The sequence below is a fragment of the Symphodus melops genome (genome assembly GCF_947650265.1).
Source record: "Symphodus melops genome assembly, chromosome: 20".
NCBI classification, from domain to species: domain Eukaryota; kingdom Metazoa; phylum Chordata; class Actinopteri; order Labriformes; family Labridae; genus Symphodus; species Symphodus melops.
Window position 1 is genome coordinate 14,727,354 of NC_136710.1, and position 70,668 is coordinate 14,798,021.

Genomic DNA, 70,668 nt, shown 5'->3' on the forward strand with positions numbered 1-70,668 from the left:
TTAAAATATGTTGATGTCCACCGCACAAAAAAAATTAAAATAAGGATCAGTGGCGTTGTTAGGCCTGTTTTATGGGGGTCTGAAGCCTGTTTGAAGCCCTATTGTTCTTAAGCTCACCTAAATAAGTTTTTATAAAAAAAAAAATAATAAAACGGGCTGACAAATTCAATATAAAGTGGCCAGAATATGAGCTCAAAAAAATAATCATATATCATTATATACTTAAATATGATCATGAATCATGAGTTTCCCTTCACTTCATCGTGTAAGGTAGCAAGGCCCTTCAGTGCGTCAATATCCAATCCATTCCACTTCTTCATATAGACGCCAATAACTGAAAATCCAGTCCGCTCCTGCGACCTTGCACCTTACACCATGTGTGTGTAAGATGAAGTACACACAGAGCGCGAATCACCAGAGACATTTTGTACACCCTGTATGAGATACTCACACAGTATATTGAACGCACATGGCGAAGGTTCAAAGAATACATCTACAGATACAGGGGCCTTAATAAAATGGAACCACTGGCTTGGAAAGGAACAGGAAACGCATTTTTGGACGCTTATTTAAAGACATCATGTTACAGAGTGTAAAAAGGACTAAACTAAAACCTGCAAAACCTTCATGGACCCGCTTGAAGAAAAAATTTAAAGAAATTAACAAAAAGTCTGAGCTACTATAGAATGCACATTTAGGAAGTGAGGGTTTGCATTACTACTTTCCCTATGGTGAGGAGTTGAAGGGTTGTTAAAATTTTGTTTTTGAGATTGTCTACTTTACAGTCTGCTTGTATACGGCAGCATACTTTATTTTAGATTTTAAACATTTCTAAGAGTTCTGTTTTTGTTTTTGTTTTTAAGTGTTGTCTTTGAACCCAAAATCCTCTTTGAACCCAAAATCTTTAGTACATATTAAAAAATATAAAAATTCCTTTCTGTGTGGTACAGTTGCATCTTTCACGGCATAATTTGGCACGTTTTACTTAGTAATGTTGTGAAACTTTACTGCCTAGTATTTAAGAAGATATACTGGGCCATGACACTAGAGGAAAACCATTCCTGCAGACGATAACAAGTAGATACAGGCAAAAATGTTGAACTTGAATAGAAACAATTCCATATTTTATACAATCTGAGTAATTACCAACCTAAACATGTCAACTACATGATTCAGTTGAAACATTCTATGTTTTACCTGGTTAATACCTGGTTGCACTAAAATATTTTACTGGATATTATACTTTGACTTCAGCTGTTTCCATGTATTTATCTTCTTACACTGGTGGTAATTACACAATAAGATGCCATGAATAACTAGGTCTTTACCTGGTAAAGACCTTGTAATTAGTGGACGTAAAAGAAACGACTTACACAATACTTAGAGTGACAAAATGTAGTCTGAAAAGTACTTTATATCATACAAAGATGTTTTTCTATCACTTTAGACCTCTGTTTCATGAGATACGCCTAATTTGACCAATATACAGTAGCTGCTAAAAGCGTTTTCTGGCTCAGGAAATGTTATTGATGTTCCTTTTTGAATAGATCTTCTCACTCTTTATTTTCACTCTTTGGTAATGGGAAAAATTCCACAGCAGGCATTCGATACTGTTGATCACAAATTATTGATCAACATTTTACATCAAATTGGCTTGTAATGCAAGCAGCACTATGGTTTGACAAGTATCCTTCAATTAGAGCACAATGCGTACAAAGGACAGGATCAACTTCCTTTTTAGAGGTCCCAGGGTTCGATATTAGGACCTATTTTATTTGCCATTTATAGCAATAATCTGTGTGAAAATCTGTCAGATGCCATGTATCACTTTTATGCTGATGCTACCCTCACTTGCTTGCTTTTATTACAGAAATAAATCCAATTTCACTCGGGCAAGGAAAGTGCGTGTTTTCATCAACCTTTCTTCCTTTGTTGGAATATGTAGATGTGCTGAACATGGGCAACTCGGCAAAATGTTTACAGTCATTGGATTGTATTGTTTAGATTTGTTACAGATGCCTACATGAAATCTGATTGGCCATCCTTAAATGTGCGAAGGATGGCTAAATCCTTCGCGCTTTCTTGGTTTGGTGCCTTCTTATTAATTTGCATACCTTCAGAAAACCAGAAGCTAATATGCCTTGCATTCCTGTGATGTTTTGAAACCGTCTGTTCCTCGTGTCCACACTGAGCTTAGAAAAAGAGCGTTTAGTTTTGCTGCTCCCTATACTTGGAACTCTCTACAAAATGACTTTAATATGGCTGACGTCATTTCCTTTGAAGCCTTTGGCTCGATCTTAAAGAACAAAAAATGTGAGACAATCGGACAGTGCCTGTGTGAATTGTAATGTTATTTTGACTAGCACTTTAACTGTAACCTAATCTGTTCGTTACAATTGTTTTTCGAAACTTATTCCCTGTAAATGTTTTTTAATCATGATCTTTTTATTATGACATGTGCTGCTGCCCTCTTTGCCAGGTCACCCTGAATTTCCCTCGGGATCAATAAAGTATCTATCTATCTATCTATCATCTTGTGAAAGGGATCTTGATCTCAATGGGTAAATTAACTGGTTAAACAAAAAAACACCTGCAGTCTTGTAAATTAATCAGTAGTGAATATAGTAGTGAATGCATACTTAAATTCATAAATAAAACTGAGCTCAAGGGGATAAATACTTTGTGCTAAGTATTACAAAAAATTGGGGATATATAACCTTAAATTGTTTTGGAGAATAACAGTCTTCTTTTCCTTTAGTTAAAATCATACAGATGAATATGTTGCCAAGACTTTTATTCATGTTTAAAACGCATTCATAGAGTTTACAGTTTGTTTAAACAATGGGATTATTATTAAATTAATGGAAGGAAACCAAGAATAAAAATGAAATGCCTCACTATCAAAAGAGAAAGACGGACGACACTTCAGTGTATTCTCTTCTACACTTACCAAATCTGCAAACTTAAAGTCTTTTGAACAATTTTCTGTACAGCATGGTCTAAACTTCTCTCATTTATTTAGATTCCTATAAGTGAAAAGTTAACTTGCTGATAATTAAAAAAAAACCAATGATTTAAGCTAGACATCCATTCATAAAATGATAAGAAATGTATGACTGCGGGTCTGAAAAAAAGGTTCTAAACTCTGTATGCTCTCTAAATAAATTAAAGTCTTCCAAGCAAAAAAGGACAGCCAAATGAGCAGCAACAGTTGGGGCTAAGGATGCAAGAAATTAATTATGTTTAGCTTTCTTTTTTTCCAATGTTGTTTGTTTCACATAGAAATTGTGATATTCAGGGATATCAATTTTTAGCCATTAGAAAAATCGTAATGGGCTTCAGTTTAATACTGCTACAATCAATCATTGCAAAAATAGGAAACAATTTCCTGAGAGTAGTGGAAAGCAAAAGTGATAAATAGAAGGCTTGGAACCAGGAATGAGAAGAAAAAACAAAAACTTTGACTTAAAGTGTTGTAAATCATGTTTAGGGGTCATCTCAAGCCATGAGCAGACGATGCACTTGCTGCAATTGCTGATGAGATAGGACAAGGCGGTGAACTTGCTCCTGTCCACGAATGCAGGGAATAGCAACTCGTCCTACAAATACTGTTCCTCCCTGTTTTTCTTCTTTGGCCTAGAAAACAACACAACATTTCTAAGTGATATAATATAGTGATATTTATCTGACTTAAAAGTAGATCAATCTGGCATTATTGATTCTGTATAGTTTTACCTTAACAAAGGACGAGACTGGAAAGGTGGCAAAGTCCGAGGTAGCTTTTGCACCAGGCTGGTATGAAACTACATGTTCAGCAACCTCTCCCTGAAACAGAAGTTTTTAAATGTTTGGTTTTGTATCATACTCAGCTTGTTGAAATAATAAGGACATTTTCATTCTGACATTGTCACCTTAAGTTTAACCAGGGCATCACTGAGATTCTGTAGACGGGCTGTCTGCTCAAGCAGCTGAGCACTAGCACTTACTGAAAGAAACACAAGAGGAAGAACAAGAAACAATATGAACAACTTCATTCAGCCGAAAACAAAAATAACCACAAACAGAAGAAAGAAGTCTAAAAACTGAGAAACCTGCTGTCTTCCCCGTGACATCTACTACTTTAACCTCTGCACTCAGCTTCAGAAGTGTTGCAAGTAGTTGGTCAGTCCTGCGATAGATGCCTGTGTTTAAACCATCTGGTGGCATCAAGCTTTCTTTGGACACATGTGGTAGTTTAGGAGGACACAGTGGAGGAAGGGAGGCTAGCTGGGCTTTCATCTTCTCAGCCTGCAATTAAAATGTAATTTAGGTTAGCTTCACAACGGTCTGGATTTCTACTGCAATAAAACCAAGATTTGTGTACCTTTAATCTATTGTTCTCATTCTTGAGCTGTTTAATGCCCAATCTCTGAGCCTCAACTTGGTTCCTGAGGAGAGGGGAGTCCACCACCTGTACTGGTCCTGCCAGGGATGGAGACAGACCTGCTGGGAAGAGAAAGAAAAAAATGGAAGAGACTTTTCATTACAATGAATGATGTCTTTTTATTCCCTACAATTTGTAAACCGTTTTTGTAACTGCTAAACTTTGATTGATGTCAGTAAAAAACACACTACTGTTGAGAAATAACAGTTTCACCAGTCATAGTCGAACATACCCCATAATGAGCTGCTTGACATGCTTTTATTCCAGGCAGTTATATTGGAGGACCTCTTTTAAAACACAAAATGAGAAAGTAATATACCTCCTGCAGATCCCTGAACAATGGAGGCAATTCCAGAAGATTGAGGGCCTCTTAGTCCTTCGATGGTCATCTTAGATTGGTTATTAATACGTTGTTTCAGCTCTGCCTTCTCTGCCTCCAGCTGGTCAATATCTGCCTGCAGAGCATCCATCGTCTCCTCAAACTCCCTTAGAAACAGAAGCAAGGCATGCAAGCAGTAAATAAAAACAAGTAAGGAACATTTGAAAAAAAGAAAAAAAAGGAGAACTTTGTCCCCGAAGTTAGAATCTATCTTACTTTTCTTTCTTCTTTAACAGGGCAAGGTTCTCATCCAGCTTGGTCTGAATTTTCTCCACCCGTTCATCTGCATCTTTGGTAGATGTGTCAAGCTTCTTCTCTAGTAGACTCAGTCGCACATTTGCCTCACTCAGTTCCTCACCCTGGTAAAAAGAGAAACAGCCAGAAACTGTTATTCCTGTTCTGTGACAAGTAAATGTAATGACTGCCATTTCAAAATGGCAGTCATTACATTTACTTGTTACAAAAAGGTTTCATGATGTTCATCAAAGGTGTTTCCTTTATGTCACCTTGATTTTGAGGGACCTCTTGAGCTCCTTGATAACAGTCTCTCTATCTTCAAGTTTCACTCCAAGACCCTCAGCGTCTGTCATCTCTGCCCTGACTGTGGATGCTCTAATCTCCACAGGAGGAGTCTGAGGGCATGAATAGAATTTTAAGCAGAGAAAAAGAGTTGAAAAGCAGAAATATGCTTGGAATAAATTATTTGATTAATCAATGTACTGTAAATTAGTTTTTACTTAAAAATACCTTGCCCTGTGGTCTGTCAGCATCGTACTCTCCTTCCTGCATGGCCGTGGCCAACTTATTCATGGCCGTAATGAGAAAGCTACACGACTGACGCAGACAGTCTAGACCGTTCACACCATGAGAGCCAAATACCTTAAATAAAAAAGGGTACATTGTGTCAGTCAATTCACACAGTTGCTTTCTTAAACAACCAGCGAAGATTAATTGTCCTAAAACAACATTAACAAATATACACATAAAACAAGAATGTTTAAAAAGATATGCTCAAGATCAATGTCTGTTAACAAATTGCTTTTGTTGTATACCTGATTTATAGCATTGTGTCTTTTAAACAATACAAGTAGGACTCCAGTAAAAAATAATGTATGTTCTATATAATATATCATTCATTTACACGTTAACTACCTGCTCCACAGCCTTGCAAGCTACGTCTTCCAATTTTAGAGCATTAAGCCCCTCCTGCTCCGCCAGAGTAGAAACCATCTGAGCGCCTGCTGCAGCCACCTCCTGAAGCACAGCCACCACTCGGGACTGCTGGCGCCTACACTCTGTTAGTGCCTCTGACACCTCCAACACAAGACAAAATACATGTCAATCATGTTGGTACCACAGAGATATTTTCTTTGGGCACCTTAATGTCAGTAACATTTTGTTAGAGAGAGAGAGAGAGAGATAGATAGATATAGATAGATAGATAATTTATTGATCCCGAGGGAAATTCAAGTTTTTTTTTGGTTTTTTTGTTTTGTAAAACGTATATGTTTTGTTTCACCCACTTTCTAATGTGTTCGTGAACTTGCTATAATTTTTCATTGATCATACCTGTAGGCCAAAATTAAGAGCTAGTGGTACTCCCACTACATCTGTTCCTGGCATGCGACGGCGGATCTTTTTGCAGAACTGTTTGATATCAGAGCAGGAAGTGTCCAGGTCTTTAAGAAGAACACTAAGGCCAGTGCTCTCCTGACCTGCTGCCAGAAACGATCGAAGACGAGATACCTCAACTCCCATGCAGTCCAGGGCACTCTGGGTAAACTGGATGGAGACGATTTCAAATGTGAAGTTACAAACAGCTGTACTGTAAAGTTGAACTAATTTATGATATTACATAAACACATTTTTATTACAGTCACATGGTTTGGATGCATTTTGGATTTTTTTTTATTAATATACTACTTGTTTGTAGAAACAAAGCTGTAGTGAAGCCGTTTTTTTTTTTAACTTTAACTATTTGCCAGAATTAAATTTAAAAAAATACCTTTATGTGGTCGGCCAGCTGCACTGTGCAGTCTTCAGTGTGATCTGCCAGATGGACACTGTACAGTTGCTAAAGGATGAAACAGTAAGAAAAGTATGCATTTGTCAATTATCACGTCATAATTAATTGCAGACTTTATAGAAGGAAAAAAAACAGGTCGAGTCCAACTCAAAAAAATCAAACTAGTCCACCCAGCCAATATTTAAAAGTACTCTAAGAACCCTTTATTGTTTTGAAAAACCAGAGGAATAAATAACTGATTGATTTGGAGTTCAAAAGACAAACATAACACTTTAACATAAAAATATTCCTTTGCTACCTGATAGTACTTGATGGCCTTAGTGAGAGGTTCCACCTGAATAGTCTCATCGAGTTGATCTTTATGCAGCAGGTCAATGAAATTATCCAGAGAGCGTTCATGGAAGCTCATCTCTGAGTAGAGCGTACCCATGCGTTTAAATACCTCCACGCTGCAATCATTCAGGGCCCTAAAACAACATCAGGAAAACAGTTCATTTATTTTGTAAAGAAAATTATAATTAATAATAATTCTGCACGTTTGTCAAAAGCCTAAAAAAAAAAATCTTTATTCCATTTTAATTTATTGTGTTCTGACAACAAATTGCATTTTATTCCTAAATTATAAGTGATAAATACTGTTCATATTTGTGGAGAGTGGTCTGTAGTAAGCTCAGGGAGTAGACCAGTCCAGAGGCAAAACTGCACTGTTCTCCAGGAGGCCCTCTGAGACCAGATCCATGGGCCATTTTCCCATTTAGGTCAAACTTCTCCTGGGCCTGTTTACTGATGAGCTCAGCCTACCAGTTTTTTTTTTTTTTTTTAGAAAAAAGACAAACAGACGCATACAAATGTGTTCATTACAGAACTACACCCCACACAGGAAAAGATGCCAATTTATGATGAATGATCATAATGAACATAAAGTGTACTCTTCTGTTCTCCTCGCAAACACAGATTTATACCTTACAGATGAGCCTGGGGATGAGCAGTAGGACCAAAATACAGTCGTGATCGCCACCATGACGGAGGAAGGAGTCTGGCATGAAAGAGGTGAGTAGAGATACCTGTCTGTTTGACTGAGCAACTTCCATTTTTCTAAGCTCCATCTCAATTGCCTGATAACACAGAGGGCAAGGAAATGTTGACAAAGGTGAAAAATTAGTATACTCCAATGAGTCAATAAACCATGCATGGAAGCAAATGAAGGTTTCCAACCTTGGCATAGGCCCTGGTCTCTGCAAACTTGATTTTGAAGTCGAATAGTTCAGCTGGAGGTTGATGAACTTGTTCAGTGTTTGCATTCTGCTGGCTGATCAACTCTCTGTTGGCCTCCTAGTAAACGGGAGAAAAAAAACACTTTCTGGCGTTGCATTTGCACAAAATGTAGGTGCCATTCTTCCTCATTAAATGTATATGAACTGACTATATTCTAATGGGCAAATTCCACCAGATGCATGTTTGGTCCAACTCTGATCTGTTACAACAGCGCAAGGATTCTATTTTTGCCTGATGTTGGAGCACAGTGCATACATTTACCACAGAAAAGGGACAGGACGTCAGAAAACAAAACACAATAAAACACTCACAATAAAACACTTCAGAACAATGATCGTACATGTGTGTTTGTTGATGTGTTTGAAATTCTTTTACTTTTTTCTATACTTCGCATCATCTTGCACTGTCCCGAGTAAATCTGTGAAATTATCGTAAGAATTCCTTTTTCTCAGCACTCCAGCTGTCCTGCTGGAGTATAATTATTATTAATTATAATTCTTGCTACGCAGTAAGAACGCATCAAGGTGTTGATGGACAAGGGTGCAGGGAGCTGTAGCGGATCGTAGCTGACACGCAATGCACACATCTGGTAGAAGTTCTGGGTAATAAGGCATGTTATTCTCCACTTCACCCACCTGTAGCCCAGCGGTGAGCTCTCTGTACTTGTTTATGGTCTGCTGGTAATCAGCCACAGTCTCTTGGGCAGCTTCTACCCTTTTGTCAGCCTCTCTGACCTTTGCTGAACCCAGGTCCAACTGCTCTCTTAGTTCCATTTCCGTTTCCCGGGCATTCTCCTGGAGTTCATCATTCATCTCATTTATAGCCTCCTATAATCACAGGCTTGAATTAGAGTCTTAAAACTTTGTAGCTCATTAATAAATAGGTCAGGAAACTTTTGACAATTCTGCTCCAACTTACTGCACTATAAGTAGCTGTAATGCTACTTATTTTTTATATTCAGCTCTTTCACAAATGAAAGTGATAGAATAACTTATATATAAAAAAAAAAAAGAATGCGTCAGTTGTGTAATTAGACAACAAATGCAGTTGTACAGACCAGATCGATCACTGTTTCTCTCAGCTCTCGAACTTTCTCCTCAAGGTCGAGGTTCCTCTCCGTTAAGGTCTCCACCATCTCCTCTGACCCAAGAGCAGCATCCACCTGTTTCAAGAACATTCACACAAATAAGTCATATTTATACTCCAGGTATGTTTATCAGCATTAATACATTAATTTGCTTTTAAATATTTAATTATTTTTAAATCAAGTGAACAGTATTCTAAGTTGTTCTTGAAGGTGCACTATGGTCTTCCTGCTCTATTTGGGATGGAAAAGACCTACCTTAGTCTGATTTTTTTTAAAAACCTCCCAGACAGCTCATTTGAAACATAAAATGGAACATGCACCTTGTGACAGCAAACACTTCACTTTGTTAATGCTCCAATTAGCTATTTTAATTGGCTTTTGGATCTGTAACAAGTTCCTCTTTTTCGTGGTTCAGTTAATGTAATTTTTTAACTACCGAGTGTTCCTTATTTTTTTTATTGGGACTGCTGTGGCTCAGTGGTGGAATCTGTCGTTTTTCAGAAAAAGGTCTGATGTGTCTCACTACATAGCAGCCTCTGCAATCATGGTGTGAACGGGTAGTCGGAAGAATAGAAAAGGAATAAACAACATTAACTCCATTTCACATTAAGCATTCTTTCAAAATAAAATCATTTCAATGTCAATCAGGATTCAGTTATGAAAGGAGCAATATGCAACTCTGACAAGAAGCATTTAAAATTGGTAATGCAGTCCAAATTCAAACATTTCAGAGAGACCTGCCCCCACCTCTCTAGAGTTGATACCCATGCATGTTGCTGTTTTGAGGACACAGAAGCTTCAGTCAGTTTTTAGGCGGTCGAGCAACATTACTGGTCTGGTTCTTTATTATTGACATCCAGGGAGCAAAATCAGACTTTACCTGTTCCTTTAGCTCATCAATAGTTGACTCCGCCTGCTTGAACTCTTCCTGCAATTTTTCCTTCTGAGTCCTCAGAGTTTCCAGCTCAGAGTTTTTTTTCTCCATCTGCTTCTGCAGTTTCACATGTTCCTGTTTCTCTGAAGAAGACAGGTCACGCATCCTAAGGGATTATCAAAAAAAAAAGTTTTGGTGGGAAGACCAATATGTTGACATCAAAAGCTAACCACACTCAAACTTCAAGGATACATTCTAAATCAGATATTTAACTGACCGAACCAATGCCTCTTTCAGTCTACCATTCTGCTCCTCAAGCTGTTTGACATGGTAACTTGAAGCAGCTCCATCAGAGCCTGCATGACATTAAAAAAAACACACACCAAAGTAAGTGAAAGCAGAGTACAAAAAAATAAATAAAAAATCCCTGGCAAAAAAATGATAAGAACAGCATGATACATAAGACAAACCTTTTTCTGAAATCTCATGCCTCAGGATCTCCAGGTCCATGGACAGCTCCTCCACTTTCTCCTTCAAAGTATCCACCTCCACTTGCAATGACTCAGCACGTTCTTCTGCCATCTCTTTGTCCAGTGTGGCCATTTCTATGGCGTCTGCTGTATCAGACATCTCTTCCATGTAACGGTCCTTGGCTTCCTGTGCTTCACGGGCTTCCTACAGGGAAGATGTACACCAATATACACGACACAGTCATGATGGCACTTTACTGCTTAATTTATTCTAAAGACTTAAGCACAGAGTCCGAAATTAACTTTTTGACTCAACACCAAGGTGGTGGGTAGATGGAAAAAATTCACCAGCCAAAATATCAAATTGTGTCGTGTATAGCTGTGTGTGTGTGTGTGTGTGCGTATATATATATATATATATATATATATATGTATGTATGTATGTATATACACACACACACACACACCTTTGTGTTGTGTGCCTACATGTGTCACACCAAGCATGGAGAAGAGAAAGAAGAGCCGAGAGCTGACTGAGGACTCAGGATACGCAGGATAGTTCGAATGGTGGATAAACATCCTCAGCCAACATCTACACAAGACTCAGGGTGCAGAAGTGTCAGCTCGGACCATGTGTCGTCGTCTGAATGAGACTGCGCTATGGCAGGAGACCGAGGAGAATCCCACTGCTGACAAAGAGACGTAAAAAAGCCAAACTGGAGTTTGCAAAAACTTAACGGAGTAAGCCTTAATCCTTCTGGGAGAATGTTTTGTGGACAGATGAGACTAAGAGCTTTTTGGAAAAGTACATCATTTTACTGTTTACAGAAAACAGAATGAGGCCTACAAGGAAAAAACCAGTGCCAACAATCAAACATGGTTGAGGTTCAATGATGTTTTGCCGTCTCTGGCACTGGGTGCCGTTCTGGAAAATTTTACTTAACGTGTACTACGTGCGCTATTTTATTCGCGCTGTACAAATGTCTCATATAATCTGTCATATAAAATGTGTCAGAAGTGTCTTACAATACTGCATGCACAGTATTTAGGGATTTTTTGTCTTCCACCTCCTTCTTCACCCTGGACAGAGTCACCCAGGCTCTTTCTCACACAATTCCATCTCCTTCTCAGCCTTGGGAGATGGTAAATAGTCATGTAGTGTCTTTTCTCACACTAGGGGATAGATTGTGCCCTGCCAGGTGGGCAGTGGCTCTATGTGGCGTGATGGGGGAGTGACGTAAATGTTCATTGAGACCAGATCGATCTTGGGGTTCTTTTTTGAAGTGATCTTCTAACTCTGTATTTTCACTCTTCGGTAATGGACAAAAATTCCACAACAGTGCCTTGACAGTGTGCAAGGAATCATGAAATCTGGAGACTATCAAAACATTTGCAATAGGGCCCAGTGTCAGAAAGCTGGGTCTGTGTCGGAGGTAATTGCCACAATTTCTGGGAGAAATTTCAGCAGTGCCAATATTTTCGTCCATGACTGTATATATCAAAAAATAAAGGGAACACTAAAATAACATCTTAGATCTAACTGAGTGAAGTATTCTTATTAAATACTTTGTTCTTTACAGAGTTGAATGTGCTGACAACAAAATCGCACAAAAATGATTGATGGAAATCAAATGTATTAACCAATGGAGGTCTAGATTTGGAGTAACACTCAAAATTAACCTTTGATGTAATGTCCTTAAAACAAGTCAAAATGAGGTTCAGTAGTGTGTGTGGCCTCCACATGCCTGTATGACCTCCCTACAACACCTGGGCATGTTCTGATGAGGTGGTGGATGGTCTCCTGAGGAATCTCCTCCCAGACCTGAACTAAAGCATCCACCAACTCCTGGACAGTCTGTGGTGCATTGTGGCGTTGGTGGATGGAGCGAGACATGATGTCCCAGATGTGCTCAATTGGATTCAGGTCTGGGGGACGGGCGGGCCAGGCCATAGCATCAATGCCTTCATTTTGCAGGAACTGCTGACACCACCAGCATATGGGAGCACAAGGGGTCTAAGGATCTCATCTCGATACCTAATGGTAGTCAGGCTACGTCTAGTGAGCACATGGAGGGCTGTGTGGTCCCCCCCCCAAAAGAAATGCCAATCCCACATCATTACTGACCCACCGCCAAACCGGTCATTCAGGAGGATGTTGCAGAGAGCAGAACGTTCTCCACGACGTCTCCAGACTCTGTCACGTCTGTCACATGTGCTCAGTGTGAACCTGCTTTCATCTGTGAAGAGCACAGGGCGCCAGTGGTGAATTTGCCAATCTTGGTGTTCTCTGGCAAATGTGTTGCACTGTGTTGGGCTGTAAACACAACCCCAACCTGTGGACGTCGGGCCCTCATACCACCCTCATGGAGTCTGTTTCTGACTGTTTGAGCAGACACATGCACATTTGTGGCCTGCTGGAGGTCATTTTGCAGGGCTCTGGCAGTGCTCCTCCTGTTCCTCCTAGCACAATGGCGGAGGTAGAAGTCTTGCTGCTGGGTTGTTGCCCTCCCACAGCCTCCTCCACGTCTCCTGATGTACTGGCCTTTCTCATGGTAGCGCCTCCATGCTCTGCACATTACGCTGACAGACACAGCAAACCTTCCTGCTGTAGCTCACATTGATGTGCCATCCTGGATGAGCTGCACTATCTGAGGCACTTGTGTCGGTTGTAGACTCCGTCTCATGCTACCACGAGAGTGAAAGCACCACTAGCATTCAAAAGTGACCAAAACATCAGCCAGAAAGCATCGGAACTGAGAAGTGGTCTGAGTCACCACCTGCAGAACCACTCCTTTATTGGGGGTAATTTCCACCTTTCTATTCCATTTACACAACAGCATGTGGAATTGATTGTCAGTGTTGCTGACAATTCTGTTTCAGAGAAGTGTGATTGACTTGGAATTACATTGTGTTGTTTAAGTGTTCTCTTCATTTTTTTTAGCAGTGTATGTATATACACTGCTAAAGTGTATATACATATATATGTATATATATATTATATATATATATATATATATATATATATACATATATATCATTTTGTTTTGTTTTACCTTCTTTGCCTCCTTGAGTTGTTTCTGCAGTTCAGCCTGTTGCTCTTGCATTTTGTTCTTCCACTCCTGAAGCTGCTCAAGTTGGATTTTGTGTTTCTCAAGCTCCTTTAGCTTGACCTTGTCCTCTGTCCGCTTCATCTTCAGCGTTTCTAGTTTTTCCTCGAGGTCCTTGACCTGAGCCCGCAGTGAGTCTTCCTCCTGTGAAGGGGAAAAACAAGAGAACCGTTGAAATACGCTTCATCTGGACTTCATGGGTCCCATTTTCTAAAATCTGCTGCAGCAGTGCTACTTTTAGTTCAGCACTGACAAAATCCCACCACCAAAAAAATAGCAAGGTAATACACTACTCACAATAAGATGTTATTTACACGAGTGCTTTTCCTATCTGGTCTGAATTTTAATGAAATAATTAATAGTTCTCTTTTCATAGGAATATTAATGAATGATAATTTTCATTAGTGCAATATTTATGAGTCATGTTTTTATATCTTTTACATTTTTTTTTTAACTTTTTGTTTATTTATTGTACAGCACTTTGGTCAGCTGTTGTTGTTTTAAAGTGCTTAATTAAATAAAGTTGGATTGGATTGGATTTATTACTCCAACAATTTAGACAATAACTAGAGTAGACTAGACTTTGTAGAGCACTTTACATTTGTGAATCTCAAAGTGCTACAGAGTTTAAAAGAATAAAAGAGTAGTTAAAACATATAACACATCTAAAAGCGAAATTAGTAAAACGCTTTTCTACAAGGATGAGTCTTAAGGCTTTTTTAAAAAGCAGCTGTAGTCTGTGGGGCCTTCAGGTGGTCAGGGAGAACATTACACAGTCTTGGGGCAACAAAAGAGAAAGTGTTTCCACCATTTGCCACAATGACAGCGACGTCTAATGCTCCTTACTAGCGTCACTATGCGGTTTTGAGGCAATGCGTTCCACTCCTCCACAAGTGCTACATGCAGTTCTGCCAGGTCACGCGGGGGTGGAGTACGAGCATCCAATTACTGCTTCATCTGGTCCTAGACGTGCTCTATGAGGTTCAGGTCAGGGGACATTCGAGCTGTGACAATTCTGATATGATGTGGTGGAGCATTATCTTCCATGAACAGAAAGTTGGGGGTCTGCTGGTGACCCCCAACCAGCATCGTTGGGGGTCGGTAGCAGTGTGTGCCTGCTACCGACCTGAAGGTGCGCTATAGCCAGGTGTTGCTACTCGTCCATTAAGAGATGTTGTGTGTTCACGGCTGCTTGAACGATGAACTGGGAATTGGGGGATGATGATGGGTTCTATGATGTCTCTCAGGTAAGAATGTGCAGTGACTGAGCCATCTACAATCACCAAATCTGTTTTCTGCTGACTGGTGATGCCTGCCCAGACTGTTGCACCTCCTCCACCAAAGCGAACCCTGGGGACCATGTTGACATCGGCGTATCACTCACTTCGCCTTCTCCAGCAACGCTGACAACCATCATTTCTGTGCAAGGTGACCTGACACTCATCAGTGAACAGGACAGTATACCACTGCTACATTGTCCAGGTCACATGGTCTTGTGCCCACTGTAAACGGTCACAGCGGTGTCTTAGTGTCAGTGGAGTCACCTGCAACGGTCATCTGGCATCAAACTAAAGCGGTGGAGTCGGTTGCGAATGGTTTGTCTGGAAACCCTGCTACCCCTCACTTCACATAAACAGGCCTGCAGCTGTGGCAGTCGAATAACATGTTTGAGTGCATAGGTCCTTAGGTACTGGTCATCATTGAGGTCCATCACTCATGGGGCTCCACTCCTGCATCTATCACAAACACTGCCAGTAGTTCTGCGTCTTGTTGCAAGTCTGCTGATAACACTTTGAGACACACCAAGTTCATCTGACTGCCTGCTACCGACCTGAAGGTGCGCTATAGCCAGGTGTTGCTACTCGTCCATTAAGAGATGTTGTGTGTTCACGGCTGTTTGAACGATGAACTGGGAATGACTTACTGACAATATCAGCTTTTTATACCCTCAGACTGTTAAAAAGGATGCCACATTGAAAAGGGTTGTCTTTTTGCTTTTGGTATTGGCCCCAATATCTAAGGCGCACTGTACACAGTGAGAGCACTATGTGGAAAACACAAAATGAGGCGTCTACTGCCTATCCCAAAAATCACTGAAGTGAAACAAACAACTTATGTATGATGGACCTCACAATATCCCTAACTTATTGTGAGTAGTGTAGCGGCTAATTGTAATATAGTTTGCTCCGAAAAGGCAATATCACAGTTCAACAATGCATTATCACCAATATTTTTACTGTGAGGACATTACTGAGGTAATTGCTTTGATAATAAACTCAATAGAGGTATTATCAGCATACATGCAGCCTTAAAAATCAATCTCTACCTGCTTGGACAAGGCAAGTTCCACCTGATAAAAAAGGTACATTGGTGAAGCTCATTAAAATTAGACTTTTTATTGATAGTTATTGGCATTTGTTTTGTAAATTGGCTTTTGTAATTGCAGTGCCGCACCTTGCTTGGAGTTGCAGGCACTTGGGCTGCCACTGCTGCAGGTGACCCGCTGGGCTGAGGCATAACAGGAGCTCCTAGTGCACCCTGGTGGGAGGACAGCCCAACCTCATTTACATCACCGGACAGGGAGGACGAGAGGCTCTCACGAGACGCCTGTTGATGGATGCAGGCAAGTGTAGTTAAGTGAAGAACCAGAAGAACAGGGAAATTACGTAAGAAGCCTTTAAATGTCACTAAAGATCAAATAATGTAAAACACAGCTTCTCCCAAAGAAAACATGCACAGCTTAGATATACCAAGTACAACCGTGATCATCCCCATTTTATGTGTTGTGCTCAGGTTGGCATCAAATATGATGTTCCCCTTTTCATGCAACCTCTCAGGACCAAAAAATTCCCCTCATGGTGTTCCACACAAACAAACCTGCCCCACAAATTCCCACACACATTACATTTAGTGTAATGACCTGGTGGAGCCCTTCACATGTGAGCCAAAAAACAACAAATTCCCAGTTTTGAGGTACCAAACCAATCACCACTCCCTGTCAAGTGAAAGTTGAGGTAACCTGATTTTAATGAGCATACCATGAGTGACAGACTGGGGCGGCCAGATGAACGTACCAAAAGAGAAGGGAGGGAGGTGGCAGGTGTGAGACGACCTGGAGCGCTCCACTGACACATTTTTATGATAAAGACTGTGTTAGGACTGAAGAATTATTTGTACACTAGTTCACTTGTACAAAGTTCGCTTGTCATTAGACAAAGCCTAAAATAATCTAATCAAAACATTTGTACCACTTTTTTAACAATGGAAAGCACAACAAATACAGTAACTGACTTACAAAGTGAGTCATTCAGTTAAAAAATTCCTTTTATGCACTTTCAACCTCAGCCAACGACTAACAGTACAATATTTGTTTCTTGCAGCCCACTACTCCTCAGTACTTTGACTGTGCTCCCTTCACCTGTTACAATGCACAAATCTATCTTTCAAATGTTATTCAGTGATTAGTGATCCCCACTTTTTCGCAAAGCTTGCTCTCTGACTCCATGGAGCTATATAACCATTATTGCTAAACTACCGTCAGCTGCTGTTGCTCTCTGTAAGCCGAGCAAAGGTAAGAGACCGTTGAGAACAAGCCCGTCGTCCCACCTGTCATGCTTTCGGGGACATTTTGGACTTGTCTGTAGGCAATGAAAATGGGCCTAAAGGCTTGTATATGCAACCAAGAGAGACAGTGAATGTCTAATTTTCACATCAGATTACAGTCTACTGACATATAGAGGCAAAAACATGAGTAACGTTTGTGAAAAGTTAAATATAGTCTCTTTACTTGTAAATTAACAAACAACCATGAGAGCTATATAACCAATATACACTGCTCAAAACAATAAAGGGAACACTAAAATAAAACATGCTATATCTGAATGAGTGAAGTATTCTTATTAAATACTTTGAGTTGAATATGCTAACAACAAAATCACACAAAAATTATCAATGGAAATTAAATGTATTAACCAATGGAGGTCTAGATTTGGAGTAACACTCAAAATTAAAGTAGAAAAACACACTACAGGCAGATCCACCTTTGATGTAATGTCCTTAAAACAAGTCAAAATAAGGCTCAGTAGTGTGTGTGGCCTCCACATGCCTGTATGACCTCCCTACAACACCTGGGCATGTTCTGATGAGGTGGTGGATGGTCTCCTGAGGGATCTCTTCCCAGACCTGAACTAAAGCATCTACCAACTCCTGGACAGTCTGTGGTGCATTGTGGTGGATGGAGCGAGACATGATGTCCCAGATCTGGGGAACAGGCGGGCCAGTCCATAGCATCAATGCCTTCATCTTGCAGGAACTGCTGACACCTACCAGCCACATGAGGCCTAGCATTATCTTGCATTAGGAGAAACCCAGGGCCAACCGCACCAGCATATGGTCTCACAAGGGTCTAAGGATCTCATCTCGGTACCTAATGGTAGTCAGGCTACGTCTAGTGAGCACATGGAGGGCTGTGTGGTCCCCAAAGAAATGCCAATCCCACATCATTACTGACCCACCGCCAAACTGGTTATTCAGGAGGATGTTGCAGAGAGCAGAACGTTCTCCACGACGTCTCCAGACTCTGTCACGTCTGTCACATGTGCTCAGTGTGAAACTGCTTTCACCTGTGAAGAGCACAGGGCGCCAGTGGTGAATTTGCCAATCTTGGTGTTCTCTGGCAAATGCCAAACGTCTTGCACCGTGTTGGGCTGAAAGCACAACCCCAACCTGTGGACGTCGGGCCCTCATACCACCCTCATGGAGTCTGTTTCTGACTGTTTGAGCAGACATGCACATTTGTGGCCTGCTGGAGGTCATTTTGCAGGGCTCTGGCAGTGCTCCTCCTGTTCCTCCTAGCACAAAGGTGGAGGTAGCGGTCCTGCTGCTGGGTTGTTGCCCTCCTACGGCCTCCTCCACATCTCCTGAGAGCGCCTCCATGCTCTGCACATTACGCTGACAGACACGGCAAACCTTCCTGCCACAGCTTGCATTGATGTGCCATCCTGGATGAGCTGCACTACCTGAGGCACTTGTGTCGGTTGTAGACTCCGTCTCATGCTACCACGAGAGTGAAAGCACCACTAGCATTCAAAAGTGACCAAAACATCAGCCAGAAAGCATCGGAACTGAGAAGTGGTCTGGGGTCACCACCTGCAGAACCACTCCTTTATTGGGGGTGTCTCGCTAATTGCTTATAATTTTCAGCTGCTGTCTTTTCCATTAGCACAACAGCATGTGAAATTGATTGTCAATCAGTGTTGCTTCGTAAGTGGACAGTTTGATTTCAGAGAAGTGTGATTGACTTGGAATTACATTGTGTTGTTTAAGTGTTTCCTTTACTTTTTTGAGCAGTGTATATGTATTCATATACGGTATATATTTCATATCATACTACACAATGTATAACTTCTCAATGACTTAAAACAATGAAGCTGTGCCTTGTACAGAACTCAAAACCTTAAAACATGTAAACCATTAAATCATTAAGTTATCAAATTTGATGGAGTTTGATCTGCCCTTTTTAGTTTAGACAAGCTCACCTTTGCAGAGCGGCGAGCAGAGGACTGGAGTAGAGGAAGAGGTGAGTTTCATAGAGGGATTTGCACACAAATATACAACGACCCAATGGCAAACCGAGATAAGAGATTAGCAGCAAATGAGACACATACTGTTAGTTCATATCCATGTATCATATCTTTGTGGGCTGCATGCACCATTAACAGTGTTTAAGAAAATAGTGGTAGTTTAACATTTAAGCCATTAGAGCAGAATAAAAATGTGAGCTCATGCAACAGAGTAAGTATCGTAACAGCAATGGACGTCAAGGCAAGAAAACAACACATACATATGAAATTATATTTAAAGTAATATTTCTCACTTCTTGAATGACTCTGCTAAATGCCTACACCAAACTAAATAAAGTGCAGAAACAAACCGCTGGTGAAAAATATGGAGCTTTTACAAAGGACCAAAAAGTGAAAATGACATTCATCAATAACAAACGATGTCACCATGTCCCATGCAAAAGTCCAACATGTGAAGAACTTAAATGACAAGTTGCCACTTGAGTGTTACTGACAACAGCCAAAGCAAAAGCAAATGCGCTTAATCAAATTGTTTCTACCTTTTTAACATTCACAGGTGTCTGCAAAGAAAACACAAATATGGAATCAAACCTAAAAGGTAAGAGGTGTTAGAAGAACATATTCCCATTGTACAAAAACGAGACGGGGAAAGTTGTAAAACAACCTCTGGTCAGAATAATCAAGTGATAAATTAGACTGACGACTGAAAGACACTCACAAAGAATATGTTGCTTTTCTTGTCTTATTAAATTTGTTCAACACACTTTAACAATTACAACTGCTCTGAAAAAGGATAGTGCAGACTACAAATATAAGTAATGCACTTAAAAATACTTGAAATATAGACAAGCCGTATTTCTCAAAGCAAATATACGCATTAATTTGGCAGGAATCCAACCATCTTTGAAGAGGCGTCATGTAAACAAACCGTCAAAAGAAAAAAAAAGGTGACCTACCTGCTTCGTTATTTTTGGAGTCTCTGGAATGTCTGGAGGAAACATTAAGAACTATTATCTACTGTTGTGTTATTATGAACTTTGAGGCACTTTGTTTAAAAAATAATTATGTATGTGTTGGGCACACTAACCTCTTTGTCTAGGAATCTTTGTAATGCCTGACTCAGGAGTATCTGGAGAGGTGGCACTGGAGCTTTCTTCCACCACCTGGATCTTTATAGAATTGCAAGGAAAGTTAGAGATCAGACAAAGACTTGGTGGACAACATAAACATTGTTGATTGTAACCATTAATGTAAAAAGAATGAATCATTGGATAAATCATCATATAACAGTACATTCATAGAAATAAAAGTACAGAAGTATTTTTTTTTAATTTGTCCAAGAAATATTTCACATTATTCATATCATTTGTTCCCTTGCATAATCTCAGGTAACTGGGAAAACTTGATACATAAACATAAATAATATTATAGGCTGAGTGTTTATTTACACTGTGAAAATCATGCACCTCAACCCACACTAAATCACTCCTGTCATTGAGAAAAATAAAGAAATAACTGATGGAACGGCCATATCCATTCATCTTTATATTTACAACTTATTAAATGTAACTTACCTGGGACTGTCTGACGAATATTCCATGATTTTCCTCACAGGTAAAGTAGCGTTTCCCTTGAACAGTTCCATCATTCTTGCCTTTGGGATCATTGAGAATGACACCAACCCACTTACCAGAGGCAAAAAGGGTTGCGCCAATATAGGCAACAGTACCACGCTGACCCTTCCCTATCACCTCTACTACAGAGCCAATCTAGGAGAGGGTGAGCAAAGAAACGAGATTATGATCATTCATAACTTGACAATAATCTTTTCATTTATTTTTCTTATCTTTTTTTAGATCATCTACCAACCTTTGGGGGTTTTCCACTTTCCACTGTTCCTGTACTGCTCATTTTGCTGATCAGTGGGCTTGTCAGCTGAAAGATTGAGAGATAAGAATTTTAAAACGTAGGGTTTATTATGACAAGGAAAAGAAACATGGGGAAGAAAAGATAATTGAGGCTTCAGTTGATTACTAACGAGCAAAACGTGGGGGACAGGAATGAAACAGTTAAAAAAAAAAGAGGTTATAGCATTGTATAGAATATATTGTTTAAATTAAAGAACTCATCAGTAAATCTCTTTTTATGTGTCTGTCTTGATCATACTGCAAAGGGAGTGGAAGAATACATGACATCAACATTTAATTATTTGCTGTCAAGTCTGCTCAGAACCCCAAATACATTGAATTGTTATATTTGCAACAACAGAGACTCTCTAATTCTTACAAACTCAGCTATCAGTACAGTCTTAGCAGCATGAGTTAAAAACAAGAGTATTAAGGGCACAAAGCAAAGCAAACAGACTCCTGCACTGAGTCATATGTTCTGGACCACAATACACTTCTTTATAAACTAACCATATTCCAAACTTGGACACACAAAGATGCTCATTCAAGAGAAACGAGGACTGCAGAAGAGTCTAATCCTTTTCGTGGAACTGTAAGAACATGTGAATTCACACTGCCAAAGGGCAGAAGAAATTATCTCTTCAAATATTTTATGATAGAGTGCTATGCCTGACTCAGGCAGTATATTCAGAGATAAAAAGAGGACATTTAAAAAATGTCAAGATTATTATTATTTTTTTTTTTACTAAACTTAAGTGGGGACAAAATCCAGCTCAAGGAATAAGATACATTATCGTATCTGCTCCTTATCATAAGGTAACCAAATCATATTCTTAAGGACCCATATTTCCAAGACCACCAATCCTACATCCAGTTTATGGTGAGTTAAAAAATATTAATCTTTAATAGTTTTAAGTTATATTGTGACATCTACTAATTAAGCAAATTAATCAATATTATATACAACAAGAGCTATTTATCAGCATTAAATGGTCATAGTACTTACTCGGGGGGTATAAGAATGTCGCCTGTTCATAGCCATGGTAGTGATTTCAGATTATTTCACCTCCGTAACAAGGATAAATCTCAAGATAATTTCTTATATATCTTATATCACAAACCTTCCTCTTTTAAGAGAAAGGAGAGGTCAATACAAGACTGCGATTTAAGGGAGGGATCAGTTTGTGGTGCATCACAAAACTTCACTACTCATGGTACATTCAAGTGTCGCTCGGTGGAGTTTGGAAGTAGTTCTGACCTAAATTTGTGTGATTTTAGTTCTGAAAGTTGTAAACACAGCAAAAATCAGAGATTACGTTACGAACAAGATCAGTGAAATATAACTGTCCCATGCGACATTTGAGCAAAAAGTTGATGTGCAATGTGTGAATTAATCCAAAAGTATGTTATGATTGACTAAACATATGTTTAGGGCAAATTGGAGACCCAATTCCTCTCCGAGTTTCCAAAATTCTGTTCCATTATGAGCAGGAGTTCATGCGCATTTTTCAACTCGGAAACTCGTTCTTCCGATGTTCCCGACACTACATGAATGCAACATAGTTTGTACAACGGGAGGGTAATGTTTTGTTTTGTAAAAGAAACGCTTGAAAATGTAATGACCTACAATAATGAGAACATGTGAATTCACACTGCCAAAGTATCATCTATATAATACTGCAACATTTGTTTTATCTTAAAATCATCATATCTCTCAAGCATTTGGCGTATTTGGCGTTGCCCTTGTTTAACCATGTCATTCGTCACCGTTACTAAAATATAAGTAACATTTTCTATCATGAAAAGGTAAATACAAAACATATGGGGGACACAAACCAAACAAACTCGCTGGCGTGCTGATACATGATACATACACAGAATATTACATTTAATTTCAATTAACTTTTCCTTACACCTTATTCAAATTAGTAAACTCAAACATTAGAAGCTAGCTAGCTAGCAAACTTAGCATTACAGCTAACGTTCATCGCTTACACTTTCCGTGTTTCGTTATAAGCAAGTCAAAGTTGGACAGAAATGAAACCCTATTATAAGAAGCTTACCGCTTCTATCAGTATTTCACAATGTACCCACCTGGCATACACAGAGAACAATGTTTATTTTAGCTGTATAGTTTGATCCAGTTAGTACTAGGAGAGCTCCTTATTTATTCTTCCTTTAGGTGTGTTTGTGGCGGTTGTTGACCAGCTTAAAGGCGCATTACCGCCTCCTTCTGGATTGGAGCGAACAACACTTCGGGCCTACTCATGAATTTCATTCAATTTATTAGTGTTATTATAATATTAACTGATATTTTACCTCTACGCAAAATATTATATCAAATATAATATATTAAAAAAAATTCAAGAAGGCTAATCCAATTAGGCCCATTATTTAGTAAGCTAATTTTGCACAGTAACCCTACTGTGTAAAACAACCCTTGATTATTAGGAACAAAAGTTGGGTTTGTTTGACTTTTTTATGACAATAAAGTATTTTGAATGAGGTTTAAAGCAAAACAGTAAAAAAAAATAGTAACGATGACCTTTTGTTTGACAGTTAAGTTTTGTTAAGTGTCTCTGTGATGCACATCGACATGTACCATGCCAGAAACCAATGATGCACTTTTAACCAATCACAATGCGGAGCACAGGTTGTGCCGGCCGGCTGTCAGACACTCCGTGGACAAAGCTCCTGACAGCACGGTAACGACTGAAACGGGCTCAACTTTTACTAGGCTATCCCTTCTGTAGAAGCAAGGTATAATTTTTTTGGTAGCTTTTAATCTGATTTACATTCTCACTCCTAGAAACGTTTCACCGGGTGTTTATTTTGAATTCCTATGCTTCTAAAAGGATGACTCTAAGGCGGTAGGCTCAGCGAAAGTTACAATACCTACATCGTTATTCTGATGTTATGAATTGTTTAACCTACTTTGAAAATACTAACTAGAATATATTGGCTTGTTGTGCTTTTGCTCTTCTGTTCGGCTACAGAAGAGTTTAACTCGATGATACGCGCGGTATTACTACCTGAGTGCGGAGCCTGACAGTTTACCTGGTCCTCATATACACATCAGTGCCATTCTATTCCATAGAGCCATCAAAACATGTTTTAAATAAAGCAAGACAGGAAAACTTCAGCCAAATAGTTTATTTCCAGCGGAGGGTGTGGAGTGGAGTCGAAGTGTGACGCGTTACGTCATTTATTTTTCTGTCCCATCTACGTTGCAGGAATTGCACGACAGTCAGCAAGTCGCCTGCATTCCGCTTGTCAAAACCTTTTTCAAATGACATTTCACTTTCTCAGGTGTCTTAATCTTGTGATACTGTCACTGTTTTACTTTTCACGAAAATCACATGTGCTTAGTGTTGCGCTTTGCTTAATTTGAATCGACTTTAATTGGCCGCAGACTAAAGAAATGAAACGGAAAGTGTTTTTTCTCCCTGTAGGCCTTGTCCAAGTCGTTGGTATGTTGGCTATGTAGCCTACACCCAACGAACATGAACTGGTATCATATGATGTCGTTTCATACTAAAACGGGGATACTTTGGAATGGGGCTTTTAAAACTATAGTCGTTCGGATAGTGTTCAGTCAATAACAATAAATAGACTATTTTGCCGAGGCCTACTTTTCCAGTGTTTTACCTAAAACACTGGAATAGTGATGAAATTGAGAAATAGATGTTGCACTAGTTAAAAAGAAAAGGTAATTTACCTGCTTTTTGTAAGAAAACAATGAGCATGGTCTGAGATGAGAAGTGAGCATGAACCAGAATGTCCCTCAAGGGGATTCATAAAGTATATAAAAAATTACCTGCTCTTTTTTAATGTTAATAGACAAAGTGTTTTGAGATAACACTTGAATGAATTGACACTATACAAATAAAGATTGAGGTTAAAGATTGAAGGCATTGACTATAGACTATAGAGGAACTTTTTCTGTTTCCACTTTGCAATTAATTTGTGTTTATTTGCTTTGTTATGGATTTACTTCAGATGGCTGACGTGGAGCTAGTGAAGAAGATGCTTCGGGCTGTCCTCCAGGCCAACAAAGGCGGAGTGTCATTGTCCCATTTGAAATCAGAGTATAAGGAGTTAACCGGGGAGCAAATACCACACAAACAGATGGGATACAACCATCTGGACACAATGCTAGCAAGCATGCCCTCTTTATTACGCATGGAGCGAAACTCCTCTGGAGAGGTGTGTTTTCCTGTGTTGCAGATGGATTTTATATCTATTTAGAAATTGTTACCAAAATAAATTTTTCCTTTTCCTAAATGAAGCAAAACCACTCAGTTTTATCAATCTTGAACATCAACCAGTCAGAACTTTGTTACATATACAATTTCCTCTTCCTTTTTCTTCCTCTCTTCTCCTCTAGACAGTATGTTATGCCTCAGCGGCTGAAGAGACAACACATTTAGCCAAAGTCGTGGCACGTCAGCGCAGCTCCAAGAAGACAGGCCGACCCCACATGGTTAATACGCAGATGAGGGTCAAACCAGTGGCCCCACTCGTCTTCAATGGTAAAATTTGGACCACTTTTTGAGGCACTTTTAAGCTGCAACACAGTCAAACAGTAGTGTCTTTTAGAAATATATTCTATAGGTTAATTAATTTATATCAGGAAAAGCTTCTCACAAGACTTCACAAGACTTGTGGTTGCATCAAAACTGAAAAACATTATACTTACCCGCATCAATACATGAAAGGTCTAAAAAATGTGGGTACATGTGTAGTTCACAGTTTCAGTTATTGAGATACAAACATGTGGGATAACCATTACATTTTGGACATCAAGTGCAAACGCATGGCAACATACAAAAATGATATAAACTTATGACAAACATGCAAAATACTGATTATATATATATTTAAAGGCACATCCAAAGTCAAGTATAATGCAATGACTGAGACTCGCTGCAAATGAAAAAACACTGCAAAAAGATGAAATAATTAAATTGATGGTAAAAGTTCTGCAAATTCATAAATGCTGCATAACCAAAAACACAATATTCAGAAAACAAATGCAAATAGACAGATGCTGCAAATCCATAATGTGTGTGGGCGCTCACTGGAACAGTTCAATTTTGACAGGATAGAGTGAATGAGACAAGAAAGTTAATTAATTTTTTTCGATGAGAAAAAGGCATAGTTTGACAACAGAGTAATGTGAAAGTTACAGCAACTAAAAGATTTAAAGTAAGTCTGGACACCGGGGATGAAAATGAATTCATCAATCAACCAAACAAAACAATGAAATACAAACATCACAATTTAAATTTTAAATGAAAATGGCAGGAAGAATAGTAATTTTATCTAATCTGCCCCTCTTCCACAAGAGATTATTTAACAAAACAAATAATTCAAACCTGACAAGGTCAGGGTAGCCCTGGGATGCGTCTTTGCTAGCACAAGTAGTCTGTATTTAGGAAATGTACATCCAGTACTTAAGAAGTGTGAATTTCAAAAACTATTACACAAGCAGACAGATACACTATGTTCAATACTTAAGTGTACGAACACATCAGCTAGTATACTCCATGACTGTGTAATCAAACATTTATCTGATCCTTGAGTCATCTTAATAAACCTGTTTCTTACATAAGTAGTAACAGATCTGCAGATCTGCACACATACAAACGCACATGCATCCAGAAACACACACATACACATCCAGAAAAACAGTGCATACACCTCGACTAGACTATGATGCTGCAGAATATTCTTAGTCAGAGGTAAGTGGTTGTAGTGCATGGACGACAAAGGAATGGAGGTGGAATTGGAAAGCAGAAGGATGGTGAAATAGAGGGAAGGGAGGAGTTAGACAAGAAGGGGGAGTCAGAAAAAAAGGGGAGAGAGAGAAGAATGGGATGCTAAGATGAGGCTAACACAGTCTTTGGCTGTTGAGAATCATCTGCAGATATAGATCCGTTGATTCACAAATCAACCTTTGTATTATTCTCTTTTTTCATTGTAATACTTGCAGCCACTGCCTCCTCAGGATATTGATATATATGCTGAGACAGACCAGAGACTGTGTGTCCATGCTGGTGAGGTGACGCAGCAGCTACTATTATGAGTGCCTAGCCTATGCTGTATTTGAATGTGGATTCAAGCTTGAGCCTGCCTGTGTGTGACTGCACAGTTTTTGCAACGTGTGTTTGTTCAGAAAGTATTATTAATTCTACAGATATGATATTACTGCATGCAGCCCACAGCTAGTAGATTGTAAGTATCTACTGAGAGGGAAGAGAAAAATATAAAAAAAAAAAAAAAAAATCATTATCACCTACTGATGGCTTTCAAAACACTGCTTGATATGTGTGGTCTTTCAGAAGATCATCTAACATTCAGCAAGAATGAGATATTACAAAGCAGGGAAGGTTATAGATCATCTGGACAGAAATGGCAACTCAAATAACTACTCGTTAAAACCAAGGTATGCAGATGAGCATGTCTGAACACACGTCAAACTTTGAAGCAGATCGTCTACAGTAGCAGTAGACCACACCGGGTGACACAACTGTCAGCTATGACCACGAAACTGAGGCTACAATTCGCTCACAAAAATTAGACATTGGAAAAAAGTTGCCTGGTCTGATGATTCTTGATTTCTGCTGTGGCTTTGGGATGGTAGGGGTCAGAATTTGGGGCTAAACAACATGAAAGCATGGATGCATCATCTAATTTTCTGCAATCCTTTTGTTTTCATTTGCCGATATTAATCAATTTAGAAAAAACAGGTCTCATTTAAAAACATACATACACATAACAGGACCTGAAATTGGCATACACACTTCAAACACAAAGTATATGATCTATTTGATAGAAACAAATGCAACAGGAAGTGTGAACACTGGTAAGCAAAATCTGTGTCACATAGACATGTATTTGTCTTTTAGAGAAGGCATTTCAAATTCATCTTAAGATCCAGGGTCCATAATTTTTCAAGACTTCATGAGGGGTGGCACATTTTTGCCAACATCATTGTGACTAAAAAGATTGATATATAGGCTTGTTTTATTTTTTATTTTAACTTTAAACCATTTAATATAATATACTTGTACCATTCAGTCTACATTTTATCTAGGGACAAAATGAAACAATTTAAATGACGAAAAAACTAAGTGAGTAAAAGCAACAAATTTAAAAAGTCCTACAAACTATCCTTGCAAAATAGCTTTAAAAATAGATTTTTTTTATTTAATAACCTGTTTTTACAGCTGTAACACAAAAAGATTTGTCTTTTCAAACTGTACAGGAGAAAAGAAAATGTGACTAATAGCCATGCAAAAAGTAAGTTTGGCTATCTGCTTAAATCCAGTAAGTATTTGACTTCTGCAACTCAACTTAACCAGCAGACTGTTCATTTATAATTACATTTTAATAATCTGTGAGGTGTTGGCAATAAATGTGCCATAGGCTTTTGCATGCTCTAACTTTCCAATGATCATGATTTTTTTTAAACTCTGGCTTACCTAAAAATAAGTATTCAACTTATAAAACCAGTTAATATAAATTGGATATTATTATTTTAATCAGGGGTTAAACGAGTAAGGATACGCTAGATTCTCAACCCCAGCATATATCCACATTTTGTCTTCATTTTAAGTTTTCTTAGGGCGGAGATTTTTTTGAGCAGGAACAGCAGATTTTTGGCTTATTCAGTAGGAAACTTTTGTTATCACTTAAAAAACTTATATTCCATCTCTAACCTTCACAGCATTCCCAAGCATCTTGTCTTTCTGTGTCAGTCTCAGAAAGTGTATTTTCTTAATCTTACTAAGTGTGAATTCTACACTGATTTATAAACAAGAGTTGTTCTATCCACCCATTTAAGCCTTGGAGAAGCTTTGTGAGTATATTAGTTAATGCTACTTAGATTGGTGTCTTCAGCTTTATCATTATTGCATCTGTATGAGTGTTACACTATCTGATTCTAATTCTAAATGGAAATTTAGACAGACGAGTTAAAAATTGTTTCAGTAGATTTCTCTCATGTTCAAATGTTTGAGTTGTACTTTGTGTAAAGTTCTACCCCAATGTATGCTTTCTCTTTCTGAATAGCCAAACCTCAATCCTCACTAAGGCAGCCGAACTACCATGGGCGAGGTTTGAGTAGAGGAGGAGGCGGAGGCCGAGGGGTGGGACATGGAGACTTCAAACATGCAAGAGAAATGAGGGATGACCAGTCAGAAGGCAAGACTGGGACACAATTGAACAAGATGTCCAATCAGAACACATCTAACAGGAAAGGGATTCCACCTGCAGAGAAGTGAGTAAAGAGAATGGTTAGAGCCTATTTAGACTTTTGAGGAAAGAAGAGAAGCTTTGTAAACAACTTTTATTCTGCTTACATACTTCCAATAAGTTTAAGAATGTAGAGTTTTTATGCAATACATTTCATAGTGTCTGAGTCAAAAACAGAATAGCCTTTAGTGTATAATCTTCAACCAAACATACATTTTGCATTCAATATATTATTTTGTGCCAATGATAAGTATGAAAACACAACCTTAGCTCACAAGCAACGCTAAAGCCATATGTCCTCATATGTGTGGGCTTTTATAGCACAATGTGAAGTTCTCAAAGCAGCCTCCTATTCTGCTCAGGAAACAAGAGCAAAGGAAGGTGCAGAAAACCAACATGCTCAGAAAGAGTAGATCTCATGTCAGAACATTTCCTCAAGATTTGCAAATGAGTGCAGAGTGTGTTCAAAGTCTCTAAACTTTCAAAGACTGTTGCAAACTTAAAAATTAAAAGGATCTTTTAAGGATTAGTTTGTGGACTGTTTTAAATGCTCGGCCCACCTTCAAGTGTTAATTACAGCAAAAAGTTCATAAAAATCCTCATTATATATGTCCCCCATAGTTTCTCTCGCTATCTCTTACTATTCCTTTCCTATCATCTCTTTGTCTGTTTTTAGATCTCAGTCAGTTCTTGCAAGTTATCATTAACATTTTGGATTTGGAAGCATTGGAAGCCTGTTGAACTCTGATTTGAGTGCATTGGCCTTCCTATTACTATCTCCTTTGATTTTTGTTGATCTTTCTCTGCCCCTTTCTGTATCATATTTTTTAACTTTATTCATTTGTTTATTTTATTCAGAATAGTCTATCCAAAATAAGCATTTGTGATCAAATATGTATTGCCTCCCCCAACTATCATTGAACATGACCTGAGTTGACTTCAAAAGCTATCTGCAGTACTTTAACAATAACTCAATAATGATTCAGTTCAAAACCTTTTTTTCTACTTTCAACCATAAATACAGTTCTGTTCATCTGTCAACAGTGAAAACAACTGACATCAGTCTCCTGTCCTTGCCATCACAGTTGGCCCATTGGCTCCACATCACAATGGGGTGTATGAAGGACGCCTGCTGTGTTTGCAAGGGACACAAGTCCAGAGCAGGGAGTGTATGAGCCCTTTCTAATCCCTGCTCTATTCTCTGGTAGATTATCGTTTGTAAACCGACACAGATTGAATCAGCAGATCTCTCTGAATGCCTCTCGATCTTCCATTAGACAAAACACTGGCTGCAGAATGTTATCATTTGTGTGTATGTGTGTGCATGTCTGTGTGTGTCCACATTTGGTTGAAAACAAAACAAACAAAAAACCCATTAGTTTATATTGTATGACAGCAAAAAATATTTCAATTCATTTTTAAATTTTGATTTTTTCAAATAAAAGTAATTTCTAGCTCTAAGATTACATTTCCCATTCTCCACTAAAACTGTAATTGTTAAGCTACTTTGTTTACTCTTAAAGCAATTATAACCTTTCAACATGATTGAGCAGGGAAGCACTAATTATCCCAAAATCTGGAGAAAGAGAGAGAGAGAATTATGGGTGTTATAAATTAGCTCCTATTTTTAACAAGCAAAAAGAGTAAAGAATCTTCACCGTTTTAAGTGGTTTATTTTAGCAATAATCACTTCCTACAAGGTCAGTAAATATGTAAAATCTGTAAGATCAGTGATGTAATGTGTGTATGGATGAGTGAGAACTAAAAAACAAGATGCAAGTAAGGAGCTTGGCTGGAGTCTGACTGTCCTTCCTAGCCCCTTTCACTAGCCACTTTACCTTAACTCTGTGAAAACGTCATGAGGTAAAGGATAGGAATCTGGCCGCTTTTCCACTACACTACATAGTAATCATGGGGTGGAGGTTAACGATGCGGGTCTACTGTGGTGAAACTACACTTTTCCAAAAAAAAAGACAGACTACAAAAGTGCATCTAAAAAACCTTTCCCTGTGTCTTCTTACTGGTGAAATAATCCAAATTACCACAAGGTTGAAGCTACCAGGCTACGAGTAACCAAAGCTCACCTTCCTGTCCATTCATAAATCAACATTAATCCAAATTAAGTATGATTGTATGAAATTAATTGCCTAATGCTTGCTAATTTAAGTCACCAGTGAGGATCAATCGTTTCATTTATGAACGATATATAGATAATGTTTTAGGGATACAAATGTTTAACTGCACAAAGCAGTCTTCACAAAATGTTTAGTTAGATAAAACATCATTTGTATCCCTAGGGTACGGTTAGTTACTTCAGCGTTACTTTTCATGAATGGTTGGATGCACAAGTCGCTTGCCGCCACATGGAATTGTGGGGTGGCATTATCAATCAATTGAACTTATTTGTATCGTGTCAATTCAAAACAGGTGTTATCTTGAGACATTTTACAAAAAGCAGGTAAAGGACCTTAACATTAGGCAAAAAGAGCAGGTAACAAGACCATTTGTTATGTTTACAAAAAGGAGATAAAGGACCTTACTTATTGCTATATTACAAGAGCCCAGCTTAATCCGTCATAGTGTGGCATCTCATCTCCTTTCATAAAGGATGGTCCAGTGTGTCCTATGTTAAAGGAGGTTGTAAAGGAAGCATTGACTCACCTTTTCTTAGCTTTTTGAGAATTCGAACAGCTCGTATCATGGCTACCACTTACAAATGCTTCCGGGGATATTTCACTCAGTTAGGGAACTTCCTAAGCAAAAAAGACAATTTGAATGCACCCTGGGTTTGCAGCTTCAGTAGCTGCATTGGAGCTGGTGAGTCAGGTGCTCACCATTGGCCTAATGACCCACAGAAAAAGCCTTAGGAAAAGGACCCTAACCTCTTGCAGCTCAAAGGAGGCTAATCCGTTTTTTTAATGAGGCTGAACTGATAAATGAGACACGTCAGTTTGTACTGGGACTGAAGTTTGCTAACGAACTACTATACAGTGAGTGTTCAATTTTTCCAAATTGCTGAGGTGGTACCCCAAGTACAAAACCAAAAATAAAAGCCCATCAAAGAGTACAGAAAGTATTTAGACCCCTTTAAATTTTTCAGTCTTTGTTTCATTGCAGCCATGGATTTGGGGATCCTCTGCCATTCTTGTTGACTTTGTGGAACTTTCTCCCATCTCCCTACTGCATCTCTGGAGCTCAGCCACAGTGATTTTTGGGTTCTTCTTTACCTTTGTCACCAAGGATCTTCCCCCACGATTGCTCCGTTTGGCTGGACAGCCAGGTCTAAGAAGAGTTCTAGTCATCCCAAACTACTTTCATCTAAGGATTATGGAGGCCACTGTGCTCTTAGGAACCTTGAGTGCTGCAGAAATTCTTTTGTAACCATTGCCAGATCTGTGCCTTGCCACAATTCTGTCTCTGAGCTCCTTGGGCAGTTCCTTTGACCTTATGATTCTCATTTGCTCTGACATGCACTGTGAGCCGTAAGGTAGACAGGTGTTTGCCTTTCCTAATCAAGTCTAATCAGTTAAATTAAACACAGCTGGACTCCAGTGAAGGAGCGGAACCTTCTCAAGGAGGATCAGAAGAAATGGGGCTCATTGCATTTAAATAGATGCACACACCAAAATGGAGCATTCTGAGATAGCTAGTTTATACAAGGTAACAATGTTCCTCTGGTGCTTGATTCATGATATATTTTGACCAAAGCCCAGAACAGATATTTTATTTAGAGAACAGGATTGTTTTAAAAGGTGGAAAAGGGGTATAATATGTCCTCTTAAACGAAATAACTATTTCCGATTTTCTGCTCTCTTTTTGTCCAGGTCTGAAAAGAGGATGACCCTTCCATCAAGGTTTCAGAAGGAGGTGCAGGCTCATCTTTCGAGAAATTCCCCAAATTCTGGTCGTAAGTAGGAAAGGCTGCCAGTAATTATACCAAAAATACATTTTGGGTATGTTCTCTATATGAGACAAATGTGGTCAGGACATCAGACAATTGAAGCCAGCTGCTGAATGCATAGGATGTTTTTGTTACAGTCTTAACCAGTAAATATTGAACGCAATCATCTTGACTCATTTCTTCACCTTCCAATTCATGATATTTGTAGAAAACAAAAAATCTTCTCAGTTTGCTTTTCTTTTGTGTTTTCGCTTAAACATGCATTGCTGTTGTTCATGCTGTGTAAAGTTAAACCAGCCTGTCAGATGCAGATGTCTATGTTTTTTTTGAGCACCCCTCCTCTTACCTTGTTTTCTTCCTTGCAATCTCCCAGCCCCCATAAACTTGAATGAAAGTCAAAGCTCAGGGAAAGAAAGGCCCTACAACCCTGAGCAGGTCCAGACTCACATCAGGGAGCTACTTGGGAAGTACAGTCATGGTTTTTGGGTTTCAAAGCTGCCACAGATCTACAAAGAGCTGTACAAAGAGGACCTGCCCACAGAGGCCATAAGGGACTTAGAGGGATGGACTCACATATGCATGGTATATACTACCTATTTTACTGAAGTTAAATATATATATTTTTATTTCTACATAAAATGTGTGATAACATTAAAAAAAATTATATTAATGAAAGTCTGATTGTGTATACATACTTTTTTTAGTAATACAGTTTATTGTTATTTCATGGTGTAAAGCAGGGGTGCCCAATACGTCGATTGCAATCTACCAGTCGATCGCAAAGGCAGTGTGGGTATTTTACTTGATTTTCGTTTCATTAAAACCGAAAGTAAACACGGTCGCCACATGATTGCAGGTTTATTTTTAGAACGACAGTTAAATGAATGGGAGCAAAGATGCAGCGTAGTGTTAAGAGGCTGCATCAATCAAGTTATCATTTGTTGCAGCAAGAAAGGATGATCAAGCAAAGAGGAGGAAAGGTGAGAACTCTAATAAGCTAAGAGAATGAGAGACAGTAAACAAGCCTACAGATGCAACAGATAGACAATAGAGATGTAAATGTAGCCAAGGCTGAAAAATGAAAGGACATGCAATCAATCATAATATTTCAAGGCCATGTGCAGTCACAGTATGAATTATAAATCAATAATATTATTTGGCTGGATAAGTAATAATGTGACTAAACATGGCATTACAGTGATTATAGTAATCATGACTCAGTAGTATACTGAGACTTTCCATTTTAAAATTTATGAGAGGATGAGACAGGACAGAGAGATGAAGAGGTTGAAGGGACAGAGACAGGAGGAGAGGAGAGAAATGAATGTGGAGTCAGGTCCAGGAGCTGTAAGGCCATTATCAGCCCAGGACCCAGCTACATACAAAGACCAGGACCCAGCTACAAAGGCCAGAGTGTCTGTCTCTCTTTCTCTTACACACCATTTTAGCCTATACCAAACACTGAATATACAGTTACAGAGCTAAACTCTAAATACATATGTTTTGCATATTTATATTAGGTAGATCATTTTGACCTGGTCATTTTATAAGTAGCTCCCATGCCAAAAAAGCGTGAGCACCCCTGGTGTAAAGCATTAGTCGTCAGATGAAAGGGCTCCTCACAATAACAGATTAAATCATATCCAAAAAAAGGATTTTAATGCAACATTCTTAGTTTATGTATTTCTTTGCATGTTCATTCAGTATTGCAAACAAAATAACAAATTTTCTTTTGTTCTCTAAGGTAGAGAAAACTTCCAGCAGCAACACATTAGAGCTGCTACTGTACCCCGCCAAGGACCAGAACACAACATCCTCTCCTTCACTCCTTCTGAGTCAAAACTCCTCTTCTTCCCTTGTTCGCACTTCAAACAATCCCACAGAAAAACATATATGTTCTTCTGCCAACCAAGGACCTATCAGCACCCATCTGACTCACTCTGGTTCTCACTCTTCTAAGTCTCCATCATCGTCCCCCACCCCTCCCTCCTCCCCTGCCACTCTCAGTCCTGACCTGAAGTTGAAACTGGAGGAGCTGCTGGTTAAATACTCCAATGGTCTGTGGGCCCATGCACTGCCTAAGCTCTTCCAGGACACCTATAAAGTCAGTGACAATATGAAACACTTTCATACCCATGTCATTACATAATTCACTGCACTTAATAATTGAAATAATCTGAAATATATGTGTTTATTTATAAGATAAAACTGCCTACACATGTCCTGGAGAACCTCCACCTCCTCTCTGACATCTGCACTGTCGACTACCCAATGCCAGACAACCCTAAGAGGGCCATTTTGTACAGGAGCAGCAGACGATGTGGAGGAGATGAGGAAAACGGTTGTAATCGGAGACAATCTTCGCACAGTGAGGAGGATCTGAGTGTGAGGCATGAGCTGAGGAAGAAGCAAAGTTACCAGGTGATGCCCTCTCTGCAGATCCCTAAAGAGGAGTACCCCTCTGTGCTGGTGGTGGAAGCCACCAACACCAATGAAGTTATGATAAGGTAGGAAGGAACTGGATGTATGCGGAAGCTGCTGTAACACTTGGGAGGTTTTAAATAACCTGTCTTTTTTTCCTCTCTTACAGATACATTGGTGAGAGTTACTCCCAAGCACAGGAGTCCATGGAGGATGAAATGAGGGAGTTTTATGGCGTAGACCAAAGACGTCCAGCTCCTGCTGCATCCCCATACTCTGGGCAACTAGTTTCTGTAAAGGCCGAGGAGGAGGAGGAGATTCTAAGGGCAAAAGTTTTAGAGGTCATGACAGACAAGGTCAAGGTGAGAAGTCAAGGAAACAACCAAGGACGCTCAAATGCAAATGTTGTTTTGGTAAAGGGTCCTTGCAACATTTGGTGCTTGGTCCCTCATAAATGTGTACAAATCCCTCTCAATTAAGGGTTTCAAATGTGCAAGACAGAGGAATATTTAATCAATATAAGAGGAAGGTTAGATGTTTAACTTTCGTTTGTCATCCCTGTGGTTTTTCCGTAGGTGTACTATGTGGATCATGGCTTCTCAGAATTGGTGTGCAAAACCAAAGTGTTTGAGCTGCATGATAGATTTTTCCAACTGCCTTTCCAGGCAACCAAGTGTACACTGGCAGGTGAGTCTGTACTGAACAAACTGTGTGAAAAGGACATGTCAAAAGTGCAGTATTTCTAAGAGTGTGTGTGTAGGTCTGGAGCCATTCTCTCAGGAACCTGCAGTGCTGAAGAAGTTTGAGATAATGGCAAGTGGAAGAATCCTTTTGGCTGAGATCCTAGAAAGAGGTCAAACTCCTCTCGTAGTCCTGTATGACACATCACAGGATGATGATGTCAACATCAATGCTACCTGTATGAAAGCTCTTCAGGACAAGACACTTACCAGTCCACTGCAGGTACAGTAGGGTATCCTTGTGGTTGGATCAGTGTGTTTGTATATTGCTCTAAACTCTTTTCCATGGCTCTTATCAGGTCAACAGTGCTTACATGAATGTGACTGTAGGCAGTGTTTGCTCAGATGGTACCCTCTACTGCCAACTGCCCTCCAGAGGCCTTGCTAAGCTGAATGAGATTCTGGAGAAAATAGACACGTGCTTCCACTCACAGGTTTGGAATGCATGCTGCGTTTATTTTGCATGCTGCGTTTATTTTGCATGCTGCGTTTATTTTGTAATATGTTCTGTGTAGGATTTATATATATATATATATATATATATGCATTTCAACTGCAAATTTTGTGAACCAAAAGCCCATACAGGATGTTAATTGTGTACATCAAAGAATCATACATTCCCTTTAGAAGTCTTTGGGGAAATGTTGACTCTGTAAAGTGGACTGTTGACTTTCAGGTAGATCAGTGAGCAGATTGAGATTACGTTGATAATCTGGAGTTAGGACATAGCTAAACCATTTAATCTGTTAGCAGACAGTGGAAACGGATGCGTTTTCGAGATGTACTCATTGTAGACACTGGTTGTTTATTCTGTCAAGGTTTGTTTTCTTTCTAAATCTGTATTTCTGGAGAAAATGACCAAGTATGCATTAAATTGATATAGTTCTATTCTATATCATAAATATGATTGTTTGATGACCTAATTAATACAAATGATTTTCACCCATTATAAAGTACAAGGTCATGTTTTGTTAGTTTAATCAGCAAGAGGGTCAGCAAATTACTCAATTCCCAAGTTGATGAAATTAAAAAACAAATTAAAAAATTATTATTGTTTTTAGTTTTGGCTTTATGAGCAATTATTTTTAAATGACAAGGCAAGGTAATACTTTAGGAAACTGAAGGCAGTGACTTGGTTGACCGGTGAAATCTCTGTTGGAGCGAGAGCATATCAACTTATTCTTAATGAACCATATTTCTCCTCCAGGTAACATCAGAGTTCCTGGTTTCCAGACCTTTCTGTGGGAAACGATGCCTAGCTCGTTACAAAAGCAAATGGTCCCGTGTAGAGGTAGGATGGTATTTTCCCTCCTGAAGCATACAATGTGACTAATTTAGTAAATGCATATAAGATTGATTTCAATCTCATAAAAACTAAGCACAAAATATATTCTATGTTTTATAGTAATTGTTGCTCAATCCAGAGTCCATCCATTTTCTTCCGCTTTTCGAAGGCTGGGTTTGAGCTCCTCACCCGGTCTCTAAGGATGAGCCCAGCCACCCTGTGGAGCAGACCTGGGCAAACTATGGCCTGCGGGCCACACCTGGCCCGTTGTACGTCGCTGTCCGGCCTGTGCAAGGCCAATCATTAATCAATAAATATATATTTATGCCGTGCATGGAATACAACTCTAATGCTTTTATTTTGAAAGGCACCAAGTTCTTCTTCTCTATGGAAGTGTATGTGAGTGATGGTGAACAGCGTTGCGAGCAAAGCTGCAAACCCAAGAAGGACTTTGTAATAAACGTGACACAGCCAGAGATACAGCTGTCAGGACGAGTTATGTAATTTCTCATAAAATTGCCTGAAAAAGTAAAGCGTTTTCTGACTTTAGTTTATTAAGGAGTGCTTTTTGGACTTTAGAATGGGCCACTCCCGATCTCATGATCCATCCTACCCTTACCTCCCCTGGGACCCTGGCACCTGCACTACACGTTTCATTTGCCAGGTCTGTCCAGCAGCCTTACCTGCCATCTGATCCAACTCACCACCAGGTGGTGAACAGTTGACAGCTCTCTTCACCTGAATGTCCAAAACATTCTCATTCACCGGGGAAAAATCCTACTCAAGGGCATTCAGCCAGGGCTTGTGTGTGTCAAAACAATAAATAACTATAACTAGTGTGTGTGTGTGTGTATACACATATCCATGTCTGTGTTTTTTTTTAGATCACAAACCTACATGGCAGCAGAGTTTTGGACATCCTGTTCATTGATGTGGGTGTCCAGGCTTCTGTAGAGGTTTTTGAGCTGAGAGAGCTACCAAGGTCCTTTCTTCGTGACCTCATGTCAATCCCACCCCAGGTCAGCATCAATGTCTATGAAGAGGAGGGTGTTAAACAGTCAGGGAGAATTATCAAAATCATTTTTTGTTTGGAGAGCAGCCTTAACATACAATCCTACAGATTTTCTGAGAAACTCAAACATCCTGAAACCTCTGTTTAGGCTGTGAAGTGCTGCTTAGCAGACCTGGCTGTCAGTGTTGGATCTTGGACTCCAGATGCTGTCCAGTGGCTAAGAGAGAAAGTGCTGAACACCACAGATTGTAGCATGAAGGTATGTACTACCCAATTCCTCTCAATCTCCTTTATTTTTCTCATAAAAGTAGTGTCTGTTATAGGGATTAGGAGACCCTCCTGTTTATTGAGAGCAATCATAGTTTTTTAAGTGTCTGTTTGTAGTTAAAGCCACAAAACTACATTACAGTGCCAAATATGAATAAGACTTATACACAAAGGTAACCACTCAGTAAAAGAGTAACAACATGCGCAGTCACCACATCATATTAGATGGACCTGATTTGCTAAAGATTTGTGTGTCTTAAAACGTGTGCAAACTTGATAGCACCGGCAAAAAATGTGCTATCTGATGTACTAACAGCGTGCAATGATGATTGCGGCTTTCACATGAGCAAAACAACTCGTATTGTTCATTTAGTGTGTTTGGCTTAATAAATATACAAATGGGGTGTTTCTGCCCTAGCGTGCAAAACACTGGGGGGAGAAGTGACGTAAACCAGCAGAACATGCAAAATTCTTGCAAAATTCTTACTACTACCACCTCCACAAGGTTTGCGCCAGTTACAATTCATGCACATTTTCATAGTAGATCACCCACCAACCAAATGTGCACATTTTTGGAGTTAACGTGCAATTAGTACTATTTAATTGGAATCTTAGTAAATCAGGCCCTATGTGTAATTTATAAAATTGCCTGAAATAGTATGGGGCAGCTGTGGCGCAGTGGTATATTCGTCGTCTCTCAACTGGAGGGTTGTGGGTTTGATCCCCAGCTGCTGTAACAACATGTCAGATGTGAATAATACAGGGGAGACACTTAACTGCTTCAGTGGCAGCCTATGAATGTATATGAATTGCATTAGTTACCTCTGATAGTCTCCTACATAGCAACCTTTGCCAGCATGTGTGAATGGGTAGGTGTGACATGGTTTAAAGGGGCTTTGTCAGAAGAATAGAAAATTGCAATACAAGATTTATTTAATGCAATTCTACAAACAGCTATCCACCAATTGATGTATTTGATATTTCTATATAGATATACTTATTAGTACTTAGATATGAAGACATTTTGGGCTTTTTTAAAGGCAGGTTTGGTAATTTTCGAAAACTAGCATGATTTTGAAAGTAGCATCCTCTCCGTTCATCATCTCCACCCACCCCCTCCCCTCTGTGCTCAATTACATGCACTAGCGCCATTGGTCCAGGAGCGGGATTGAGCTCATACTTTGAGTGTGGGCTTGTATGCACAAGCCCACACAAAGTATGAGCTGGAGTAGAGAGACTTGATTGGTTTAATAAAAAAACAAACCGTCATTGGTTGAATTTTTCAGAGGCTTACTGCTGCTATGATGGATTTTCTTCGTTCCTTTTTCAGAGCGCATAAGATCTTAATTACTGTCAGGGCATGCAGACAATTTCAACCAAAAATGCGAAAAGTGTATCTGGAGGAAATTACCTACCCTGACTTTAAGGCTTTAATCTAAGGGGGGCAGGCATCCAAGGAAGTTGGATAATCAAATTCAATTTTGACGTACTGTGAACACCTTAGTTACATTCAAATGAACCCCTTCATCATTGAAAATAATTTGAGATATGTACCTCAAATATAATGTAGATCTGATATTGAATATTAAGTGAAAGTCCTTAGGTGTGAATAAGCCTTGTGCATTTGGCTAACATATTTGGCAATATTAAATCATTTTTGGCAGATTAGAGGAAAAAGGGTGAGGAAGTTGACAATCATGCTCAAAATTTACATTTAATATTATATTCTGGGATAAATCAAAACCTTTTGGGTTCATACCAGCACCTCATTTGAGGGTGATGCCCTACACAACTGTATATTGTATACCGGTACATCTTGAGGCCCAAAAGTAATAATTCTGTTCTCGGTCATAAGTTCTCTACTCTTTGCTTTATTTTCTTCTTCATGTACCTCCACGCTTGACATTTCCTCAAGGTTGCCAAGATAGATGACACCAAGAACTGCATATGTGTCCACCTTTTTACTGACAAGAACTTCCACGACCCAGACCGCAGCCTCAATCATCAGATGGTCAAGTCTGAACTGTTCAAACAGAAACCAGATGTTTTCCTGACAAGCCACAGGTTTTTATTTTTTTTTCTACACTGTGTAACTAAAGTTAAGTGAAATTGTTTTGAGATACTATAAACTAAATATTTGTTAATTTAAATGATCAGCCCTGCCAAGATATCAAAGCCCAATTCATCCTCCAAGACTTCTTCAAGTACCAGTGAATCAGCTGATGGGAGTCAACTGCCATGTTCAGTTCCAGCCAAGCCTCAGCATCTCAGGAGGGCTCTGTCAGGACCCAGAGTGGTCGGAGAAGGCAACACTACCACTTTATGCCCAGCAGAGACAGTATTATTTCCTTCGTCCCTGCTCAAGCTGCCACCATTACTAGAGCTCCCCCCAGCAGGTTAGATTGTTCAAATCGCAGTAATTAAAGGCAAATAATTTTTTAAGGCAAGGAAAAAAAACCCCATGCATTTATGCAGTTCAGTTTGTTTTGACTACACCTGAGGAAAATAATAAAATGTTAGAAGTTTTCCTTCTCAGGTAACAACATGGATGTATATGTATCAGTGGCTTGCCATCCAGGCCACTTCGTGCTGCAGCCCTGGAGAGATATGTACAAACTGGTGGTTTTGATGGGAGAGATGATTCTCTACTACAATAAAACTGAGGAGAAACCACTCAACATAGAAAAAAATCAGATATATGCTGCTAAAGTGGAGAACAAGTGAGTTGACCAATGCTTTAGTTTTATTTCAAGGCATGTGACAGCTTTTGCATTTTATTAGTACTCTGATTTCCACTAAGTACTTGTGCCCCTGTAGCAGCCAATAATCTGAAACAAATGTGGAAATACATTTCTAAAAATTTGTATTTCATAATTTACCCCACCTACCCAGAGAAAGTCAGTAAAACATTTAACATTAAGGATTTTAATGTTAAAATTTGGGTTTTCAAGAGTACATATTGACCATTTGTTTCTACTTTGAAAAATTCTATAGACACAAAGCAACTAGAAAGGAAGCAGTTTTACTTTGCCAAAATATTTTTATACATTCAAAATGTGAAATAAAAAAATACACTTTTATTACTTAAAAAATATTTTCTTCCTACTTAGCTGGCATCGTGTGCTCGTGAAAGGAGTTCTCACAAATGGGTTGGTGTCTGTCTATGAGCTTGACTATGGTAAACATGAGCTGGTTGACTGCACCCAGCTGAGACCTCTGATCAAAGAGTTTACACAGCTGCCATTTCAAGGAATTACAGCTCAGCTGGCTGGTGAGTGGAACCCTTTTGAGAGATTCATCACAATACAGTTTTTTGGCTATTTTTAGACAAATATTGTATTTTTACTAAACTCAAGTTCAACCGTCACACCTTTCTGTCAGGGGTGAAGTCAATGCAGTGGTCAGAGGAAGCTTCCATCGTTTTCAGGAATCATGTGGAGAAGAAGCCTCTCGTGGCCCAGCTGGAGGCCTTACAGGAGGCCCCTTACCCCTGGGACAGAAAGGCAACAGTCTTTCTGGTCGACACTTCACAGGAAGAAAGGGACATCTGGGTGCATGACATCATGGCTGAATTTGCTGATGAGTTGACTAAAGAGCTATAAAAACATCATTGCAAAGTTTTACTTCTAAAGCAGTTGTATTGTTTCTCCATGGACACACTTTAAAGAATAGAGCAATCTACTTTAGATACCACATGTATCTAAAGTACATGTTTTAGCATGTGTTCATATACACGTCTTAATATTAACCTTCGATGTGATCACCATGCAAAGTGCAGAAAATGAGAGGCGAACTTAAATATGTTCTCAAACAATATGTGCTCTGTGACATTTCATAAAATTAACAAAAGATAAAGCTAACATTGCTCTAAGAAGAAAAGAAAATATAAGTTGTTAATAATGGGAGACAGACACAATAAGGGGGCTTTAAATTTTCATGATTTGAGACATTGGTTTAAACCTAGAGAATTGTATGAATCCAAAACTGGTATTCAACTGAAATTGCCTTGAATTTCAATTGCCATTGCCCCTTTGTAGGACCTGTTAATATTATTTGGTATACTTCCTGATGAAGAAAAACAAAACATGAAGGTTAATGAGGATATACCTGGCGTTATTCCAGTTTTGTTTTTTCGTAATATTATTTTGTTAACTAGGGAGACATCCTGGCAATACACATACAGACAGCCAGCCTATATGATTTGAAACTCTAGTTTTGTATCCTTACACTGCAAAAGATACTGTATCACATCTGCGTTTTGAAAAAAGAAAACAAAAAACAGACATCTGCATAGTCGAGTCGGGGACTTGACTCATTAAATCCCACTTTACTCCTGCTTCATTAACCTCCTCCTATGTCTGCAGAAGTTTAGGAATATCCATCTTTTTTTCTTTTTTTTTTTTTTTTTTTTTAAAGATTTGTTTTTGGCCTTTTGCCTTTATTGATAGAGGACAGTGGATAGAGTCGGAAAGGGGGAGAGAGTGGGGAGAGACATGCGGGAAGGTGGCCACAGGCCGGACGCGAACCTGGGCCGCCCGCGCGAGGAGCGAGGCCTCGCAACATGGTACGCGCGCTGTCGCTGCCGCTGAGCTATCGGCGCCCCCAGGAATATCCATCTTTTGTTTGTCTGATTTAATTTCAGAAGATTTAATGTGGTGAATTTTCAATATTTTCTAACAGTGTGCAAATCTAGTTTGATGTGATAATGACAAGACTGCTTTATCAGTAGTAGTAGAGTTTTGAAAAAAGCCTTCACTTGTTGCTGAACCTTTGTAGCAAAATATGTTCTCCTGGCATCAGTGGAGTCAAATGACTTTTGGTGACCCAAAAGAATTGGCTGATTAAACCTTGGACTCCGGTCACTCCTTTCACAAAGGTGTTATGGATGGAGATATATTTTACAGTTTTTTGCAGACTTAGATTTTCAGTTATATTTATTTGGTCATTTTCTCTTCCATTGAGTTTTGCTTATGTAAATTATGTAATCTGAATTTTTTTTTTTTGTGGTGTTTAATCACTAGTTGAAATAAAGTATCTTTAAGAGTTTTGATATTAAGTGAAATGTATCCTGTATATTTGTCATTTTAAATAAAAGACAAAAATAGAAAACGTGTTTTTTTATTTCTTTATTAAAATTGTAAAACATTTCAGTCTTATTTACATGTTTTATAATGTAAAATTTATATCTTTAATAGAATGGTTCTCTCTTGACAGCATAAACCATTACTGCAACATAGTAATTATCATTTCCACTCTTTCAAAACATTTACAATTATAACAGATAGGCACACATTATGTGAAAGTCACACCTACATTACCAAACGTTCAAAACTTGGTCGAAGTTGCATTAACAATACGCATTGTATCACATACTAGTACATGTTCCTTGTTGTCAGTTGTTGTATCAACTAGCGAATGGAGAGCATCATCACAAACTCTGAAAAGGAGAGAAAAGACAGAAGTCAAGTCAGTACTCTGTTAAATAGACATCCCTTGTGTTTATGATTTGAGATATGGACATTCAGGTGCATGAAGTTCTTATTCTGACCTTCAAAGTCGATGTTTCCATCTGCATTGATGTCCAGCTCCTTTAAGATTTCCTCTAGTTCTCCTTTCTTTAGCTTCTCCCCCAAGAGTGACTTAATTGCTTCTTTCATCTCTTCTTGGTTGATCTTTCCATCTCCATCAAGATCAAACTTTTAGAAAATACATTGAAAGAAAATCATCTTGATGAAAAGTTTGTTTTTAATTTAGAATATTTCAGTATTTCAATATTATATATTTCAATATTTCAGCAAGCCAAAGAGGAAAACAATGACACTAAATTGACTTAATTAATAATTGTAAGTTTATTGAATTTACTTATCAATCTTATCACTTTGAAGTAATTCTGTAAGGGGCAAAGACTCCAACTTCTGACCTGTTTTAACGGATATATTATCTTATCTCAGTAAAAATCTGACAGTTCTTTACTCTTCTTTTACTGCTGTATAAAAGGTTTATTTCTGTTGACTGACCTGTACAAAAGCAGACTGGAGCTCTTTAAGTCCAAGCATATGAGCAGTCTCTCCCATCATCCTTGGTCCCATCAGTTCAACAAAGTCTTCGAAATCCATTAACCCCCCCACTGTTAAGAAGAGAGTTGTCAGGGGCCAGGGCATGGAGGCTCAGTATCAAAAACAGCCACATTTTTTATTTTATTATTATTATTTTTTTTTTTGTAAAAAAAATGAAGGTCAAGTTTAAGCATTACTTTCAGTGTATAATACTCCTGTGTGCAAGTAATACATTTTATTAATGAATTTCTTATATGCTCACTTCTCATTTTGATTTGCTGTACTATCTCCAGCAGCTCCATTTCTGTGGGCATATATCCCATGGTTCTCATGCATTCAGCCACATCTTTGTAGTTCAGGTATCCATCTTGGTCATAGTCAAACTCTTTGAAAGCCTCTTGCAACTCTGTTAAAAAAAATAAAAAAGGTTCAGGGAACACAGATCACAGCTGTAAGATCAGGTTTAACACCACAGCCCTAATTATCATAAAAATAAAACAGCAACATTTGAAACTGAACATTTCCATTTATCATTCCCTTGTAATAACATTAAAAACTAATAACCAATTACTTTTTAATCTTATCTCTACATTTCATTTTACATTACATAATATGGGAGGTGTGGGCTTTCTGAGATTTCAAAGTAACTTTATAACAATGGTATTATTACTATTATACCATTATTATTATGGTACACTTACCATCCAACTCAGCCTGAGCTAATTCTCTGTCCTGCAGAAACAATAATAAAACATGTTGGAGTCAGAATTTATAGTTTTAAAGATATCAGTTTCACATAGGACGCTTCACATTGTGCAGCGCAAATAACAGGAAAACAGAAACATTTTAGAGTTAAAGCTCTTCTTTTGGATTACAATAATGAGTTGCGGCAGTAAGCCTGAACTAATGAGCCACTAATACTACAGACACACCAAGCTTAGTGCCCACAGCTTAGGGAAGATCAGGTACAGAACTGTAAATAAGTATATTTACAGTTCTGTACCTGTACCTCATGTCTGGTGTTGGTATTTTGATGAATAACACACAGCGCCTTTAATTTAACAGTTTGGGATTATGACCTCAAGTGATCATGATCAAAATGTTTTAGATCATAAACTTAGTATCTGATTATAAATAGAAAATAATGAAAAACAATTAACACACTAGGTGTTCAAATTTGAGAGGACAGGTAAGGTTTTTTTTTTAAGCAAAAGGAGCATTTACATTAAAACTATAAATCTGGCTATTTTAACATTGTGTTACAGTCAGTTTTGTTGTCAGTTATATTAAATAGGTCATCACATCGGAGATTTGGATGGTCACATTGAATTCCAAATACAGTACATTTATATAAAATCTCAACATGTACTGTACTTCGCAACTTACCGCCCCAAAAACACTGTTGAGCACGGAGTTATAGACTTTGTTCATACTCTCAGTGCTTTTCTTTGACTTCTTTGATGATTTCTTGGGTGTTTCAGAGACTGAACCTGAAGGGGAATCCTTGGAACCACCATCTTTGCTGTAAAGTGAATTAAATAATAGGATTTGCGGAAAAAAAAAAAAAAAAAAAGAAAGAAAGAAAAAGACTGTGTACATTTTTTCTTAAAAAAAAAAAAACATAGAATATGAATAAAAACAATAATAAATTCAGTGTACTAGGTCAACTTAATAATGCTTGTAGGTTGTGCAGGAGATAGAGGCATTTTAAAATACATTTAAAAAAAAAAAAAAGAAACTCACACACTTACCCATCTGTTGATGCTGAATCAACAGAAGTTGTAGAGGGTGTCCTGTCCCCTGCCTTGGACATGCTGATAATCAAAGACACAAGTCACAGGTTACCATCACTCCAAAAAACCCGAACATTTTTCATTTTGTTACACATGATACTTGAAGATATAGTTTCATTTCATTTTCACTTTTCTTAAGCAACAGAAAAAATAACAAAGATTACTCCTCATGAATCTATTTATATCAATTAAATGTTATTTCTTTGAGTCCTCTACTATTTCCCAAAGCTTGAAAATAAGTATAATATGTAAGTAAATTAAGGCAAGGACCTTACTTTGTTTGCTTATCTTTTCCAGATGATCAGCAGAGACAAGAAATAGAAAATGAGCAAAAACTGTCCTGATCTTCCTCCTTGAATGGTGCTCCACTTCTATTGTGAATGGCTGCACAGTCTGCTCAGTTTTTCCTTCTCCCCTTGACCTCTTTCCACCAGGAAGGCTTAACCGGCTAAACATGCAGCCAACGATTAGAAAGCAAAACGTGGCATGGCAGTGTGACTGATGTGACTTTCGAGAGGTCATCTGTCTTCAATACATTGAAAATGTTATAAAACTATATTATTTAGGAAAAAACTGTAAAATATATAGTAAAACCAATTACATATATCTGTAACCTTAACCAAAATATTTCCTTCCAAAATGAATTAAAAAAAGATCATTCCTACATATTAAAGTGGTGAGAGACATTGAACGTTGATGTATTGAACATTACTTTGGGGGTTCAGCAAGGTTTGTGCTTCAATACTACTTACATTCAGTGGCGTAATACTATGCAGTGTCTTTTCAAATCTTACATACATACATACACAAACAACACACTCTCACCCTCATATACACACTCTTTCTCTGACACATCTCATCAGTTGTCTTGTCAGTCTGTACAGCACAAAGGATATCACGCCCATTTGTTTGACTATCTCCTCTCTGTACACTTAAATACATGCAGTGTAACAGTTTGTTTTGAATGGTGCTGGATGTCCCTTTGAATATGGGCTGAGCATCATTCTGCCTCTGAAGCCTCCAATCGCCCTCACTCATGGGCTCAATCTCATGTCCCTTATTTGCACCGAGTGTCCTCCGAGTTGTCTCCTCCACTTGCGTCTTAGTCCCGCCCACCAGAGATGCACGGAGGAAACGAAGCCGAGGAGAGAGGACCGAGGAAATCAGCTTTAAGACACATGAGACATCGTTTCCTCGACAGCGTCACATGACGCGACATCAGCTGATCACGTTCAGCTGTCAATCAGCCGAACAGCTGTTTATGTCCACACACACACACACACACACACAAACACGCACTGTATTATTTCTAATCAAACACACACACTGTATTATTTCTAATCAAACACACACACTGTATTATTTCTCATCAAACACACACAGTTACAGTGTTTAGTGTCTTTACCTGATAAAAAAAAACACCTGAAGAACAACCTGCAGTCTACTCATAACCAAAAGCACAGTTTCTACTGACTAAAGGTTTTCATTTTGAATTGTCTATAATTATTGATTATTATTAAACAGTTTGGACTTAACCTAGCCTGTATTTAGACAAGGAACTCTGTATTTTATAAACACAGATATTTATGTGTCAGGATACTGAAAATGATTGAGTAGAATCTAAATGATGAAACGTTCAGAAGATAAGTGAGAATATAAAACGGACTCCTCTTCGTCAGACTCTTTTTAATCTCAGCTCATCACAGAGCGACTCTTTACAAACTCACTGATGTTCATCATCTGTTTAAATGTCCCACGCTCCGTTTCGCGTCTTTTTAATGTCCGTCTTTTCTCCCGTATTAAACTCTGCTCATGTTGAGAAGTTTCACTGAAGTCTGATCCTGTGCAGCGTCCAATCAGTGAGTGATATACGAGAAGGGGGCGTGTCTGTCAGTGAAAAGACTTCCGTGAAGTCAGCTCTCGTGTCTCCTCGGTCATCGCTCCTCGGATCAGCCTTCTCGCTCCTCGATCCTCTCTCCTCCGTTCGCTATTAGAGCTTTGGGACGATCCTCAACATGGCAGCTTTGGAGCTACTTCCGGTTCGGCCGAGGGCCGAGGACCGAGGAGACTGCAAATAAGTAACTTGGGATGTACCCTAAGGGTACGTCTCACTTTTCTTATTTGCAGTCTCCTCGGTCCTCGGCCGAACCGGAAGTAGCTCCAAAGCCGCCATGTTGAGGATCGTCCCAAAGCTCTTATAGCGAACGGAGGAGAGAGGATCGAGGAGCGAGGAGGCTGATCCGAGGAGCGATGACCGAGGAGACGCGAGAGCTGACTTCACGGAAGTCTTTTCACTGACAGACACGCCCCCTTCTCGTATATCACTCACTGATTGGACGCTGCACAGGATCAGACTTCAGTGAAACTTCTCAACATGAGCAGAGTTTAATACGGGAGAAAAGACGGACATTAAAAAGACGCGAAACGGAGCGTGGGACATTTAAACAGATGATGAACATCAGTGAGTTTGTAAAGAGTCACTCTGTGATGAGCTGAGATTAAAAAGAGTCTGACGAAGAGGAGTCCGTTTTATATTTTCACTTATTTATCTTCTGAACATTTCATCATTTAGATTCTACTCAATCATTTTCAGTATCCTGACACATAAATATCTGTGTTTATAAAATACAGAGTTTGTTGTCTAAATACAGGCTAGGTTAAGTCCAAACTGTTTAATAATAATCAATAATTATAGACAATTCAAAATGAAATCTTTGAGTCAGTAGAAACTGTGCTTTTGGTTATGAGTAGACTGCAGGTTGTTCTTCAGGTGTTTTTTTATCAGGTAAAGACACTAAACACTGTAACTGTGTGTGTTTGATTAGTAATAATACAGTGTGTGTTTGTGTGGACATAAGCAGCTGTTCGGCTGATTGACAGCTGAACGTGATCAGCTGATGTCGCGTCATGTGACGCTGTCGAGGAAACGACGTCTCATGTGTCTTAAAGCTGATTTCCTCGGTCCTCTCTCCTCGGCTTCGTTTCCTCCGTGCATCTCTGGTGGGCGGGACTAAGACGCAAGTGGAGGAGACAACTCGGAGGACACTCGGTGCAAATAAGGGAACTGAGAAAGGCCCTAAGACGCAAGTGAAGGAGACAACTCGGAGGACACTCGGTGCAAATAAGACACTTGGGATGCACCCTTGGTCTCAAAAATACAACGGAAAAGGCCTGTCCGCCAACTCGTCATGGCCCCGCAATGCATATGCATTGGCCCCACATGTGATTATCCGACTGAGCACATACCTGTTCTCCTCCACTCGTCGTTATGCTGCTCAATGGATCGCCTGTAACGCCTGTCAACGCTGTCAATAGGAGTGGCCACATTTACTGTTCCAAGTAATCACAGTTTCACCACACAGTCCAGCTGACTCCCGCTGCTCTCATGTTTTGAGATCCTTTCATAAAGATGTTTCAAATCTTTGAACTCCATCCTCGCCGAATAGCAAACACGGAAAACAGAGGAGCGCCTTCTTCTCGGTGTTAACGGTTAGCCACTTTTCCTTTGAGAACCAATCCACATTAAATCCGCAGTTTGGGTGGTGCCAATATCCATCGGTTGGAATGCTCCATTACACTTTACCTCCAACTTCTCCTGCTAATTCAGGGTTTCAAAACGGTGCTCCAATAACAAATCCACTTTATTTATCTTCACAACTTCGCTAGCTTTTATATCCTCCCGCTTGCGGACTAATTCATCGATACAGTCACAGACAGACAGCCAATCAGCCGGTCAGTTCTGAATAATCAGCCAATCAAATCCAAAAGAACGCATGACGTTTCAGTGGGGCTACGAGCAGCACAGTATGAAATGTAAACCATAAAAGAAATATAAATATAGCGCCGTATAAAGTAAACTATAATGGAAATATAAAATGTAAATATTGCAGAGTATGAAATGTAAACCATAAAAGAAATATAAATATAGCACAGTATAAAGTAAACTACAGCGGAAATATAAAAGTATACATATTGCATAGCATGTAACTATCTTCTGATAGCAGAGACCATGAGAAGTAACTTATCCAAACTAACCAACCAAAACTAACAAACTAACCAAAACAAACTAACTAACTAACCAACCAAAACAAACTAACAAACTCACCAACCAAAACTAACTAACAAACAAACAAACAAACCAACCAACCAAAACAAACAAACTAAGGCACTACCTAGTATAGTCTAGTTTCTGTGGCTCTCCTTATTTGGGGAGTCTTTTCCTGCCAGTGAGGCCTGAGACCTGAGCCCCCCTAGAGTGGAGGCCATGCTCACACTGTCGGGCACTGAGCAGGTTGGTGCAGGCCCACCACGAGGTGGTGTCAATAAACCTGCACCGGAGGGGTGGTGTTCCTGCCTCCACCGGGGACCGGAGTCCTGGGTCACAGAGCACTTACACTCCTCTTTAGGAGAGGGTGAAGTGACTCTTCTGGCAGAAACCACCTACTTATAACCTACATAAGAGAATGGAACACATTAAAGAACAGTACCGTGTTCGGCACGTGCGCTGCAAAGTCGATCGACGCTGTCCCCATAGATATATATATAGAACACTAGATGACTCAAGCGGGATTTGCCGACGTAGCAACGTGGCGGCCATCTTGGGACAGGCAGCTGGCCCCGCTCAGTACATGAGTTTGGCCAAAATGCAGTAGCCTAGGCTATGTAGTATGCAAACAACTGCGAGATTCGCAGTAGGCCAAAAATATCAGGATGGAAAATTTTACAGTAGACCTATGCATTGGAGCAGTCTACCTCGTGTACAAAATGCAAAGTGCCAACCAATAACAAATATGACATGTTGACAAGGTGATCTCACAGGTGAATGTTTTTTTCCATGAAAAATAAGTACAAAAAATTAATCACTAGTCAGCTTAATATACTTCTCGGGGTCTTATGACAAAGACAGTAAGACAATTAGCCTTTCTGGGTTTAGTTCTGACAAGCTGATGAGCTAAATGCATTTTGTACCAGATTTGATGTTCATGATTTTTCTGATAAACTTTGTTTATTAAAGATAGCACAGTAGAGCCCCTCCAGCTCGAGCTCTGCCTATATTGATGTCAAAAGTGTGGAACAACTTTAGACAATGTCTAGCACGTCTCCTGACAACATCTGTGATAATGTGCTTAAATCATGTGCTGAGCAGCTGAGTTACATATTTCACTTTATTTTTTACTTTGTCTATCCAGCAACAGAGGGTTCCCAAGATATGGAAACACTATTAATTGTCCCTCTACCAAAGACTAAAACCCCTGATCACTTCATGACTTCAGAACAGTCTTTTGAAAAGTCTTTCGAAAAGAGGTTTATGTCCGCACGTATTTGTGTGGACATAAACAGCTGTTAATGCTGACTGACAGCTGAACGTGATTAGCTGATTTGCTTCATGTGACGCTGTCGAGGAAAGGACGTCTCATGTCTCGTAAAACTGATTTCCTCCCTACTCTCTCCTCTGCTTCATTTCCTATGTGCATCTCTGGTGGTAGGGACTAAGATGCAGGTGAAGAAGACAACTTGGAGGACACTTGATGCAAATAAGAGAAGTGAGACGCAGTCCGAGATACAAATAAACAGTAGCAGCTTTGCTCTGTATCTTTATTAGGAAAAAAATCAATTAAAACTTTCACAACAGCAATATAAACAATCACTTTGCTTGAGTTGAGCAAGTTAGCTTGAGAACATTATGTTTTCTGTTATGAGATACAGTGTGAAAGCATTTGTAAATTTGGCTTGTAAATCCATTGTTTTGGTCATGGTTGAGCTTGTATGTAAAATAAGTTAAAGCATTTTACATTTGTGTCAACTGTATCTATTTTTAAAGCAAAACACATGTTAATTGTATAGCTAACTTTGTTAAGAGTTTGGGAACATTGTTATAAGTATTAAAATCATTGTCATTGCAATCGTAAAAAACTGTAATTCCAGGCTGTGAATGCCCATACTTTTTCATATACAGTCCTCTGCTGCCACCCTTTGAAATGTTGCAATTACAGCATATACTTGCTTGATCATTGCGCTCATATGCTTATAACCCTGGGCTTCTCCCTCTCATCACCTAGTAAAACTTTTGTAAGAATTACATTACATTATAGCAATAAATATCAAGTAAATACAAATGAATGGGGAGTTTACACTTGTGATTATGTTTCTGCCGTCCAGCGATAGAGCAGAGACGATCAATGCTTGATAAGTGTGGTCAAGTGAAATTGTTGTGTAACCTATCAGATAATGTAGAGTTTTAACGAAGTAGTTGACTTTGTCTGTATTTTATGATAATTAACTTGATTTTCTTGAGAATAAGTGGTGCATCATTCTGAGTTGTAACTTAGCAGTCCCTTGTCATTATTATTATCATTATCACACAAACTTAACTTTTTAATACAAACATGAAACAACTATTTCAAAGTACTTAAAAAGGGATTTTAATTTATGGCAGATACATTAACTATTGCTGTAGTGAAAGCAGACACTTTTGTTGTTTTGGCCTTCGTATCTGATAAAAGTATTAGTGTATTGTCTAAGTGAGGATTTTGCAGTGATATTCTGTATGTATTCCTTTACAATGATAATGTAAAAGAAATGTTGTTAATGTTCCTATGAACATCCTCATTTTGACTGAATGAAATGTCACATCATTCGGCTGTGGCTCAGTTGATAGAGTTGTTGTTTCTCAACTGGAAAGTCGAGAGTTCAATCCCCAGCTAAGCAACATGTCCGATGTGTACTTGGGCAAGACACTTGCATTGCTCCCGCTGCCTTAGTGGCTGAATAGGTTAGTCATTAGCTCCTTCACTACTATGTTTTCACACACTGATTGCAGTGGTGGCCGTATGGTATGAATAGGTATGTGTGCCATGCAGTGTTAAAGTGCTTTGAGTTGTGAGAAAAACTAGAAAAGCACTATATAAGCTCAAATCCATTTACCATTAACCATATGCAGGATAATTGATAAGCTTTATATGTGGTGGTGTTTCTGCACTTTTGTGCATACATGCATTCATTTTGTTGCTCACTTGTGAGCTTTGTTTGCTTTTCAGATTAACTCAATCCGTCCTAGTTATTTCCTTTTCTAATATAGTTCAGATGCATGTTGGACAGCACAGACACAACACAAGTTGAATATAAAAACTTTATTAATCAAATGAATGAATAAGAAACATTTACTACATTACTTTTTAAGTTTTTTTAACATGAATTCAATGTGACAAATCTGTTTTAAAATAGCATATGTAAATGTGAAAATAAGATAGATAATTGTTTTTAGGTGTGCTATTTTAAAGTTTATTTAGAAAATGTTAAGTTTTATTGAGGTCTGGGTAGAGACTTTATTTTTCAACTTCTTAACCTCAGCAGTCTGACTTAGTATTTTAAAACCACAATGCCTCTTACTTTAGTGATTGTTTTTACCCTCTGCATGCAATTACCATCCAGGTACAACAATATACATTTTGTCAGTACTTGGTCCTTTGCTGAAGACCTTGAGTAAGAAACAAACAACTTTGCTTACTTAACATTTTAACTTGTGTTTATGTATTCTAACTGTTATTTCCATTTACAAAATAACCATACAGTTTTTGCCATTTACACCCCCCTCCTCTGCTATATATTGTGTTGTTCCTTATATTGTTTCCTTATCTCACCATACCATTCCCACCATCATTGGGAAATAAGATCTTCATGTCTCCATGTTCTCTTGTTTATTTAATCAATGTTACTTTCATATTCTTAAACTTTACCTCAGGTTCACACATTCTCTCACACCCAGACTTTTCCTTTACCATCAGCTCCATCTCTGCTGCCGCAACAGCCAGTACCCAGACCACGATGAAGGGTCGCCGGTAGGTTTTTGTACACGGCCCTACTGTAAGGGATGAAGCACAGGCCCAGCTGGAGATGTCGGGCGAGGCGACAATATGCAGCCAGTGCCAGCACCAGGAGAGGTGTGACCAAGAGGAAGCCCACCACCAAAAGGGCCACACAGCCTCCATCAGTCAGCAGATCTGAACAGTAGGGGGTGGTCCCATGAGGGCGGACCTGAACAGCAAGGAGAGGAGAAAGATGGTGTATGGCAACGATAGTCATTTTTTTAAGCTTGTTTAAAAAAAAAAAAAAAAGACAAGTTTTTACTTCTTCACGGACAGAAACACATTTTCAGGCATTTGACAATCACACGTATTCACAGTCTCAGACATGAACATGTTTATCAACATGTTTAAGCTCAACTCAGAGAGGAGGAAGAAGTAAAAATGAAGTGTGCAAGAGGAAAAAAGCACAGCCATTCTCTAGCACCCTAATCACCCAAAACAATTGAAGTGATCCTTCTGTGTTTAAGGAAAGTTCAAGTATGTCTGCAGGAATGGAGGAGCTCAGGGAGAATGAGCTAAAATGCTAAATAAGGGCCAACATTTAAAACAAATGTGTTAACATTTTTGGCATTAAGCTCAATATCAAAAAATATTTTTGATCAATTTGCTTTTTAATATAATTCTTTACTGTATATCATATATCATCTGAATTTCTGAAAGGTTGTGAAATTTGTCATCTCTTGATAATTGATACTTTTGACACCACTCATACCAATGCTGTGATACTGTCCTGATATAGTGAAATAGAAATACTGTCGAAATACTGTAGAAATCCCACAGCCCTTTTCAGGAGGGAGGGATTTTAGAATAAGGAATCATGAGAGATGGTTTGAACCTGCAGTACACCCTTTATACATAGAAAAGGTCACACTTGCTCACACGCTCTGAGGCTTGTATCTGAAATGGATAAGATTAACACAAGTATGCCTATGTTTGTTTATACTTAATGTTACTTACTGATAAGAGCCAGCTGTTGTGGAAGGAGCCTTATTTTTGCATGCAACAACTGTTGCAAACATTTCAGCTAACTGCCTTTTTGAACTTATGTTCATATCTTAAATTAAAAAGATTTCCCCCATTCTCTATAACCCTTGAGGTCCTTGTTAATCCCTCTCTAAGCTGGTGTCACATGAGGTCTAAATGTGAGCGAGCAAGAGAAGAATCCTGGTTACTTTGGTCTTTAAAAAGCTAGCCAACCCACATAAATTCCATTGGTATAAAATGAAAGTCTCTGAACCATGATGACTTGGGTCGCCTACAATGATGCTTACTGTCAAGTAAAGTCTTTAGCTTTTTATTCTTGAATTGTGTTGGATTCTCGTCCCATTCTTTGCACACCCAATATTTGTTTGTTTTTTTCTCCCTGGCTCACCACAAAGCAGTCCTTAACTTCTGTGCTCTGACGTCTGGCATCTTAGACTCCTGACCTCTCTTCCCTTCAAGTTTCCTTCATCTCCTCAACATCTGAGAAACGCTCAGGCTTATCTGTTTAGAAAACCTCTCATCATTTATGGAGCCAAACAATCTCCTAAGCCTCAGGCAAAACTGTTCGAAACTTTGGGACCATAGTTATCAGATTAGGACATGTAGATATCTATAACGATTGATGTTGCCATCTATCTTTCTGTTCTACTCATGAACAGAGAGATAGATGGAACATGCAAACTGTTTACCCATGTTTGCATTCACGCGTAAACATTCATCTTAACTAAGATTACTTGTAATGTTACTAACGTTACTTGTACTACACAGAGTACTTACACAATTTCAAATGTCTTATTATGACATTCCTTAGTGCACCAAACCTATGAAATAAAGGCTTGGCAATATTGGAATGAATCTAAAAAAGTTTTTTTGTCTTATAAATCTATTTAGGAAGTAGTAACTGGGTTCAATGGTCCTTATTCTATCCTAGCAAAAGTATCCAAACAAGTCTTGCCTTATGCTACCGTTATGCCATGGTGGCTACACTCAAACAAAAAAAATCGGAGGCATTTGACATTCTCACACTCATTCACACTTCATCGCTTCCTTACTGTAGAGTGGCAGAGGAAACCAAACACCACCATGACAATTGCCGGTGTTAGGATTGTCCCGAACACCAGACCAGCAAGGCAGGCGTTGATTGCTGCTATAATCAGGTTTTGAGCTGTAACTAGCACTGAGCAGGCCCAGCAGTCCAGGGAACCACGCAGTTCTAGAGGGGCCTCACTGCCCCCTCCACCACTGTCGGCTGCAGAATAAGGAGGAGGTACGACCACACGTGAAGGTGTTTCTCTACCACATCCCACAGCGGTGGTGGAAGCCGAGGAGTTTGCATGGAGGAGATGATGATGGTGGTTAGAATTGAGATGATGGTGATGAGGAGGCAGTTCCTCAGACAGGTCCAAGGCCTGGTGGTGAGCCCCCCTCTCTAGCGTACCAGTCATACTCATAGTAAACTGTTGAATGAAAAAATAATGACAAAATAAACTTAAGACATGGGTTTAGATGGAAAATATATTTCTTTTGCCACTGTAATAGTATTTTGATAATTGATCATAATTTGGATGCATGTGTCTCTCAAGAAATTAGTCTAATGCCATACACAATACCTTTGAACAATAGGTTGTTTAAGTATTGCTCAACCAGCTCATGATCTCTTCATGGACCTAAGTCCATGAAGAGATCATGGGATTCTCTATATCAGGAAAAGGCAAGTTGGCCTTTTGTGATGTGAAATGAAAGGGGTCCAAATTGCTGTGGCAATTGTGGCATAGGTGTTATTCTGCACTTTTATTGTTGTTATTGCTTTGGCCTATAAAGATTATATTGACAACAGATATCTATATGTAGCAAACTATTGAAGAAAATACTGAAACTGTTAATATTAAACAAATATTTCAACTTAAAAATATTCCATTAACAGCATTGAACTTCTTGTCTCCATCTAAAGTAAGGAATCATGAAAAGTTGCCAACAGAAACCTGTATAGGTCTTATTATAAAATTCCCAACAGTTTCACACTGTCACACTCAGTCATTGTTGTCTCAATTGCTATTTTGGATGTTTGAAGGTCATACAGGAAGGACTTGCAGGAAAGTGTGTGCACCCATTTTTTTTGACAGTCATTGTGACCATTACTAAAAAAACCATGTAGACGTTCCGCCCATTTCAGTCATTGTTCTTACTATTGTTTGAGGAGCATTTTTAAGATGCCATTCCGTTGTTTGACCCAAGTTCAGGAATACATCAGGAAATATAATCCAATATAATTATGTGGTAGCCTTAAGTAGTCAGCTTGTACATCTCATAACGGATTGTCTGAGTCTCCTACTACTGTCATTGAGATCTCAGAGACTTAATGTCTACAAACTGGTTCGTATTGAACCCTATAAATACACAATGCAATATCCACACTGCTTAACACATTTTGTGTAGTAATAATTGTAAATGTTTTATCTTCAAGTCACTACACTTTGTACATAGTGTATTATTCTAGTCCTACCTGGTACTTATTTTATTGCTTATTTCATTATCTCTATTCTATTTTATGTGTACATTCTTAAATGATCTCTACTACTGTTTTGTGTTAGAGCATAGGTATATTATATATATTATATATTTGTGATTCTGATTCTTAACCTTAGCCATTATTAAGATATGTTTTTGCTCCTTCTTCATTTAAAATTTTATCTGAAGACATTTCATAACTAATTCACACATGACAGAAGCATCTGCGCTTGTACTCACATTATGGTGTCGGTCGTTCAGATTGTTCCAGATGCTTGTTCACCTCTTCGTTGAACCTCAGTCCATTCAGTTCCTAAACTTACTTACTTACTGAACACTTACTTCTACTGAAATCCAAGACCTTTTGTTGTGAGTCTCGAGGTTCTGTAGTTGTAGTATCAAATGGATGTTGGCTTCCTGCAGCTCTGGTCTCCTGTTGCTTTGTCTTTTCACAGTGGACCTGATTGTGATAGAGTTCTTCTGTTTTCTTTTACACATGAGGCATTACATTTCTATGCTATTGTGCTGTAAAGAAAATTGTTCCAAGCCCGGTGAAAAGGACCTTCAGTCTAGAGAGTGCACCTCATTAGAGCCTAAAAGAAAGTTGACTCGCAAATGCATTGGTCTTTGTCCTAAGTATGTCAAACTGTCCACCCTCCCTTTTTAACCCCCCTCCCCTCCTCTTCCACACTCCTGTCTCTTCTTTAACCTCCCTCCTCCCAAGCTTGCTGGCTCACTCCCTCCATCTATCCAGCTCTCTTTCTCCACCCACCAGGCTTATCAGCCCCCACCATTCTCCAACGTCTCCACTCAGCACAGACATTCCATCTCTCATATAGGACCTGTTTCACCCTCTTGTTTTAGTGGGGGTAGGGTGATGCATGTTGGGGGTCAGAGCAGGGCAGCTCGCCAGATAAGTTCAGGCGAGCAGAAAATCGGGGGGCAGGGCAGCACAGACATTTGTTTTGAAAGAGTACATTTTTTTATGGGATCATGTTTAGTTACATAGGAGTCCACTGCCTCATTATAATTGTCAAATGCACTAAAATATGCGTCATGTGCATTTGTTCTTTCTGACTTTTACCTATCAGTATCTTCTATATTTAGTTATCACACTTTTCTTCAATAAAGGGTGTTTAAGTGATATTAATGTCTGACAGCTGCATTTTTACTAATAGGCATAATAAACACAAGCAAGTATTAGAAGAAGAGGTTTTATAGTTTGAAGAATACAATCACACAAGAACACAAGTTGGGAAAATTGTCCAAAGCAGCAACTCCAAAGACGTTCCTAGAAACACAAAGGCACAATCCTCCTCTATGTGGAAAGGATGTCCAAAACCAAACCCCTGTATCTTGCAATATGTTTTAAGAGTAGCAGACCTACAAAGTACGTTTTGCCTACTGTATCCATTTAGAGTTTCTGCTCTGAAGTTAAAAGTGGCTAAAAAACCCCAGAACGTTTTGAAATATTTGAGAAACTGTATGATATTTTTAATGAAGAATATTATGGCAGTCTATAATTTACTCCACATGACCCTTATGAAGGCTTGTATGAAATTCATGGTAATTAAAGATCACATGAGGAAAAATATCAAAATAAAAATGAAAATTTAAAAAAAAATACAGAAAATATATGGAATGTATGTCATGCACCTGCTTATTATTGAAACTGTTCTTTGGCAGATTTGGCCTGCCACTAAATTGACACAAAGCAGACTGGAGAGATAAGCATAGCTTTTACCAGCTCTGAAAATTTGTATCTTAATGAGAAGCAAACTCAAACAAATTCATGACATGTCACAAAAGAGCAGGTTAAGAGAGGACTCTGTTATATGATGTCACAAGAGAGCAGTTTAAAGTCCCTGCTTTTTGTTTATGTTACAAAAAAGACAGGTAAAGAGCAGGTAACTCTTTGTTATATAATCTTCTAAGATCCAACATCATAAGCACAAAACTATGCAACAGCGGCAAGGAACATTAAATAAAACCACGGAAGGCTGTCCACAATTGCACGTTCATTTGCTGAAACTGTGTTGGGCTTGAAAAGAAAGAAAGAGGACAAGCAGGAAGAACGAGAAGGATAAAGACAAACAGAGCAACAACAACAATAGATGTATAACTACAATGTCAGTCAGAATGGGAAAAGTATATATATTTTAAATAACTATAGGCCTATCTGTCAGCACCGGTTAAAATCCTTGAATCTCTTGTGAGCGATCAACTAAAGGAGTTTTTATAAACCAATGACATTTTATCACCTCATCAACTGTGTTTTAGAAAAAAAGCATAGCACTATCACAGATGCGCTTGATAGTGGTACATGACTTTTCTGTAGCTCTTGTGTCTTGTCATGCAGAGCAACTGCTTCTTCTGACAGTCCTGATGCAGGACTGTTTGACTGTTGTTTTCTAACTGTCTTAACAATCGTCTCAGTGCATTTGCTGCAGGGCTCTGCATTAGGGCCACTTTTATGTGAATAATCTGGGTCAAAATGTATCAAATGCTACCTTACATTTTTATGTTGATGACACTATTGTATACAGCTATGCTGCATCTCTTGCTCAAGCGGTTGAAAATGTGCAAAATGCTTCAGTTGTTGTTCAGAACATATTGCATGAGCTGAAACTTGTTTTAAATGCAGATAAAAACAAATTTATGTTGTTAACAAACTCAAACACCAGGTTCCAATTTAAACCTGTAGTTTCTAATGTTGATGGAAAGGAAATTAAAATTAATAATTCTAACAATTACCTGGGTATTTTAATCGAGTCCCTTAATTTAAGCCACTTGTACTGGCTTTAGCTCTGTTTGCTGTTGCACAAGGATGCCACATGGATAGATACAGTACATGATAAGAAGAGGAGGATGAAATAAGAACAAAGAGATCTAGGGGGCTGTAATTAGTTACAGTGATAACACAAGTTCAGAGCTAAGGAAATATTCTTGTCGAAAATCTCCCACTGATTTGAGCATGTAGACCTTGTTTACTCTCAGCCCCGTATGCTGATAAGGTATAGGTCTAAACCACAGCTGTTTCCTATGAGAAAACAATTATTTATGAGTACTTGAGCTTGTCTTTCATCAGAGTAGCAAGAGTTCACAGGGGCTCCATTTTTGGGCCCCTGCCATCAGAGATCAAATAGTTTCAACATAATCCATCTTTATCTTGCACAACAAGAGCAGCATAAACAAACTTTTAACTTTCTTTTCTTCATGATAAGGACTAGGCTACTGCAGAATTTTGTCCTTGCTGAGAGAAAACAAGCATCCCCTGACAAGTACCGGATGAAAAGACTGTGGTAGTAAAAATCTTGTGTTTTAATTGTGCAGCTTCTGGCCGCAGCGGGCAGGACAGGTGTAGTTGGAGCTCTTCTTGTATGTGTGTTGCTTTCAAGTATACTGAAGCCTATAGACACCGGGCAGTTTCTAAAAGATCACAATGACTTCAGTGATACCAAAATGTTAATCCATGCCATTGATCCGAAAAGCCTCCACACAAATCAAGTTAACAAACATTTTGGCTTCGGGAGACACGCCATAGCCATTACGTTTGTTTACCCGTCTCCCTACAACCGGTTAACGAAACACGCCAGGACTGTGTCCAAACAACAACAAAGCCACACGCTAATAATTGCCATCTGCCTCTTACTATCGGGAGACATTCATCAGTGTCCCGGCCCGCTAAACCAACCTGCACAAGACGGTACCTGCACCGCATTCACAACAAGGAGGAACAACAGCACCTTCTACCTGAGTGTCATGGGGGGCCTGGAGTCTACTGGGGACAAGGCGTCCAGCGTTGCGGGAACTTCGGTGAGCGGGGATGGTGGCGTGCGTCCGTGGATCGCATCAGGTGTGCTGGCGTCTACAGTCTATGTAGTCTATGTCTGTGCTGGGACAGCCGGCGCCGGTGGGGTGCCTGGATGCCGATAAGCTGCCCGGGAGAGTCGCAAGAACGGCGTTTTCCCGTGTTTGTACAAAGGTGACGATCTTCCCGCACGATCAGTAAACACTCCGACCATAGGTGAATGTAACTGTAACTTTAACCTAAACAATAATCCACGTGTAGCCAGAAGGCACACAGCTGATCCAAACAGGAAACGAATCATTAACCAAGCGATCAAAAAAAACAGGAAGTGGAAAGTCTTTCAAGCTGTCAATCATTCGAGAATAATATGGGACCCCAAAATAAAACCCAAAGGTTTATTTGGTGGACATCTTAACATACGAAGTTTAAAATCGAAAAGTGACCAAATTCAACATCTTCTAATGGACTCAAATCTAGATTTTCTATGCTTGTCTGAGACTTGGTTGCATGAAAACTCACCATCTGCAGCATTAGAGGTACCTGGCTATCAAATCTCCAGAAGAGACAGAGTGACATCAAAGGGAGGCGGGGTCATGGTTTATGTGAAGGATAGTACTCAATGTAATGAATTAACTTGGTCTAATAATGAGTTGGAATGTATTGGCTTGAATATCACTTTGTCACCACAAATGTCTTTTGTCCTGATTGTAATTTACCGCCCACCCTCTGCAAATAATGCATTTTATGAAAAGTTTCGAAACTTGCTTGTAGAATGCAATTTTTTAAAAAGAGGTGATAATAATGGGTGATTTTAATGTTAACTGGGAAGATAAGGCTATTAGAAAGAACCTCAAACAAATTACTGATGATTCAGATCTCTCACAGCTGATTAAGGGTCCAACTAGAATAACCCAATCCACCAGAACTCAGATTGACTTGGTATTCAGTAACAGACCTGAGAGAATTACCAAATCTCTCAATATGATCACTGGGCTATCTGACCACAACCTCACTCTTGTGATTAGAAAATTAACAAAAAAGAGATTTAGCTCCTCAATTGCCAAAGAGCATGAATCCCTTAGAATCCCTAAGAACAAACAAGAATGTCTTAAAAACACTATAAATAGCTTGAATTGGAATTGTTTGCTTTAAGGAAAAGACTTGCAGGGGGGCAGTCAAATATTATCAAGTAAAGTACAGAGTGTCATCACAGAATTCTCCCGTAAGTTTAAGTGTAGGAACAAAAAGAATAGCCTTCCTTGGATGAATGCTGATATTCTGAAACTGATGAAAGAACGAGATCTTGCACTGAAAATGGTCATAAAAACCGGATTGTTTCACGACAAATTTCATTTTACCATGTTAAGAAATAAGGTGATAACCGGGTTGAGGAAAGCTAGAGCTGATTTTTTTATGACAATAATTAGTGAGGCGAGGGGAAATCCTAAATTAATTTGGAGTCAGTTAAAAAAGCTCCTGGGTCAACAAACAAAAGCAGGAAAACAAATTGAACTAAGCCTGAATGGAAACCTGACTAAGGACCCAGCTCAAGTAACTGGAGCTCTTAATCGATACTTTGTTGATTCTGTAGCAACTATTGCACAGAGCTTTTCTGCTAGGCAGGTTAATCTGAGTTTGGCAAACACAACAGAGCCAGCTTTCAATTTTAGTAATGTTTATGAATTAAAGATCACAGAAATTATTAGATCCCTCAAGTCATCAAGAGCAAAAGATGATTTTGGGATGGACACAACAATGGTAAAGGATCTCGGTCCAGCATTAGCCAAACCTATCACCAAAATCATTAACCTCTCAATATCTCAGAGTGAATCTGCAGTTATCACACCAATTTACAAAGCTGGTGATCCCCATTCCCTCTGCAATTATAGGCCCATCAGTTTTCTTCCCATTATGTCTAAAGTTGCAGAGAAATGCGCTGCTGAGCAAATTATACATCACCTGAATAACAGCTCTTTCCACCTGCATTCAATGCAGTTTGGATTCAGATCCAACCATTCAACAGAGACAGCTAATTGCTTCTTTATTGAAAAAATCAAATCACTGCTAAATAACCGTGGCTTTGTTGGTGCGGTCTTTCTGGATCTCAGAAAGGCATTTGACACTGTAAATCACAGGGTTCTTCTATCTAAGTTATCCACCTTTAATTTCTCGGCCGATGCTCTGAAATGGGTAGAATCCTATCTCTCCAACCGCTCTCAAAGTGTGCGAATACTTAATTATCAATCTGACGCCCTCTGTTTGTCCACTGGCGTACCGCAGGGATCTATACTGGGCCCACTTTTATTCTGCCTGTATGTAAATGACCTGCCAACTGTATGTCCTGAGGTTAACATTCAAATGTATACGGACGATACTGTTTTGTATGTGCATGGTTTAACAAAAGCAGAAGTTGCTTCTAAACTAACAACCGCAATGGTCAAAATTACAGCATGGCTTAATCAGTGCTGTCTCCAACTTAACGTGTCTAAAACTGTTGGTATGTTTTTCACAAAAACATATAACTCTAAAGAAAAAGATCCAGACATACTTGTGTCTGGTGATAAACTACAGATTGTAAAAGAATTCAAATACCTTGGCATTATACTTGACTCCAACCTCAACTTTAAAACACATGTAAAAAAGTCTGTAAACAAATTAAATGTAACCTTGCCAACTTCAGATTTATCAGAAACTCCATGTCCACTGAAGCAACCATAATGTACATGCATTCAATGATTTTCTCACACATGACCTACTGTTTGACAAGCTGGTCTCAGGAGGGTCACACCACATTACAACCACAACAGTGTTTGTATAAACAGACAATAAAAGTTTTAGACAAAAAAACAAAGCAATTCCACCACTGTTCAATCCTCACAAAATACAACCTTCTGAGCTGGGAGAACATGATTAAATACAAAAATGCATGCCTCCTTTATAAGATCATATATGGTTTGGCTCCTCCCCCACTCCTGAGTGAGTGGTACTCAGAGATTTTGTAGTCATGCGAACAAATACACATCACTACACAAAGGGTGTCTCAAGAGGCGACTGCGTTATTCCTCTGAGGAAGTGTGCTTTTAGTCAGTCAGCCTTTTCTGTTACAGCCTCTCGTGAATGGAACAACATCCCAACATTGATTAGAGAGCGCAACACTTACCACTCATTTAGTTCTCACCTGAAACACTGGCTAATTAATAACCACATCTGTCAGCACTGAATCAGTTCCGCCCGCTGCTGCCATCTTGTGTCTGCTTGTTGGTGAACGTGTCCTGTGTTTTTAATGAATGTGGCCTGCATGTTTTAGTTTGTATTGTTGTGAGCTTCAGGCATAGCTCACTCAATGTTTTATGTGGCCTGGTGTCATCTGTGTTTATTGTATAATTGTGTTTCATGTTGTCCTGTGTGCACGTCACATTGACTTTAGGAGGTTATTGGAAACATGCTTTTACTAATACCTGTTAAATTTTGTACATTATGTCTGCTCAATGCTGCTCCTAGTCTGTCCTGCATGTTAGACATTTTTTAACCAAATGCTGCTTCTTGTTTGTCCTGTATGGTTTATGTATTTTCACCTGTGACTGCTTGTCTGTCCACTTAATTACTTCCATGTTGTTCCATTTGTGGCTGTTTTCAATGTTTGAATTTTATTGTTTTTTTTTAGCCCTTTATAAAATCTGGCCAGGGACAACAGATGAAAATTAGCCTTTTGGCTAACTCTGGCATATTTACAGAAACGTTTATTAATATGCACTGTCCCTGTAAAAATAAAAATAAAATAAATAAATAAAATAATTTAAAACATTTAAATGTCCTTTACCTTAGCTTTGTCTTGATGAACTTTTTTTTCTGTTACATTCAGGGATATTTTAAAAGAGGAACAAATATGTACCAAACATTTGTCAGCCTGGCGGGAGTCAGCGGTGATATTCAGATTCACAAAGAGAAAACTAAATAGAATATTTGTTTATTTCTTGAAAAAATGTTAGGTAAAGGCGAGCTGACGACAGGCCGTGCTCTTTGCATATGCATTACAGGAAAATAAACACACAATACGAAGGCCTGAAGGCCAAATAAGGGCTATGCTTTTAAAAATATATACAGAGATGATAAATGATATCAATAATGTAAGTTTAATAAAGTTGAATGGAGTTTGAGTACTTCAAAATAAATTCAGGGTTGAAATATAGAGATTGATAACTTGAACTCAAACCTACTTGTACATAGGCCAAATTGATAGTTATTAACTATGGGAAATGCTATAGGGTTCCTGTAGTCACATGAAGAAAATTAAAGCACAGAAAAGCCCCCGCAAGTTGCTGTGAGGAAACAACATTGTGGGGTCTTTTGCAATTTCAAATTAAAACATGATTACCAGATTTATTTTGTATTCCTTAAGGTTGTTAAGCTAACACCATAGAAGAGCATTTCAATCATTTATGTGAATGACAAACTGTGGAAAAAGTTGAGATGTTACAGATAAAGCAAACTGGAAAGAATTTCGACAGAGTCAACTCATTTGTAGATTTATCAAAATGTGTTTATTATTAATAGTCACAAATTCACAAGTGTTTAAGACATGTCTGGCTCAGTTTGGTGTGTGTGTATGCAAGTATGTGAATTCTCTAAACAGTGCAGTTATAAATAAATGACCACAAAGAGAAGGAAAGGGATTGGGTAATATTGCAACAGGAAAAATAGAATTCTCATTTTAAGAAGACAAACAGAAAAAAGGTTGTTTAAAGAGAAAATGTAGCACCATCTATCTCATTATCATATTGAACAGATATCATAAAAATTTCATCTAAAATCCCCCTACAGAATAAAAAATTACCATTTCTCAAACAATTTGGAAAAGGTTGTTTGTTTTTTCCTTAATGACCATACAAACACAGCATTCCATTCTCTACGTGAGCAGTGTGCCTATTGTCTACAGAAAAGGTGGAGTTATATTCAAGATAAAGTTATCATTTGATATATAATCAAGAGAAAAAGGCAGGAGTAATAAGAGGCAAGCACCAGAGAAACAGCAGCCCCCACTCCTGTGGACACACAACCCCCACAATTCATTTCTTACAAAGCAATCAGTCATTTTAAAAAATAAAGAGTAAAAAGAATTGCAAACGTGTACAACCCCAATAAAAAAGGGAGAACATTGATATCCAATAAATAGAGAAAACATTTTTTAAATTAAATGTACAATGCCAAAAGAAGAAAATAAAAAAATCCAGGAAATCTTAAGTCTGCATATTGGAACAAAAAAAATATATCCGAGGTATAATCACACACAAACCAGATGACAATTATATGTTTTCTTTTTTTCTAGAGGATAATTCATTCAGAGATGGAGGAATTAAAAAAAAAAGACCTGATGAGAGTCAACTGAATATTAATATCCTGATGAAAAAAAGTATAATTCATACAAACACAAAATTTACAACACATCCAAGAATCTGAAACACAAAAGGAAAGCCTCCCAGAACACAACAAAAGTCATTAAAACCCGTATGTTTTGAAGCATTCCAAACATTTGTAATTTTTAAATTCTTAATGCTTTAGAAAATGTTCATATCTCTATTATTAGTATTTTTTATTTTCTTTCTTAATACAAGGCCAATGTGGTATATATCTAGACTGATCTAGTTTAGAAAAAACAAAACAATAAATTAATTCTTTTCAAAAAGACAGCACCCCACAAACATTGCAAACAGTACAAATTTCAGGATTCAAGACAACAAAACCAGAAAGAACTTCTCTCTGTTACAGACAAGCCATTAAACCCAAAACTACCCTCAAAAGTTTGTTCAATGGCAGCACAGACTGCCCCCTGGTTTTCAACTTCACTGTTGCCAGGGTTTCTGGTTAAAAGCACCATCTGAGAGTAAACTGGTATGGTATTGGCTGCTTGGTATTTCTTTTTGTAAACAGTTAGGATGAGTAAACATATTCAAGCAGTAGTAGTAGCAAATATTGTGTTTATTAATGAAAGGGTAATTCAAAGACCAAAGTGAAAATGTGTCCTGGCTTGCAGGAGTTTTGGTTATGGCTAAGGAGATGAAGAAGGAGAATTCTGTCACCGGGAAGAGGAGACCTGAGAAAAAAAGACAACACAGTACATTTAGGACAATTTATGTAACAGTGTTGCACTAATTTAACGTTTGCAATTATTCTCGTAATGGTAAGAAGACATTTCTAATTCCAGGGGACAGAAATAACAACTAGGTGCAAAAAACTGAAAAATCAAACAATTTGTTTGCGTACCAGGCTGAAGGAGTCATATATGTTCATGAGTTCCTCCGTGCCGTACTGCTCCAGCACCACTACGTTGGTTAGGTTGGGGCTACGCTGACGTGCGCAGTCCTCACAGTGAACAACATATGTCTTCCTGCTGTTGTTCTCACTTGTCACAAACAATAAATTGAACACCTCCACCTGTGAAAGATTAGATAACAGGTTAGGAAACATGCAATATGGTTTGAGGAAAGAATTATGTAAAAAAAATTCATATTTATAAAAGTTTGTAATACAGCAAATAAATGTAATTCGTATAATACTAATAGGGCTTGATTTACTAAAAGTACTAAATGGCGTACTAAACTGAGGGTTCACTCCAACAGTTGCAAATTTGATGGGGATTTAAGGGCGATCAACTCAGAAAAATTGTGTGAAAGATAATGGAGCACAGATTGTAGAGGGGGCACCTTCCTATTTAAAGTTATTAAAAACAGACACCATCACAATCACTGCAATTTTTTCTGGCATGGTAAATCACAATGTGTGTACGAAATTAAACTTGTTTGTGTTTTCTCCTCCGAGTAGTTTGCACACTACGGTGGAACACCCCATACTGCATATTCATTAAGTCAAACACACTAAGGGCCTGATTTACTAAGATCTCAATTAAAGAACTAAATTGCGTGTTCACTGCAAAAGTTTGCACGTTTGGTTTGTGTGCGTTTTGCAGGTAATTTGCAGAGAATGTCTGCCTGAATGACATTAGGTGCAATTGTGAAGGTGGTAGTATCAGGTTCAGTCAGGCTTTTGCATGTTCTACTGGTTTATATCACAGAGAGTTTGGACGAAAAGCAGAATGACTGCAAGCGCAAAATTGGTATTAGTGGGAGAAACAAATTAATGTCCAGTATTTTCAAGTAATAGCAAGTAAATCTGAATATATCAAAAAGAAAACACCCCATATTGCATATTCATGAAGGCAAATGGACTATTTGGACAATACTTGTTGTTTTGTTCATATGAAAGACGCAATCCTCACTGCGTTCCGATAGATCAAATGCACATGTTTTGCTGATCGTATCAAGTTTGCACACGTTTTAAGACACACAAACATTTAGTGCCCCCGTTAGCAAGCTTAGATCAGCTTGCACATTTGTTTGCTATCAAAGCTTTTGTAAATCAGATCCCTGTTGTTTCATAGTTAATGTATGTGTTCATGAGTAATTGCATTTCCTTCTTTTTGGAGGTAAGCAACTGTTCAGAGCTTGAACTTTACCATTTTAATAAAAAGTTTTAATAAACTGGGCTGCCTGCCTAACATGAAATCTTAAACATTTTGAATTACAAATAGCACTTTGAATATAAAGGCAAAATTTGTCACCGTAATGTCGGATTCTATTCACTGCATCAACAAAATAAGAGTGGAGAAGAACATAATGTTAGACAAGAATATATAATGCAATTTAAAATACTGAATGGTGTGCAAGTCATCATCAAAACCGCCCTCACATGCTTGTAGTGATTATTTCCTGCTGCACTCCAACAGTACGGTAAATTTTTTTTTCTTTTTTTAAAATGGTAAACACTCTTGTTAGGGTAGGGTTAAATTACTTCTTATTTTTAATGTTCCTTTTTGTTGTTGCTGGATTTAAGTGGAGACACTAAATGGCTGGTTTAGAAGGTAACACCTCAGTAAAACCTATGCAGTTTTAAATTGCATCTATTAGGCTCAATCTTAGTAAGGTAGATGGCATAAATGGCTATTTCTTTAAAAGAGTTCATGCTAAGAATGACACAGGTAGCAACTCACATCACACTCATTGCAGTAGTAGGCAGGCTCATCCTTGACTCGACTTTGATAAGAAGGTTTCTTGCCTTCAGCCACTAATTGGTCACGCAGGATCTGAATGTGCTTCATGGATTGCAGCAGGCAGTGTCTGTCATCAACATAAAGTGATAAATGTAAATAGGGAGGTCATGGCGTATACAGTATTTTTACAGTTCAGCATCGGTATCATTACATTGAACAATACTAAATTGAAACACACAGTGCTTAAAAAATGTATAAGACAAACTGTCATAAAACCGAGAAAACATAAATATTGAAAAAATCTTTCAAATCTTTGAAAACTGAAATATTATTTATTTGGCAAATAAAAAACTGAAACAACTAAATTGTCTTTTTTGACACTTATTAACAAAAAAACGTCATATTTTGTCAGTGTCCTTTAGCTTTGTGACAACTTGCATTCTTGTTTCAATGTACTTTTTGACAGTCTCTTTTTGTAATTGAGTTACAAATCTTTTCTAGCTGTTTCCACAGACTAGCTTTAGATTAAACTTTTGTGTCATTTATGTTTGAATCAACTAAATCCCAAATTGTCCGATTTCAAACTGAATTC

General features: G+C 38.6%; 5 protein-coding genes across 22 annotated transcripts in view; 1 reads left to right on the forward strand and 4 right to left on the reverse strand.

The window, feature by feature from the left end:
- Window positions 1-2,777: 2,777 nt before the first annotated feature.
- LOC306841776 (dynactin subunit 1-like) lies at window positions 2,778-23,350 on the reverse strand. Of its 8 annotated transcripts, none has more exons than XM_079371744.1 (32): window positions 23,225-23,350; window positions 21,093-21,158; window positions 20,798-20,992; window positions 20,311-20,392; window positions 20,180-20,211; window positions 19,763-19,783; window positions 19,179-19,202; window positions 16,680-16,766; window positions 16,096-16,248; window positions 15,968-15,991; window positions 13,588-13,785; window positions 10,535-10,739; window positions 10,342-10,420; window positions 10,071-10,230; window positions 9,161-9,265; window positions 8,739-8,930; window positions 8,044-8,160; window positions 7,791-7,943; window positions 7,465-7,625; window positions 7,127-7,295; window positions 6,808-6,876; window positions 6,372-6,584; window positions 5,955-6,116; window positions 5,550-5,681; window positions 5,309-5,434; window positions 5,019-5,161; window positions 4,743-4,909; window positions 4,364-4,482; window positions 4,092-4,287; window positions 3,912-3,985; window positions 3,736-3,825; window positions 2,778-3,636 (listed from the first exon to the last, which is right to left on the reverse strand). In XM_079371744.1, the coding sequence occupies exons 2-32, from the start codon at window positions 21,132-21,134 to the stop codon at window positions 3,499-3,501; spliced, it is 3,828 nt and encodes a 1,275-aa protein (XP_079227870.1). In that variant the 5' UTR covers window positions 21,135-21,158; window positions 23,225-23,350; the 3' UTR covers window positions 2,778-3,498. The 8 variants fall into 8 exon arrangements, with proteins under 8 accessions (XP_079227870.1, XP_079227869.1, XP_079227876.1 ...); XM_079371743.1 differs by having other exon boundaries at window positions 4,364-4,485; XM_079371750.1 differs by lacking the exon at window positions 16,680-16,766.
- A 329-nt stretch (window positions 23,351-23,679) lies between these two features.
- tdrd7b (tudor domain containing 7 b) lies at window positions 23,680-42,638 on the forward strand. 3 transcript variants are annotated; one of them, XM_079371751.1, is made up of 20 exons: window positions 23,680-23,835; window positions 25,130-25,336; window positions 25,518-25,662; window positions 29,207-29,414; window positions 33,214-33,296; window positions 33,664-33,872; window positions 35,035-35,394; window positions 35,493-35,797; window positions 35,881-36,073; window positions 36,287-36,398; window positions 36,472-36,674; window positions 36,751-36,885; window positions 37,659-37,742; window positions 38,621-38,755; window positions 38,897-39,007; window positions 40,931-41,079; window positions 41,173-41,411; window positions 41,552-41,735; window positions 42,126-42,286; window positions 42,397-42,638. In XM_079371751.1, the coding sequence occupies exons 1-20, from the start codon at window positions 23,734-23,736 to the stop codon at window positions 42,615-42,617; spliced, it is 3,546 nt and encodes a 1,181-aa protein (XP_079227877.1). In that variant the 5' UTR covers window positions 23,680-23,733; the 3' UTR covers window positions 42,618-42,638. The 3 variants fall into 3 exon arrangements, with proteins under 3 accessions (XP_079227877.1, XP_079227878.1, XP_079227879.1); XM_079371752.1 differs by having other exon boundaries at window positions 23,750-23,890; XM_079371753.1 differs by lacking the exons at window positions 23,680-23,835; window positions 25,130-25,336; window positions 25,518-25,662; window positions 29,207-29,414 and adding an exon at window positions 32,823-33,049.
- An 828-nt stretch (window positions 42,639-43,466) lies between these two features.
- LOC306841779 (calcium-binding protein 2-like) lies at window positions 43,467-48,146 on the reverse strand. Of its 2 annotated transcripts, XM_079371755.1 has the most exons (9): window positions 47,932-48,146; window positions 47,178-47,312; window positions 46,823-46,890; window positions 46,458-46,593; window positions 45,773-45,803; window positions 45,334-45,477; window positions 45,033-45,142; window positions 44,564-44,711; window positions 43,467-44,452 (listed from the first exon to the last, which is right to left on the reverse strand). In XM_079371755.1, the coding sequence occupies exons 3-9, from the start codon at window positions 46,882-46,884 to the stop codon at window positions 44,424-44,426; spliced, it is 660 nt and encodes a 219-aa protein (XP_079227881.1). In that variant the 5' UTR covers window positions 46,885-46,890; window positions 47,178-47,312; window positions 47,932-48,146; the 3' UTR covers window positions 43,467-44,423. The 2 variants fall into 2 exon arrangements, with proteins under 2 accessions (XP_079227881.1, XP_079227880.1); XM_079371754.1 differs by having other exon boundaries at window positions 47,178-48,146.
- A 6,051-nt stretch (window positions 48,147-54,197) lies between these two features.
- tmem88b (transmembrane protein 88 b) lies at window positions 54,198-58,860 on the reverse strand. Its single transcript, XM_079371278.1, has 3 exons — window positions 58,462-58,860; window positions 56,766-57,170; window positions 54,198-54,898 (listed from the first exon to the last, which is right to left on the reverse strand). The coding sequence occupies exons 2-3, from the start codon at window positions 57,162-57,164 to the stop codon at window positions 54,620-54,622; spliced, it is 678 nt and encodes a 225-aa protein (XP_079227404.1). The 5' UTR covers window positions 57,165-57,170; window positions 58,462-58,860; the 3' UTR covers window positions 54,198-54,619.
- Window positions 58,861-66,550: 7,690 nt separating this feature from the next.
- kdm6ba (lysine (K)-specific demethylase 6B, a) overlaps window positions 66,551-70,668 on the reverse strand; it is a 93,399-nt gene continuing 89,281 nt past the window's right edge. For all 8 annotated transcript variants that reach the window (XM_079371389.1, XM_079371388.1, XM_079371385.1 and 5 more), the window contains 3 exons: window positions 70,077-70,203; window positions 68,294-68,464; window positions 66,551-68,123 (listed from right to left, as the gene is read on the reverse strand). In XM_079371389.1, coding sequence (XP_079227515.1) covers window positions 68,106-68,123; window positions 68,294-68,464; window positions 70,077-70,203 — 316 coding nt within the window. In that variant the 3' untranslated portion in view covers window positions 66,551-68,105. The remainder of the gene's footprint in view (window positions 68,124-68,293; window positions 68,465-70,076; window positions 70,204-70,668) is intronic.

What these genes read in the sequence shown, in the direction of transcription:
- LOC306841776 (XM_079371743.1), bottom strand. Translation starts at nt 21,134, where the DNA reads ATGAGCAGTACAGGAACAGTGGAAAGTGGAAAACCCCCAAAG. An exon ending in TGCCTGCAACTCCAAGCAAG is followed by an intron (nt 15,992 to 16,095) that starts GTGCGGCACTGC and finishes CTTTTTTATCAG; the next exon opens with GTGGAACTTGCCTTGTCCAA. An exon ending in CTGTTAAAGAAGAAAGAAAA is followed by an intron (nt 4,910 to 5,018) that starts GTAAGATAGATT and finishes TCTGTTTCTAAG; the next exon opens with GGAGTTTGAGGAGACGATGG.
- tdrd7b (XM_079371751.1), top strand. Translation starts at nt 23,734, where the DNA reads ATGCCAGAAACCAATGATGCACTTTTAACCAATCACAATGCGGAGCAC. An exon ending in AGCGAAACTCCTCTGGAGAG is followed by an intron (nt 25,337 to 25,517) that starts GTGTGTTTTCCT and finishes CTTCTCCTCTAG; the next exon opens with ACAGTATGTTATGCCTCAGC. An exon ending in ACCAATGAAGTTATGATAAG is followed by an intron (nt 35,798 to 35,880) that starts GTAGGAAGGAAC and finishes CCTCTCTTACAG; the next exon opens with ATACATTGGTGAGAGTTACT.
- LOC306841779 (XM_079371755.1), bottom strand. Translation starts at nt 46,884, where the DNA reads ATGTCCAAGGCAGGGGACAGGACACCCTCTACAACTTCTGTTGATTCA. An exon ending in AGCTCAGGCTGAGTTGGATG is followed by an intron (nt 45,478 to 45,772) that starts GTAAGTGTACCA and finishes TTTTTTTAACAG; the next exon opens with AGTTGCAAGAGGCTTTCAAA. An exon ending in TCCAGTCTGCTTTTGTACAG is followed by an intron (nt 44,712 to 45,032) that starts GTCAGTCAACAG and finishes ATTTTCTAAAAG; the next exon opens with TTTGATCTTGATGGAGATGG.
- tmem88b (XM_079371278.1), bottom strand. Translation starts at nt 57,164, where the DNA reads ATGAGTATGACTGGTACGCTAGAGAGGGGGGCTCACCACCAGGCCTTG. An exon ending in GTTTCCTCTGCCACTCTACA is followed by an intron (nt 54,899 to 56,765) that starts GTAAGGAAGCGA and finishes CTTGCTGTTCAG; the next exon opens with GTCCGCCCTCATGGGACCAC.